This window comes from Heterodontus francisci, chromosome 34 (genome assembly GCF_036365525.1).
Source record: "Heterodontus francisci isolate sHetFra1 chromosome 34, sHetFra1.hap1, whole genome shotgun sequence".
Lineage (NCBI taxonomy): Eukaryota > Metazoa > Chordata > Chondrichthyes > Heterodontiformes > Heterodontidae > Heterodontus > Heterodontus francisci.
Window position 1 is genome coordinate 19,125,082 of NC_090404.1, and position 60,245 is coordinate 19,185,326.

Genomic DNA, 60,245 nt, shown 5'->3' on the forward strand with positions numbered 1-60,245 from the left:
CAATTTAAGGCCCTTAAGTGGAAAGGAATTGGCTGGTGGCCCCCATGTGGGCTGGGGGAGGGGCCTCCCCCATGGCACAAGCCGCCCACTGGAGCGTCTCCCCAGCAGTGGTGCTGCTGGGGCTGAAGAGCTGTTGGACCGCAGATTGGCCGGCAGCTATTGGAGATGGGATCTCCTGACTCAGAGGGGCAGAAGGTTCCCCCACCCCCGCCCCGGGGCCTGGCCCGCGGAAAATCACTGCGTGGCTTCTAGGCCTGGCGGAGCCAGGCTCACCCCCACCCCCGACATTGCGGCTGGTGGGTGGGCCCTCCGCCCTGACATGAAATTTCAGCCAACATCTCGAAAATGAAAACCTAGCTTCACATTTCGAATGAGGGCTCCGGGTCAGAACTGGACAGTTCTTGTGTTGCAAACTGCAATGTTTACTGTTTGATTAGAATAAGCTAGTTTCAGCAAGTGCAAATGGAACTACTTTCCATTTTACACCTTGACAGTAAATCATCCGTGATAAAAGCAAGCATGTATTATGTCATGAGTAACTCACCTCCTGACTCCCCAAAGCCTGTCCACCATCTACAAGGCACAAGTCAGGAGTGTGATGGAATACTCTCCACTTGCCTGGATGGGTGCAGCTCCAACAACACTCAAGAAGCTCGACACCATCCAGGACAAAGCAGCCCGCTTGATTGGCACACCATCTACAAACATTCACTCCCTCCACCACCGATGCACAGTGGCAGCAGTGTGTACCATCTACAAGATGCGCTGCAGCAATGCACCAAGGCTCCTTAGACAGCACCTTCCAAACCCGCGACCTCTACCACCTAGAAGGACAAAGGCAGCAAATGCATGGGAACACCACCACCTGCAAGTTCCCCTCCAAGTCACACACCATCCTGACTTGGAACTATATCGGCGTTCCTTCACTGTCACTGGGTCAAAATCCTGGAACTCCCTTCGTAACAGCACTGGGGGTGTACCTACCCCACATGGACTGCAGCGGTTCACGAAGGCAGCTCACCACCACCTTCTCAAGGGCAATTAGGGATGGGCAATAAATGCTGGCCTGGCCAGCGACGCCCACATCCCATGAATGAATGAAAAAAAAAGACAAATGGCGCTCCTCCTTTCCCGGATTAGAATGTCTCAATGTTACTAGACAAGAAATCAAACATTTAACAGATGGGTTGAGGACCGTTTCAAAACAGCTTGAATAAACTCCAACAGTTTTATATAGGAACAGGAGACCATTCAGCCCTTTGAGCCTGTTCTGCCATTCAATTAGACAGAGCTTGTCGCCATCTTTACTCCATCTACCCACCTTGGTACCCTCTCCTTTTAATACCCCTTCCTTACAAAGATCTGTCCCTCCCAGTTTTGAAATTTTCAATTTTATTACACATTCTTACTCTGGACTCTCCTACCAGAGAGAATAGTTTCGCTCTACCTACACCAACAAAATGCTTTAATTATTATCAATTTTAAATGAGATCACTCATTAATCTTCTATATTCAAGGGAATACAAAACTAGTCTATCCAACCTGTTCTCATATTTCAACCCTTTTAGCCTTAGTATAATTCTGATGAAACAGCTCATTCCCCAAAGCCAAGAAACCCATCCTGAGCTATAGAACCAGCACTGATAGGGGTCTACCTCTCACATTAATTCCTAATTGATGTTAGGCGTTACTGTCAATGAATGGGTAGCAAGTATCCCCCTTCTTCAAGGGGCACAACCAATCAACTTAAAATGTAACTTAAAAAGAATTTTAAAGGAAACTTAACTTCAAATTGAAATTCCGCGTGTTGATAAAACACTCCAGTCCCCACAGTGGGCACCAGTCATGGAAAGTTTTAAAAAGGTACCCGGGGACACCCACGTGCTCCCTCCCCGGGGACACCCCGCGGCGAAAGTATCCATTGAAGGGAGGCAGGCAGTCGGGGCCCACGACCTCCTTGACCACCCGCGGCCTGGGCCTGTTAATTACCACCTCGCCCAGGAGCAGCCCCACAAGAAGGTCTTCCAATTTGCCCACTCCTCCACCCCGCAGATTCGGAATGTGGGATGGGAGGGCAACCAGAATTTGAGGAACAGCCCGTTCAAATAGTGGAATAGGGCCTGCAGCCTCACACACTCCAAGGGCTGGATTCTGATCTCCCCCAGGCGTTGGATTCCGTGTCGGGGGGAGTTTGGGGGGGGGAGGGGGGGGAAAGAGGGCCTGACGATGACACCGGATGAGGCCCGCCACGGACCTCGACACCGGGGGGGGCCCAGCCTGATCCTCCCAGCAGTGGCAAGGCTCCATTGGGTGACGGGGCAATTTAAATATTCAAATTAATGAAATAAATTTACATATACCGACCTACAATCTTGAGGGCCTGCCGGGATCTTCGATGCGGTGCCCGGCACTCCCGTGCCTTCAGATCCCCGTCCGGGGAAATGAGGTGCCACGCCGGTAGGGAGGGGAGGGGAGCAAGTTTGTCAGTGCGGGAGAAGGGGGTGCTGACTGGGGCAAATACACGCAATGAGCGTAGGGGATGGCAGGAAGGGTTGAAGGTTAAACTTTGTGCAGTTTGGAGGTGGGAAGGTCAGATGTAAAAGGTAAATATTTTGGAAGGGGGAAAAGGGCAAATTGTTATTGTGATTGTTATTGGGGGTAGGGGTGGGAAAAGGGCATTAGAAATTTATTTAATTTTGTGGGGGTAGGACTTTAAACATTTAAATTGGGCCGCAGGGCAAGCTGCCCTTTAACAATGGCGCCCAACACCTGCGCACAGGCAGCTGACGCCATTGCCGGGGACGGACAATGAGATTGGGGGCAGCGTGCCACCCTGGATATTTAAATGAGACGCCGCGCTCAGGATGGCGGTGGCTCTTTGGCGTGCGGTCTGCCCGTGATCTCGCCAGCGAGATCGGCGGAGGGCTCTTAAAATCCAGCCCCAAGTGTACATGAAACACAGACTCCCTCAGGTCATGCAAATGGCGGGTAGTTCAGGAATCTGTGAATCTTTTTAGATATTTGTTGCAGGGTCTGCGCCCTGCGCAAGGGTCTCTGGGCAGCGCAGTAGTTAGCACCGCAGCCTCGCAGCTCCAGCGACCTGGGTTCGGTTCTGGGCACCGCCTGTGCGGAGTTTGCAAGTTCTCCCTGTGTCTGCGTGGGTTTTCTGCCGGGTGCTCCGGTTTCCTCCCACATGCCAAAGACTTGCAGGTTGATAGGTGAATTGGCCATTGTAAATTGCCCCTAGTGTAGGTAGGTGGTAGGAGAATGGTGGGGATGTGGTAGAGAATATGGGGTTAATGTAGGATTAGTATAAATGGGTGGTTGTTGGTCGGCACAGACTTGGTGGGCCGTAGGGCCTGTTTCAGTGCTGTATCTCTAAATAAAAAAAATAAATAAAAGAAAATCTCCAATGGAAAAGGGGAAGAGTCCACATACAGAGCTCCCAACTGGGGACACCCCCCACCTCCTCTGGATGCCAAGGTGACACATTCAAGGCATGTTTGGATGGCAGACAATGATGAGGAAGTGAAGGGCATGGAGGAACAGCCTGTACAGGAAAACCCTCCACGCAGACTGCAGCAGGACATGGGGGATTTCTGAGAGGCGGCTCCTGAAGAAGGTTTCAGGGCAAGGTGCCAGTGAGAATTTCCATCCAAAGGAGATCGCTCCTTGACACTCCCAGTGGAGTCAGCACCGGGTGCCATTTTTAATGTTTCAACATCTTTGGCCGCCCGCCAAGCGTCACTCCAAGGACATGGCACCCTGCCAGCTCCTCCAGAGATATCCAACCAGCTCCCCCGCCATCCAGTATGTGCCGGAATCTGGCCACCTCACCCGCCAGGACCCTGCCCTCCACCAGCCACATGATTCTGCCCTTGTGGAGGTGCAGATTCCGGGCAACAGCTCCTGGAGGATAGCAGCCGCATCTGACGGGAGAGAACTCCGGCGGCCATGTCGCAGACCCCGATCAATTCCCCGTAGAAGACAGGGAGCTGCTGCAAGGAGAGGCTGTTTCACCCCAAGTTTACAAACAAGATATACGTTCTTAGGGCTAATGGGATCAAGGGATACGGGGGAGAAAACGGGAACAGGTTACTGAGTTTGGATGATCAGCTGTGATCATACTGAATGGCGGAGCATGCTCGAAGGGCCGAATGGCCTACTCCTGCTCCTATTTTTCCATGTTTCTGAGAGCCTGCGTGTCATAATTTAGTCTGTGCAGCCGGCAGAAGAGGTAGTACCTAGCCAACGCACACCATCGAAGAGGATGTTTGACGTACAGGTACCTCTGCAGGGTCTGAAGGTGGAAATGTTCAGCCTGGATACAAAGGCAAAGGCCTATTGCCCAAGTGGTAGTCTTAGAGCTACTTCTGTACCTTGACGACAGGGTCGTGGGAAGGATCAAAGTAAGTAACCGGTCCCAGAGCATATTGGCCACCATTTGGATTACGACCAGCACTCACCCCTATAGGACAGCACCCGACGCAGTCCAGTCCACTGCCCCAGGTGAGCTTTGACTTTGACCTCCAGGTCTTGCCAGTTCGCCAACCAGCCTTCCTTGGCAAAGCTCAGGTGGACTCCCAGGTAGAGGAGGTGGGTTGTGGTTCCAGGCAACAGGCCTAAGCTCCTCGGGTACGAATTCCACTGACACACCAGGAGTCCAGAACATTTCTCCCAGTTGATCCTCATGGAGGGGATGGCAGGGAACAGCAGATGGAATTCGCACATCCTCCACAAGTCAATGGGATCCTTGACCATGAGAAACACCCCATCCGGGTCAGCTGAGAAATCAGCCTCTATGCCAGGCCCTTGCAGAACCAGTCCTGTCAACCTCCTCGAGAGCCACAAGAAAAGCACCAGGCAGATGAAATATAATTGCCCAAACATGGGACATTCCTGACACAAACTTCTCCTGAAGCCAAGAAAAGGACCATTCCCCTTAATCGGGCATTAATGTCGCGGTGTAGAGAAGTCAGGTCCGGGCATCAATGTATCCTGCATTGAAATGGCCCACCGAGTCCCAACTAAATACCTTCTCCTGATTCAGGGAAAGGAAAATAAGTGACAGACCAGCCCTCTGGGAATAGTGGACTGGCTCCAGGACCAGATGGATGGTGGCCTGGATGGCCCAACCTCGGACCATTTAAGACTTCTCAGGGTGGATCATGTAGGTCAGCAAAGTGCTGAGGCAATCAGACATGTCCCGAGCAAAATCCTTGCAATTCGTGCTGAGGAGGGAGACCGCAAGCCGGGAGGTGGAGCTCGCCCCTCTTCGGCAGCAGAACAATGATGGCCCTGTGTCTAGACAGGAACATCGCCCCGGTCTACAGACGTACCCCCAGGGAGGGATGCCAGGATGTTCCAGCACGCCCTGTGCAACGCCACGGTCAGCCCGCCCAGCCCCGGGTACTTTCTACTCAAGAGCACTGGTCAGTTTGTCCAGGCCCCAGGGAGCTTGTCCCTGGAGAGCACTGGTCAGCTCTGCCAGGCCGAGCGAAGTATCGAACCACTTTGTGCTTTCCGAGCCGACTTTCGGCAGGTCCTCCTGTAAAACTCTGAAAGCATCCTTGCTGGATATATCTGGAGAGAACAGACTACCGTAATAGGCCTAGGCCTGAGCGCTGATGCCCTCTGGCTACAAGGCCAGGGCTCCATCACTGACCAGCAGCCCCGATAGCTGCCTATGGACCTCTGCCTTTTTCCGGCAATAGAAGGGGTCCTGCAGAAATTGGATTGGTCCCACGACTTGAGACCATATGAGTTTCAGCATGCCTTTGCTCTCTTTGTATACCTTCCACTAGACCGGGTCTTTGATGGTTTGACTGAGATGGGATTCCAGGTCAACCAATCGTCCGACGCTTGCCGTCTGCCTCCTGGTTGACTCCCTCACATACTCCTGACAGAGGATGTAGACGTGAGGCTTTCCCATGTCCCACTATACCTTTGAGAATGGGAAGCCACCAGTTTCCTTCTCCAGAATCGATGGAAGGAGTCCCGGAAACACTCGTCCGCCAGCAGCAGGCTGTCGAAGCGCAGGATGCGGTCTCCGCCGGCCAGTGGAGCAGAACCAGCACTACCCACACCAGGCGGTGGTCTGAGCATGGCTGCCAGCCACATGGAAGCCACCAGACTGCAGGAGATGTATGCTCAGCAAACGTAAAGGTGGTCGATTCAGGATCTTCCAGACTTCAAGCAAGCAAAAGCACTGGAGTCAGGCTGGAGATTTCATTGGATGTACATTAAGTCCAAGAAACCAAGCACATCCCTCACCTTCATCAGTGCTGCCAGGCTGTGCGAGGCACCAGAGCAGTTCCTCGCCTCAAGGGTGCACTGACCTGAAACGTTAACTCTGCTTCTCTTTCCACAGATGCTGCCAGAGCTGCTGAGTATTTCCAGCATTTCTTGTTTTTATTTCAGATTTCCAGCAGCCGCAGTATTTTGCTTTTTATTCATTCACATTGACTTCTTTTGTTGCAGCTGCAAAAATCTCCAATGTTATTCAAGATCCCTGCTGTACACGATGGGCCGAAGGGCACGACTCTATTCATCCACAGCCATTTGGAAAATAAATACTCGTGCAATCCAACTATATTTTGTTATAATGAACCAAAAAGGAAAATGCCGTTGCCCTATATTTATACAGATTATTGTCTTTCAAGCACTTGTATTCTGATATCATTAGTTTGATGTAATATTTTCAAAAGCAATATGGATTTTCAACCATGGGGGGGGGGGGGTAATGTGGTTCCCAGTGGGGGTCCTCCTTGGGCCACAAGTTGCCCACGAATGAGGGACCCCCACCCCCCACAAGCCAAGCGGTGGGGGCCCCTCCCGCCGCCGATAGGATCCCACCGGCAGTGGGAAGGGGCCCTTAATTGGTCGTGAATAGGTCGCTTAAGGGCCTCAATTGGCCTCTGGGCTGGAAGACCATCGCTCACCTATCCCGCCCCCGCGATGGGTCCTCCGCCACCTGTGACGATACTCGGTGCCCCCCACCCACCTGCCCCACCCCGCCGCAGGGGGGCCCACACAAAATCCCGGCTGTCAGTTTGACTCATTTGACCGCACACTCATCCAACTTAAAAGGTTATGAGTTTGTGACTAATACCAGGACTTGACTGCATATTTAAGTGGACATTTCAGATTAGTACCAAGGGATTGCTGGATCATCAGAGGCATCTTTCCAACCTTCAAAAGAGTATTTATTGATATGGCTGTAACAGAGTCATACAGCACAGACATAGGCCCTTCGGCCCATCATGCCTGTGCCGGCCATCAAGTACCTATCTATTCTAGTCCCATTTTCTAGCACTTGGTCCATAGCCTTGCATGCTATGGCGTTTCAAGTCCTCATCTAAATACTTCTTATATGTTGTGAGGGTTCCTGCCTCCACCATCTCTTCAGGCAGTGTGTTCCAGATTCCAACCACCCTCTGGGTGAAAAATGTTTTCCTCAAATCCCCTCTAAACCTCCTGCCCCTTACCTTAAATCTATGCCCCCTGGTTATTGATCCCTCTGCTAAGGAAAAAGGTTTCTTCCTATCTACCCTATCAATGTCCCTCATAATTTTGTATACCTCAATCATGTCTCTCCTCAGCCTTCTCTGCTCCAAGGAAAACAACCCTAGCCTTTTCCGTCTCTCTTCATAGCTGAAATGCTCCAGCCCAGGCAACATCCTGGTGAATCTCCTCTGCACCCTCTCCAGTGCAATCACATTCTTCCTATAGTGTGGCGCCCAGGACTGTACACAGTGTGGCCTAACTAGCATTTTATACAGCTCCATCATAACCTCCCTGCTCTTATATTCTATGCCTCAGCTAATAAAGGCAAGTATCCCATATGCCTTCCTAACCACCTTATCTACCTGTGCTGCTGCCTTCAGTGATCTTTGGACAAGTACACCAAGGTCCCTCTGACACTCTGTACTTCCTAGGGTCCTACCATCCATTGTATATTCCCTTGTCTTGTTAGTCCTCCCAAAATGCATCACCTCACACTTCTCAGGATTACACTACCCATGATTTCTTGATACCCGTCACCAGCTGCATGAACTCAGAAAATCAAAGGACAGGCAATAAATATCACCCACATCTTCTAGATTTTCACAAAAAATAGATGGATGATGCCTTTGGGTGCATTAAATTTCACAGGTAGGATTAATATGGGACACTTATGGAGTGCCATTGATGGTACAAGTGGCAAGTATGGGTCAGAAAGTCAAGGTTACAAAGCCTCATCCTCAGTTTATGACCATGTCTTGAGAAAGGCTTTAAAGCAGTAGTGAAGCCCTTGTGAAATTCCTCTAAATGGTACTTGTCAGCAGTTATTATTAAAGCACACTGCTGAGGTAGAATACAGGAAGCTTTACTCCAACATCTAGTTTATGCTATGCCAGAGAATGAAGTCACTGATGTAAATATGAATAAATTTGTCTTAACAGTTGATATTCCGGGGGTGTGAGCACTGAAGGTTGCAAGCTATTTCTAAGTGATCTTATGGGAACTTGGTAGGACAATTATTTAGGCGCCGTGTCATTTCACATCTGGCACCTGGTCTTGAGTCTATTCCAGACCACTGGGATAAACATCGCTTTCCGATGATCGTTAGGGGTCCCAAGAGAAATCAAATTGGACAGCCTCAATTTGTCCAGGATATAAAGAGAGTTATCCACACTGGCAGTTCCAATACTGTAACTGGTCTCAGTGTGCCCAATATAGGCTAGTGGGAGAACGAGTTCCTCCCATAACTGCTTTCGAATAACCTCCTGCTGGCAAGAGATCGTGGACGGTGACTTGGGGTTGGCTTTGATGCTCTCCATAAATAATTTCTAAGGATTTGGTAGCCCAGTGTTTATAGTGGTGGAGCAGCAACCCAGAGAGCCTGAGTTCAAATCGAATTTGGAAAATCTGGTAGTTTTGTGGGACACCTCCAGAAAAGTGACCGCAAAACCTAGCAGATTAGAGTAAGAACTCAACTGTTACATGCACATTCTTCCAGGAAGGGAACTTGCCATCCCTATATAGTCTGGCCGATGTGTAACTCCACTTCCAAACCCCATGGTTGACTCTTAGAATCCTCAGAGCATCAAGGAACAGGCAATAAATGTTACCCGCATCTAATGTGCAAATAAAAGAAAAAAAAGTCAAGCATTGTTTGGAATCTGAAATAAAGACTGGTTGCTTAGTTGAATTGTATGCAACACAGCTGATTACCCCATGACAGGGGTTAAAATGGAGACAAATAATAGTTGCTAACAATTTGACACGAATCCAACGGCATTCAGAAAGTACACCAATTCACCTACATTCTACAGTAATGAGAAGAGGCTTGCACAACAGAGAAACAACAGTCAGACTACCTCGCAAAGCAACCTGAAGATCACAACTTGAGCACTCAATATCCATGCTGCTTAGATATACCTCACAATGGCCTCAGTGAATATCACACCATCCTTGGCAATCAAGTTTCCAAGTTCCCAAAGAGCATTTTATGAATTTGATTATGAAGCTGCGTCTTTGCAGTAGTCTCTAATTCTCTTGTACTATGGTTTAGGTTTAAGTTACCTTTAAACCACTTGCCCTTTGCAGCCAGTTCATCAGCACAACATAACCATGTTAATCCTTCCTGCCCAATAACATTCATTCAGCAGCCTTAAGGATAGGGTCAAAGAGGTGCATGTCTCAGGTGAGGACTGTGTATAAATCTGTATCTCAGAAATACACGGGGCAGAATTTTAGCTCAAGCAAAATAGTCTAATTCTACATTCACGGAGTATTAACCAAACTATTTTCTGAACCGCCAAAGCTGAACATCTGGAGAAAAAAAAAAACATTTTAGAGAAATACTTGGCTCAGAAACCCATCGTGAGACTTGCTTTAAGCAGGGTGGGTTATCGTAGGTTTGGAAAACTTGGTGGAAATCAACTATATTCATCGGCAGGAACAGAAATAGTCTCAACTTTTGAAAATTCTACTCTAGAGCAGCCATTGGAAGCCATACTGTAAATCTAAACATGCATTGCACATGATTTTCCAATCATTACTTCCGGTAAATTTATATGCAACCTGTGCCCTAATTTTTTTTTTTACAAAAAATGCACTTCTCGTGAACAACGTTCCCCAATGAAGTCACGGTGGGAGAAATTCATGATTCCACTTTCATCCAATCTCTTCGACTCAAATAAGCAGGTCTAGCTAGAGCGAGAGACCAGAGACTGACAATCCTAAAAGCGTCTTAGCATTTTACGTGACAGTAAATTATTAAAGGCAACGTGAAAGCTCACTACCGACCTTGTTCAGGTCTCACCTGAACAGCTTCATACAGCAGACTCTGCCATGGAATGAGTTAGAAGCATGTCATGAAAAACAACCCTGAGGTAATCATACTGGAAAGGGAGGATGAAAGAAACTGGAGGCTACTTAGGATAGATTCCAAGAACAAACATTCACATTGTACAGATTTCCCAAACCCATAGGAAGCACATTTGGTCATTCGTAGGGATACAGAGATGTAGCTGCATAGCCAGTACTCCTTGAATATTTATATCCACATCACTAGAGAAATGGCAAGATCTCAAAGGGGGAGGCAATCTTGTGTGAAACATGTCCAAGTGTCTTGGCACAATATAATCACAATAGTGAAATTTGGATTTAGTTAATAAAAAAATCTGGAGCTAAAAGCTAGTCTAATGAAACCATTTCTGATTATTGTGAAAAACTCACCTGGTCTGGTCTGCATGTGACTTCAAACCCACAGCAATTTGGTTGACTCTGAAATGGCCGAGCAAACCAGTGTTATGACCGAGGTGGAAGGAGTGCACTGTTTATTCTAGTTCCACAGGTCACAACACATATTTAAATTTTTTCCCACTTACCGATAGGGTCAACAGACTCTATTTTTATCCCAGAATAAAACACACCAACCAGATTTCTTTAATAAATAATAAAATTATAAGTTTATTATAAAACAAGTCTTAACCAGTAATGAAGTAAAGTTTAAACACACAGATTGAAATATTAAAGTTTTTACCTTAGCCCCTTCACACTCACACACACACATACACCAGTTAAAAAGAAAATAAACAGATTTTTGTTTTTAGAGCTCTATTACAGACTTAATAAACACTTGGGCTGAATACTTGCTCTTTCTTGAAGAAACAGTGAATGAGATATGTTGTGTTCCAAAACTGATGTACAATCTGGCCTCTGAGTACACGTAGATGGGTCACTGGGATCTTTTAGAACAGTTCTTTACAGGCAGCATTGAGAATTAATTTTGCAGACTTTTCTTCAAAGACATGAGATGAGTTGACATCGTGGACTTCTCAGGGTCTTTTAGAAAGGTGCTGGAAAGCTCAGCTGGGTTGTGGCCTTCTCTTCTTCCTTGGGAATTCTCTTCTCTCCTTGGAAGTTCTTTTCCTTTTTATACAGTTCAACCCCAATTCAAAACAATTCAAAAGTGAAACCCACAACAGGAGGTCAACCTTTTGACCTCCAATAATCTTGACCTGTCACTTCTTTGTAAACAACTTCTGCAGGTGTCCAAAGTTCTCTGTTGTTTATTGAGCTGGAAATCAGGTGGTTTCCCGGAAAGTCTTGTTTGCCTCACAAGACCTCTCAGTGCTCTTTTTAAAAAAACATTTCCAGGGACTGTTTTTCAAAGTCAAGTGATCCCCCCTTTGAAAACCCCAAAGTTTAACATTTCTTTAATCCTTCAGAAATGAATGCTCAAAAAATATATTTAACAAAACACAGAGCCACTTTCGTAACAACATTCTGTTCAAGGACAGGTAGGGATGGGCAATAAATGCTGGCCTAGCCAGCAACGCCCACATCCCACAAACAAACAAACAAAAAAGGCATTTTTTAACCAGTGGGCAGAGTAACCACCACAGCATAAAATTCCAGCCATTAAGTGAAGTGTGGTGTGCTGATTGTAGCAGAGAGCGGAGTGGTGAGAGAGGGAAGCATTGTGAGTGTTGCAGTTAATGAGGCTATGAGTGGTGCAGTTGGGATGAGAAGGTACTTGAACAGTGTTCTTACCTTGACAACTCCAGTCAAATCGCTGAACTTCTTCCAGCATTGCATCCATGTCCTGGGTGGAATGCTCCTGGCATTGATCGTGTTGGCAGTCTCCTTCTGCTGCCTCCTCACTAGGTTCCTGGATGGCTTCCTGTCCTCTGGTGGGGGGGGGATAAAGGATGCCCCTCCTACTTTAAAGCCAGTACAGCATTAGAGAACCTTGGTGTCTGCGCTCTCCCTCCTTCAGCCATTTCAATCCTAGGCAGAACAGTTTTTCAAGCCAGAATTGACCTCTCCATTAAGAACAGCTAGTTGCCTGTCAGTAAAGTAATGCCCTCCCAATATCGCACCTCACCCTACCTCATCCCCTTCCCTTCATGCATGCAGCCAATGACCAGTGTGAGTAGCTTTAGTGATCATGAAAATGAGCAGGCAGCTCAGAGTTTGTTCTTAATTGGCACGGGTGACCGTCAGTGCTCTTCATTCGTTTGCCACACTATTCAATTTCTAGGCCTGTACGTCAGCGTTTCTTCAACAAACGATACTACACTGAAACTGGTGTCACGTGTTGAATTTGGTCAATAGAATCATGATTTTAGTACGGCCTTAAAACAAGAAAACGTTGGCACAGGTCAGCAGGTGACGACACCGTGCAAACATGAGCAGTGTGTCAAAACGTTAGCAAATAATCCGCCCCCTATCCCCGACGTACATAATCCATTGATTCTTCGGGATAGCTCATGAAAAACATTTTGTCAGGAAAACAAGCATTGACATTTATTAACACTGCGCGGGTGGAATACACGTAGCAAAAAAAAAAAATGTGGTCTGTCATGGCAGTCAGTCATTGACCCCTGTGTAAAATGATTCAATGAAAAGAAATTGGGCAATGTTTGTAATGTGCTGTGCCAAAGTTGAACTTTACACCCACACAGTGCATTTCTCCACCCCATTCACGTCCACAATATAAAGCAGGGTCTTGGTTGCTCTCAGGAATAGATCACTCAGAATAGAAAACTATCCTGTATAAACTGCACTCTAACTGAGTGGCAGAACAGGCTCGAGGGGCTGGGTGACCAACTCCTGTTCCTAGGTTCCGAACAGGAACAAAAGTTACTCACTACTTGGAAGGCAAGTTCTGCACGGTGGGGGTTGGAGGGGGGGGGGGGAGGGTGGCTGTAATGTTCTGGACACATTCTCGTCTTCGCATGTCCTTCCCAATTCAAAGAATAACTTCTTCATTCTGTTCTCACCCCTAGTTCACAATCACACTGTTCATTTCCCATCCCACGCAATTTAAACTGAACCTCTTTGCTGTGGTGCAGTTGATAGCACAAGCACTTCTGAGTCAGTGATTGTGGGTTCAAGTTCCACATCACAATTGAGCACAAATATCGAGGCCCACACTCCAGAACAGTACTGAGGGAGTGCCGCACTGTCAGAGCTGCCATCTTTCGGATGAGACATTAAACCGAAGCCCCATCTACACCCTCGGGTGCATGTAAAGGACTCCATGGCACTAACTTGAAGAGCAGCAGGGTAGTTATTCCCAGTGTCCTGGCCAATATTTATCCCTCTATCAACACTACAAAAATAGATTATCCGGCCATTATCACATTGCTGTGTATACGTGTTTGCTGCACACAAATTGGCGGCCAACTTTCCTACCACTACAACAGTGACTACACTTCAACAAAAAAAGTACTTCATCGGCTGTAAAGCACTTTGGGATGTCTGGTGGGTCATGAGCAGCACTATATAAATGTAAGACTTTCTTTTATCTCGCTTTCGTTTTCCCTTCCACCTCACTCTCCTCCCCATTCCTAATCATTTTAAAATTCTGCTTTTTTAAAATTTATTCGTTCATGGGAAGAGGGCATCACTGGCTGGGCCAGCATTTATTGCCCCTCCCGATTTCCCCTCGAGAAACTGAGTGGCTTGCTCGGCCATTTCGGAGGGCATTTAAGAGTCAACCACATTGCTGTGGGTCTGGAGACACACGTAGGCCAGACCAGGTAAGGACAGCAGATTTCCTTCCCTAAAAAAATTTAGTAGGCTTTTACACCCATCAACAATGGTTACATGGTCACCCTTTAGACTAGCTTTTATAAAAGAAAAATTCCAGGTTTGTTAACTGAATTCAAATTTCACCATCTGCCGTGGTGGGATTCGAACCCACGTCCCAGGGTTTGAGCCTGGGCCACCCTTCTTTCCCCCCCTGTCCAGTTTATGCTGAGATTGTCCTGTCCCCCTCCCCAATTTACAGCGATTCGCACCTCAGCGGCTCCACCACACCACTACAACCCACTTGATTCTACGGTCCTAGCCTGCTCCCGGGGGGGGCCGTAAATTCCCGGACAATGGCTCGTAATTTTTCAAGTTAAATTTTGTGCAAATGCAAGTACCATTCGGTGGCGCAGAGCATCTCTCAGGGAGCCTACATCCCTCCATATGTCTGAAAGCAGGGGCGGGCCTGTCTGATAGGGGGAATTCCCATAGGGAAGTCTATTGGCACTAGTCGTGGAGCTGGGGGAAGAGAAATAAATAATTCATATCCATTGGAAGAACCCAAGTACCAACTTGGAAAGAAAATTGAAACACAAAAAGGACAGCTCAGAAACATTTAAAACACCCTTTCTGCAGCTATTATTAAATTTACCTCCAGCTAAAAATCACGCCCATTTTGAAAATGTCACTCCTTATACCAGGCGTGCTATTGCTACAATATTGGGACAGGACGTCAGAAATGCTCCATCCATCAATATTGGCGACCACACTCTGGAAGTGGTTCAAGAGTTCACCTACCTAGGCTCAACTATCACCAGTAACCTGTCTCTAGATGCAGAAATCAACAAGCGCATGGGAAAGGCTTCCACTGCTATGTCCAGACTGGCCAAGAGATTGTGGGAAAATGGCGCACTGACACGGAACACAAAAGTCTGAGTGTATCAACCCTGTGTCCTCAGTACCTTGCTCTATGGCAGCGAGGCCTGGACAACGCATGTCAGCCAAGAGCGACGTCTCAATTCATTCCATCTTCGCTGCCTCCGGAGAATCCTTGGCATCAGGTGGCAGGACCGTATCTCCAACGCAGAAGTCCTCGAGGCGGCCAACACCCCCAGCTTATACACACTACTGAGTCAGCGGCGCTTGAGATGGCTTGGCCATGTGAGCCGCATGGAAGATGGAAGGATCCCCAAAGACACATTGTACAGCGAGCTCGCCACTGGTATCAGACCCACCGGCCGTCCATGTCTCCGCTTTAAAGACGTCTGCAAACGCGACATGAAGTCCTGCGACATTGATCACAAGTCGTGGGAGTCAGTTGCCAGCGTTCGCCAGAGCTGGCGGGCAGCCATAAAGGCGGGGCTAAAGTGTGGCGAGTCGAAGAGACTTAGCAGTTGGCAGGAAAAAAGACAGAGGCGCAAGGGGAGAGCCAACTGTGCAACAGCCCCGACAAACAAATTTCTCTGCAGCACCGGTGGAAGAGCCTGTCACTCTAGAATTGGCCTTTATAGCCACTCCAGGCGCTGCTCCACAAACCACTGACCACCTCCAGGCGCGTATCCATTGTCTCTCGAGACAAGGAGGCCAAAGAGATATTGCTGCAAGTGCAGAACATCACATTCAAGACCCAACAACCCCCATATAAATATTAACATGAGAAATCCCCCTGCCATCGCCACCAGTTTCAAGCAGGTGCTTGTACCAACATTATCCTGCCCACTTGGATACTTGGCTGGCACAATTCTGCCGTATTTCCAGTCGAGTGGGATTTCAAGCATCTGATTGCCCACTTGCTGCCTATTAATTGTGCTGTTAGCAGTCCTTTACAAGCCTTTCCTCAGCATAATATGACTGGGGGAGCAAAACTGAGATAGCAGTAAAGCATAAGATCAGGCAGCTGACATTTCAGCATTTTTGCTGCTGTTTAATGTTTGGTTGTTTGCACATTAAATAAAACTAGGCCTCGAGCACTTTTGTACTTCCAGTGATCTTTAAAGACAGCAGCAGCAGCAGTAGAGAGGCCACATTGGTGTGAAAGCAATTTAAACACACAAACAGGAACTTGTAAAGCTGCAGAGCGTCAGAAAGGGAGGCAGCTGTGTCCAGAGGTGGGATCTCCATTTGAAGAATGAGGAAGACCACAGCTAACAGGTTATCTCATCTTCTTCCTCATTCAACCTCCGCGCACATGTGCATCATGTCAAAGCAAAACAGAAGAACAAGGATGGGAAATCAACTGTATATTAAAGGATCACTGAAATGGATTTCAAGTTTTCCCATAATGAGAAACATTCCACAACCAAGTTAGCCAGTTGCAGTTTGGTTATGAGTCTAAGTGTTTCAAGAAAACAAGTGCCCAAGCTGCCTGATGTCCTTGAACGTAAAAGGAAAGAAAAAGGGATGGTAGGTAAAACTGTGACAACGCAACTGCCAACAGAGAGAAATTGAACTGGTACAATTGCTGGCCAGAATCGAAAAGCTGCAACAGAGTTATCCAGTCTGGACTGGATCAGATCTGTTCTGAAATCAGCTCATTTCAGTCGCATAAAAGGAGGCCCATTGTTAGATTGCTTTGAGGTGACATCTCGTATTTTCCCCCAGCTGAACATTGGTCGATCAAACTTACCATTTAGGACATATGAAACCGATAAACAAAACGCCACAATTCTGCAAACAATTCTCAGGGCTGCCTATGTGGGATTGTGAATCCCTGGCTAACACAGATGCACCTCGCAATGTTGGGACAAATAAAACGTAACCTGGCCGAGAAAAATAAAACTCAAGACCGTGGGCTGAATTTAGTGATCACGCTGGCGGGTGCACAGAATGGCAACACTCCAGCTTGTCCTGTGATTGGCCGTGTTGTCGCGATTACACGGCGGTGGGCCATTTTGTTGCATAATGGAGGCAGCTGTTCCCCATCACCACCCCTCCCCCCCCACCAATCACATGGCAGAGGTGGAAATGGCATTCACGGTGTCACCTAATGTAGGAACAGGTGCTGGCGCAATCTTTAAAAGCCTGCCAGCCTCGCATTCGCCATCTCCCTACGTTCTACTGAAGCAACACTTCTGCGCTCTTCCAAACCGCCCCACTGCGCATCCTTCTGGTCATGTCAGAGGTCCAAGGAAGGTTGGTCCATGTTTCAGTGATGCCTCAATGCTTTTTCTCCTTCAGGCTGCAAGGGAAAGGCGAGAGGTCCTTTTCCCCAGCGAAGGCGAGAAGAGATCCTCCTGCCTGACCAAGCAAGCCTGGACGAGGTCACAGAGGAGGTCAGCAGCTGTGGGTCACCCGACAAAACTGGGTCCAACAAAGTGTCATGAAAACCCTCCATGACAAATGGGAAATATTAATTTCATTGGTCGGAAACATAAATTAGACTTTTACTGGAAAATCTTACAAGTACCTTTGTTCAAAAGTGGCAGCCAAGATGGCCACTGCAATTTGCATTTGAAACACCAAAAGATCAAACCGGAGGTGACAAGCCCCATGCAACCTAACCAGAACAATGGGGGTGTTTTCTGATTAAATTACCTAGAATGGCCTTTTCAACACGATTGTCAGGGCCTTCTATATCATTGACTTTGAAAGTGCCAACCCCCTCCAAGTGTGACTAGACATCTTGAGGTGTAGCACCTTGAATCGCAGAGAAGATTACAGAAAAACCTCATTAGCAAAGGGGTTTGATAGTGTCATGTGACTGCCTGCGCAGCTCTGGAGAGACTGTAAACTTTGTCACACAGAAAGCAGAGAGGAGTAACTGAAAAAGCCATCAGTGAAGCAGGTCTCTCTCTCTCTTTCTCCCCAGTCAATATCGCGAGAAGACCCGGCTGCAACTGGAAATCCCTCAAGCTACAGACTGCCACAGCCAGCAACTGGGGTCAAAAATCAAACCCCTCTTCTGTCTTCAGGATCCCTGAGAAAAGCAAGCCCAACACCATGCACGTGGCCCAGTGAGGACTTCAGGAACACAACTTCAGCTCAGAACCTGAGCCTCAAAACTCTGTTTAAATTCAATTTTTCCCGGCCTTTACTCCAACACCAAATCTGTTTTCCCTCTGTAATCTATTTGTATTTGTGTTTGTGTGACTCTCGAGTGAATGTGTGTCGTATTTTAGCATTTTAACCAGGTTAGAGTGTTAAGGTTAATAAACTTACATCTTTCCTGTTTAAACTCAAGAAAACCTGTCCGATTGGTTCATTTGCAATTACATTAGAGGAACAGGAGCAAGCACTCACTGTGGTGGGAAGTTCAATCACTGTGTTTAAAAAAAAGGATAAACCCTGTTGCGGTCAAACCAGAGAAGGGACAAAAGGGGAGCCCAAGACCCCCTCCTCACCTGACCATAACAATAGGAAGAGGGTCAATGACCTCCTGTATTTAGCAAAGGTAACTGGCAGGTTCCAAAATTGCTTGGCGTGTTCCGGTTGTCACAACACGGTATCCCACATGGGTGCCACTCCCATTTTAAAGACAGGGAGGTCGTAGCGGAGTGATGGCAGACGACTGGCTGCACATGTGAATCAAGTCCCCCTTGTTGATGCCTCAGACTAAGTTAGACCCGTGACAGGTTGAGTCAGTATGCCAGGCAAAGCAACCCCCCAGGCATTGATGAAGTGCCCATGTAAGTAGAATCGTGATGTTGATGTTTGGAAATGTTCAATAGCTGCATCCTTGCTCTTTAAGGAGAAGGCAGCCCATAACATTTGCACAGTTGGGAGCCACCATGAGCAAACCAACATTTCAGTGCCCGGCACTGGCTTTCCAAGGGACAAGCACCTCTGCACTACCTGAGTTCTCCCAACTCCCCCCCCCACCGCCTCACAGACAATGCAGTTGCCGGGTTCTGCCAACCAACCACTTCCCCCAGATAACAACAGTGAAGTGAATTACCCTTTCGAGTCACCAAGGACTCTCAGCTCGGTGCCGCCAGCTTTTTTAAAGATGTGAAATTGAAGGCACACGAGCACCGCATGTCCAACACAAGATTGCGAACGCCTGCTGAGACGGCTATCAATTACATTCAGATGCACACTGAAGAGTGTCTCACACGTGTAAATGCCAATGCTGTCGCCGCGGTGCCACCATGGCACTTGGCCACCTCTGACAGAATCGGAACACAGCATTACGGTGTCAGGTTCCGTGACGGATGACTCCGCGCCGAAAATCTGCACCTACCACCAACCGAAAAACCTGCCTTCCAGACGAGTATAAAATTCAGTCCTTTGTGTGGATAGGGCAGAGGAATAGCAGAGGAATGGACTGGGAACTGGTAGAGCACAGACAGTAGGTATAATGTATTCGTTCACCTTCTTGAACTGTTTATGCAAAACTGGCCATTAAGCTCACCTCCAGTCGTTTCCATCTGCAATAGTGTTTCAGGAGAAATGTCTGAAGATTCAACCTTTGTTTTCTCCAAATGGCTCTGGATTGGTCGCTTCTTCCACTTGCTCTGTGGTAATGCCTCTGTCTACAGCAAAACTACGAACAACTACTTGCATTTGCGTAATACTTTTAACATAGGAAAGCACCCAAAGTGCAAAAATGCAACCAACTGATAAAGTCTATTATAGATGAGGGAGATAGAAAATGAGAAGGCTCATGTGACACATCAACGCGAGTACAGACTATTCAGGTCGAATGGCCTGTTTCTGTGTAGTAAGTCTTCAGGGCGTGGTCAAGCTGCATGGCAACAACCTTCAATCCATCCCTAGCATCAGCACATAAATGGTACATTTCGACCAGGATCCTGCTTGCCATGTGTCTCACTGCATCACTGTTCAGCTCTATTTGTAGCTTCTCAATGGACATAATACAGGGCTAAGGAGTATATGCTTGGCCCCCAAGAAACCATCCTGTAGATTATACACAATATAACCACAGAAAGTGGGTAGATAGGCAGGAGTGGGCATTGTTCCTCAGGTATAAAGATATCACCCTTTCATTGCCCCTTGAACTCCTTTTTTCTTTGCCAAAAGGAGCCAGAGAAACGGGCTACAAGTGTGATGTTAGGTATATAGGCCGTACGTCCCAAAGACTGGTGGATCACATCAAACTGTATGTCCCTTCCTCTGTTCGCAGCGGGCAAGGTACAGACCATACCCAACCAGCCCGTGCTTGCAAAACCCAAAACACAGTGTCCGACATTAGATGTGATTCCGCGATTGGACATTTGCTAAATCATCCTCAGTGTGTGAAGAATTACGCTGACAACCAAGCTAAGATTGTCAACCGGACTTGCTGTGTGGCGCATTTGTGTGTACTGGAAACGAGATACATTAATACATAAAGCCCTGTTATTTGCACAGAAAGAACATGTACACACATTGCACCTATTTCAGGTAAACAAAATAAGTGCTAGCCATTCGCTGGTTCATTCCTCAGAGCAATGCCTTGACCAATCAGAATCAAGCTGCCTGGTTGAAATTTCAAACAAAGCTTGGCTGTTAACTGTCAGTTAGCGTCAACTGGTGCATTCTCCATAGTAATGCCTCTACCAGAGTCCACTTGTCAACCAATCAGCCCTCTCTTCTCATACTGTATAAATCTATTGCTTTTCCTTACATTGATGTTCTTGTGGATTGCCCTGATGAGTGCAAGACGAAAAGCTTCGTCGAAATGTCTCTGTTTTGAGCAATACAGAAATTCTGTACTACCAAACAAACAAAAATAGTTATCCTTCTTTCCTTAAATCTACGAGACAACCTGTCATTGGTCTGTTTATTTGATCCTAAAAACACTCAGGGACTGAAACACTAATTCAACAAAAACACTATCTGTGATCAGTTGGGAGGTGAAAAGTGGAAGCCAGTCACCCCCATTTCCTACCTGTCTGTAACAGGGGACTGAGTGTAATGTATCCAGGTTTACTGATGATACAGAGTTAGGTGGGAAAGTAAGTAGTGAGGAGGACACAAACAGGCTGCAGAGAGATAGAGACAGGTTGGGTGAGTGGGCAAGAACATGACAGATGGAATACAATGTGGTGAAGTGTGAAGTCATCCACTTTGATAGGAAAAATAAAAAATCTATTTTTTTAATGAATGGTGAGAGACTGAGAAATGTTTGCATTCCGAGGGACCTGGTGTCCTTGTACATGCATCATAAAGTTAATATACAGGTACAGCAAGCAATTAGGAAGACAAATGTTTCAATCAAGTCACCTCTTACTCTTCTAAACTCCAGCAGATACAAGCCCAGCTTGTCCAATCTTTCCGAATAAGACAACCCGTCCATTCCAGGTATTAGTCCAGTAAACCTTCTCTGAACTGCTTCCAATGCATTTACATCCTTCCTTAATTAAGATCAATACCGTACCTAGTACTCCAGATGCCCAGGCCTCTAGATTAGTAGTTCAGTAACATAACCACTTTGTTACATCTCCTCCTCTGAGTAGAGATTGAATAGACTAAGCCTACATTCCCTAGTGTTTAGAAGAACGAGAGGTGATCTGACTGAAACATCATAAATTCTGAAGGGACTTGTCAGGGTAGATGCTGAGAAAATGTTTCCCCTGTCTGGGGAACCTAGAACACCGGGTCACAGTCTCAGGATAAGGGGTCGGTCATTTAGGACTGAAATGAGGAGAAATTTCTTCACTGAAAGGGTTGTGAATCTTTGGAATTGTCTACCCCAGGGAGCTGTGGAAGCTCAGTCATTGAGTATATTTAAGACAGAGATTGATAGATTTTTGAGTACTGAGGGAATTAAGGGATATGGGGATATTTATTTTTTTTTTATTTATTTTTTATTTAGAGATACAGCACTGAAACAGGCCCTTCGGCCCACCGAGTCTGTGCCGACCATCAACCACCTATTTATACTCATCCTACACTAATCCCATATTCCTACCACATCCCCACCTGTCCCTATATTTCCCTACCACCTACCTATACTAGGGGCAATTTATAATGGCCAATTTACCTATCAACCTGCAAGTCTTTGGTGGTGGGAGGAAACCGGAGCACCCGGCGAAAACCCACGCTGACACAGGGAGAACTTGCAAACTCCGCACAGGCAGTACCCAGAATTGAACCCGGGTCGCTGGAGCTGTGAGGCTGCGGTGCTAACCACTGCGCCACTGTGCCGCCCATGATAGTGCAGGAAGGTGGAGTTGAGGTAGAAGATCAGCCATGATCTTGGTGAATGGCAGAGCAGGCTCGAAGAGGGTTGTAGTGGTGGGTGATTTTAACTTCCCCTGTACTAACTGGGACTCATTTAGTGCTAGGGGCTTGGATGGTGCAGAATTTGTGAGGAGCATCCAGGAAGACTTCTTGAAACAGTATGTAGATAGTCCAACTAGGGATGGGGCCATTCTGGACCTGGTATTGGGGAATGAGCCCGGCCAGGTGGTCGAAGTTTCAGTGGGGGACCATTTCGGGAGCAGTGACCATAATTCCATAAGTTTTAAGGTACTTGTGGATCAGGATAAGAGTAGTCCTCGGGTGAAGGTGCTAAATTGGGGGAAGGCTAATTATAACAATATTAGGCAGGAACTGAAGAATTTAGATTGGGGGCGGCTGTTTGAGGGTAAATCAACATCTGACATGTGGGAGTCTTTCAAACGTCAGCTGATTAGAATACAGGACCAGCATGTTCCTGTGAGGAAGAAAGATAAGTTTGGCAAGTTTCGGGAAGCTTGGATAACACGGGATATTGTGAGCCTAGTTAAAAAGTAAAAGGAAGCATTTGTAAGGGTTGGAAGGCTAGGAACAGATGAAGCACTTGAGGAATATAAAGACAGTAGGAAGGAACTTAAGCAAGGAGTTAGGAGGGCTAAAAGGGGTCATGAAAAGTCATTGGTAAACAGGATTAAGGAAAATCCCAAGGCTTTTTATATATATATATAAAGAGCAAGAGGGTAACCAGGGAAAGGGTTGGCCCACTCAAGGACAGAGAAGGGAATCTAAGTGTGGAGCCAGAGGAAATGGGTGAGGTGCTAAATGAGTACTTTGCATCAGTATTCACCAAAGAGAAGGACTTGGTGGATGATGTGCCGAGGGAAGGGAGTGCAGATAGTCTCAGTCATCTCATTATCAAAAAGGAGGTGGTGTTGGGTGTCTTGCAAAGCATTAAGGTAGATAAGTCCCCAGGGCCTGATGGGATCTACCCCAGAATACTGAGGGAGGCAAGGGAAGAAATTGCTGGGGCCTTGACAGAAATCTTTGCATCCTCATTGGCTACAGGTGAGGTCCCAGAGGACTGGAGAATAGCCAATGTTGTTCCTTTAAGAAGGGTGGCAAGGATAATCCAGGAAATTATAGGCCGGTGAGCCTAACGTCAGTGGTAGGGAAACTATTAGAGAGGATTATTCGGGACAGGATTTACTCCCATTTGGAAACAAACGAACTTATTAGCGAGAGACAGCATAATTTTGTGAAGGGGAGGTCGTGTCTTACTAATTTGATTGAGTTTTTTGAGGAAGTGACAAAGATGATTGATGAAGGAAGGGCAGTGGATGTTATCTATATGGACTTTAGTAAAGCCTTTGACAAGGTCCCTCATGGCAGACTGATATAAAAGGTGAAGTCACATGGGATCAGAGGTGAGCTGGCAAGATGGATACAGAGCTGGCTCGGTCACAGAAGACAGAGGGTAACAGTGGATGGATGTTTTTCTGAATGGAGGGACGTGACTAGTGGTGTTCCGCAGGGATCAGTGCTGGGACCTTTGCTGTTTGTAGTATATATAAATGATTTGGAGGAAAATGTAGCTGGTCTGATTAGTAAGTTTGTGGACGACACAAAGATTGGTGGAGTTGCGGATAATGATGAGGATTGTCAGAGGATACAGCAGGATATAGATCGGTTGGAGACTTGGGCGAAGAAATGGCAGATGGAGTTTAATCCAGACAAATGTGAGGTAATGCATTTTGGAAGGTCTAAGGTGGGAGGTATACAGTAAATGGCAGAACCCTTAGAAGTATTGACAGGCAGAGAGATCTAGGCGTACAGGTCCACAGGTCACTGAAAGTGGCAACGCAGGTGGATAAGGTAGTCAAGAAGGCATACGGCATGCTTGCTTCATCGGTTGGGACATCGAGTATAAAAATTGGCAAGTCATGTTGCAGCTGTACAGAACTTTAGTTAGGCCACACTTTGAATATTGCGTGCAATTCTGGTCGCCACACTACCAGAAGGACGTGGAGGTTTTGGAGAGGGTACAGAGGAGGTTTACCAGGATGTTGCCTGGTCTGGAGGGCATTAGCTATGAGGAGAGGTTGGAAAAACTCGGATTGTTTTCACTGGAACGACGGAGGTGGAGGGGCGACATGATAGAGGTTTACAAAGTTATGAGCGGCATGGACAGAGTGGATAGTCAGAAGCTTTTTCCCAGGGTGGAAGAGTCAGTTACTAGGGGACATAGGTTTAAGGTGCGAGGGGCAAAGTTTAGAGGGGATGTGCGAGGCAAGTTTTTTTACAGAGGGTGGTGAGTGCCTGGAACTTGCTGCCAGGGGAGGTGGTGGAAGCAGATACAATAGCGACGTTTAAGAGACATCTTGACAAATACATGAATAGGAAGGGAATAGAGGGATATGGGCCTCGGAAGTGCAGAAGGTGTTAGTTTAGGCAGGCATCAAGATCGGCGCAGGCTTGGAGGGCCGAATGGCCTGTTCCTGTGCTGTACTGTTCCTTGAGCCAAATGGCCTCCTCCAGCTCCTATTTCTAACGTTCATTAAACCTCAGTCTGGTTCCTCTCAAGCTGCTGAGTAAGTGAATTAAATCTTTCTTGACAAATCACCAAGATACCAGACTACAAGTCATGCCCGAAACATCATTTATTGGTTATAAATCACAACTTAGTTAAATCTGGGCACACAGACACTTTATAGACATGTATAAACACAGAGAAATGTGATCAGAGTTATCCAGCAGTTGAGCACTAATAGGGAGAGTATTTCACAAAAACAAGTAACAAATACAGGGGTGAGAGTGGCCAAAGACCAAAAGGTCTGAAAATTAGTGGCCGAAGACGAAAAAAGTCTGATTATTTTTGCTTGACAAGAAAACATGTAATTATAGCACTCGTAATGAAGCAAAGTTATTGAGTGGCACAGTGGTTAACAATGCAGCCTCACAGCTCCAGCGACCTAGGTTCCGTTTTGGGTACTGCCTGTGCGGAGTTTGCAAGTTCTCCCTGTGATCGCGTGGGTTTCCTCCCACATGCCAAAGACTTGCAGGTTGATAAGTAAATTGGCCATTGTAAAAATTGTCCCTCGTGTCGGTAGGTGGTCGGAGAATTGAGGGAAGGTGGGGATGTGAGAGGGAAAAATGGGATTAATGTAGGATTAGTACAAATGGGTGGTTGATGGCGAGCATGGACTTGTTGGGCCAAAGGGCTTGTTTTGGTGCTGTATCTCTCTATGACAAACTGGTTGAGTAATGGTAATTTTGTACAATTTTACATATGTAATGAATAAAATTGCACTGTACTCAGAATACAATTTCATGAGACTTACCTGACAGCTGATAATTGGTTTTACAGAGCTTCATGTTCTCAATGTCCTGCTTCTGCCTATTTATAGCTTGTTCATGTAAAAGGTGTTCTGTGAAGATGTGTCAACTTTAATGGAAAGCAATATATATAAACATACCAGATGACACATTCTGGTACCTTGGTAAGTGATGTGCACAAATCAGTAGGTATATAAATTAATAAAAAGTAACCATTTCAGAGACATTGACAATCCAGAAACTTGAACACCTGAACGAAGCAGAAAGCAAATCCAGGTAGGGAGGATTGTATACCAGTTATACAGCCTGTCCAATTTGCTGTCCATTAACTTAAATGGACAGGAATATCAGATACATTCTGTTAGGAGCATGTGATACTCCCGATCCAATTTTCTTTTCGACAATTATTTACCTCCGAGTGGAAAATAACCTTATTAACTTTAGCAAATGTGGTGTCTGTGTGGATAGAATTGTTTGTTTATAAATATCATGACTCATGGCAGATTTTATAATTTAAAATACTCACATTATGAAAAATTCTAAACTAAAATAATGTTGTTTGCAGTGCAGATCTCATCATAATCTTAATGAAAACTAATTAAAAATGTTTTTCCTCACAAAGGGTCCAAATATTATGCAATGTAATAATTGTACCAGATCTTGCCAATGACAGTGCAAAAGTAATGAGACTAGTGTTGTACCTCTAGGAAGTACATCCTGCACTCTGGGTCCCACTACCTGGTGGGACATCCTGCCCCATGTGCCCAAAGATCTGCAGGTCGAGAATCAGCCTGTTCAGTGACCTGAAGACCCATGGCAGAAACTCGTGACCTTGAGTAGATGTCATCCTCGAATCGAGGGACAGCCGACGATGACGACCTCTACAGTAACAAGTTTGAGGTTCTGTTGCATCATCCCCAAATCAGGCTCAAAAGTCTGGTAATGGCCCTGTGACAATGCAGCAGGTCCAATGGACAGCTGTATATCCCAACAGTGATGAACACTTCTGGCTCCTGTTCTACTGCATCAATTGGTGCAGTGGCAGCTGCATTTAACAGCAAGGTGAGCTGAAAATCATAACTATTCTGTTGGCTTGGAGAAAGGCAGCACTCTGTATATACATATTCATACATGTACAGAGTATTGTGCATTCAGCCTCAGAAGCCCAGTGACCATTTATAGTGACTGCAGAGAGCTCAAAGGATAGTTGCACTGTAGCCAATGCACAGGAATTGTGGTGCAGGACAGCCTTTTCCAGATAATCTTCAGCAATACCAAACCACACAAGCAAGTTTCAAATTCCTATTGACAGACCAATGTTTTTGCTGCAGACCAGCCACTTGCCAGCTACTGATCCTGCACCATGAATTTTAAGCCATGTCAAATGAGCTGTGTCAGTTCTCAGGTGGTCTCTGCTAAGATATCCCATGAAGGCAAAAACAAACATTGGGAATTGGTCTGTGTTTACACACACCTCCTTTTTGGCCATTTGCAGAAGACTGACACACTGAAGTTGTGAAGGAGTATGCAGTTCCACCTACTTGCTTAAATAAAAGCAAAATACTACAGATGCTGGAAATCTGAAATAACACGAAGAAATGCTGGAAATACTCAGCAGGTCTGGCAGCATCTGTGGAGAGAGAAGCAGAGTTAACGTTTCAGGTCAGCGACCCTTCAACAGTTCTGATGAAAGGTCACTGACCTGAAACGTTAACTCTGCTTCTCCCTCCACAGATGCTGCCAGACCTGCTGAGTATTTCCAGCATTTCTTGTTTTTATTCCACCCACTTGCTTTCCTGGTTGTAGTTCATTTTCACCAAGGTGGAAGACTAAAATACATTAAGACAACTTAAAAACAAGTAAAAAAGATCTCTGGGCAGCTTTGTGGTTGGACGGCCTTTCTAATTTTTTTTTTTAAAGCTGGTCTTTTGGTCAAGGTCGGAATGGGAGAAGCCAGTGGTGGATTTCTGAAACTGCAACGTCGGACATCCGTTATGTGGTGGAAATTTCTCATCCCAGTTACTTGTGAACTCGCTGGTGTCTCAGCAGGTTGGATAACCGAGTGAATCTCTTCCCACACTCTGAGCAGGTGAACGGCCTCTCCCCAGTGTGAACTTGCTGGTGCATCAGCAGGTGGGATGACTGAGTGAATCTCTGCCCACACTCTGAGCAGGGGAATGGCCTCTCCCCAGTGTGAACTCGCTGGTGTTTCAGAAGGTCGGATGACTGAGTGAATCCCTTCCCACACTTAGAGCAGGTGAACGGCCTCTCCCCCGTGTGAACTCGCTGGTGTATCAGCAGTTCAGATGAAGTAGTGAATCCCTTCCCACACTCTGAGCAGGTGAACGGCCTCTCCCCAGTGTGAACTCGCTGGTGTTTCAGCAGGTTGGATGAAGTAGGGAATCCCTTCCCGCACTCTGAGCAGGTGAACGGCCTCTCCCCAGTGTGAACTCGCTGGTGTACAAGCAGGTCGGATGAAGTAGTGAATCCTTTCCCACACTCTGAGCAAGTGAATGGCCTCTCCCCAGTGTGAACTCGCTGGTGTTTCAACAGATTGAATGCCTGAGTGAATCCCTTCCCACACACGGAGCAGGTGAATGGCCTCTCCCCAGTGTGAACTCGCTGGTGTGTCAGCAGTTTGAATAACCGATTGAATCCCTTCCCACACTCTGAGCAGGTGAACGGCCTCTCCCTTGTATGAACTTGCTGGTGTTCCAGCAGGTTGGATGACTGAGTGAATCCCTTCCCACACTCGGAGCAGGTGAATGGTCTCTCCCCAGTGTGCACTCGCTGGTGTTTCAGCAGTTGGGATGAACTGGTGAATCCCTTCCCACACTCTGAACAGGTGAACAGCCTCTCCCCAGTGTGAAGTCGCTGGTGTTTCAGCAGTTGGGATGAACTAGTGTATCCCTTCCCACACTCGGAGCAGATGAACGGCCTCTCCCCAGTGTGAATGCGCTGGTGTACAGTGAGATCAGATGATCGTTTGAACCCAGTCCCGCAGTGAGAACACCTGAACGGTCTCTCATCAGTGTGAACACGTTGATGGGACATCAGTTCAGCAGAACATTTATAGCAATTCCCACAGAAAGGACATGTAAAAGGTCTCTTGTCAGTGTGAACTCGCTGGTGTTTCAGCAGGTCGGATGACCGAGTGAATCCCTTCCCACACTCGGAGCAGGTGAACGGCCTCTCCAAGGTGCGACTGCGTGGATCAGTTTCCAGCTCAACTGGATAATTCAATTCCTTTCCACAGTCCCCATATTTACATAGTTTCTTCCCAATGTGACTACACTTGTGTTTCGACAGGCCAGATGATCGGCTGAAACCTCGTCCACATACAGAACACATGAACGGTTTCTCCCCACTGTGATCGGTGCTTTTTCCTTCCATGTTCAAAATCCAGTGATATTTAGGTTGTGATAAATTGGGCGACTCCTTCAGATCCTGATCTGACGTTTGCTTTGCATCTCTCGGCTGCAATTCCTCCCCTTCTAAAACCCTGTGAAATTGATTTAAAACAGAAAAAGGAAAAGGTGACGATGAAAGGTGGATTGACGTACAACCCCAACTGGTTCACTAATATCCTTCAGGGAAGGGAACCTGACACCGTGTGAGCCTACACAAGACTCTGCTCTCTATGGGAGGAAAGACACAGAGGGAGACAGAGAGGGAGACAGAGAGGGAGACAGAGAGGGAGACAGAGAGAGAGAGACAGAGAGAGAGAATATTCACAGAATAATACAGTGCAGAAGAGGCCCTTCGGCCCATCGAGTCTGCACCGATGCATTAAAACACCTGACCTGTCTACCTAATCCCATTTGCCAGCACTTGGCCCATAGCCTTGAATGTTGTGACGTGCCAAGTGCTCATCCAGGTACTTTTCAAAGGATGTGAGGCAACCTGCATCTACCACCCTCCCAGGCAGGGCATTCCAGACCGTCACCACCCTCTGGGTAAAAAAAGTTCTCCCTCAAATCCCCCTTAAACCTCCCGCCCCTCACCTTAAACTTGTCACCCCTCGTAACTGACCCTTCAACAAAGGGGAACAGCTGCTCCCTATCCACCCTGTCCATGCCCCTCATAATCTTGTACACCTCGATCAGGTCACCCCTCAGTCTTCTCTGCTCCAGCGAAAACAACCCAAGCCTATCCAACCTCTCTTCATAGCTTAAATGTTCCATCCCAGGCAACATCCTGGTGAATCGCCTCTGCACCCCCTCCAATGCAATCACATCCTTCCTATAATGTGGCGACCAGAATTGCACACAGTACTCCAGCTGTGGCCTTGGGATGACCATTCCCCGAACTCCCAATCGAGCCTTCGGCCCCCACCCTGGTCTTATCTATGGCCCATTAATAAGTTGGGGGCCAGAGGGCTCCATGACTAAGTTTATGGCAGAGTGACATAAAAAGACTATGTTTTAGTGAAATTTCAAGTGAGTAAAAACAAGTTACTGTGTCTTTTGATTCGAATGGGTGAACGTTGGAAGCTTCCACGAATGAAATGAATGTCCTTGGAATGTGCAGCACGTGTTCTGTAGAACTGACAGTCGTTAACTCTTTGTTGTCTGGCCTTAATGATGAAAGCATGAGTCTGTTACTTGTTCTATTTGTTACCTGTGTATATTTTGTGGGAACCTCGAGTCATGTTTTGGTTATGAACTAGCTGAACCTGTGTGTGCTCATTTCAATCGGGACAGGGAATTTAACAGATTTTGGTCCTTTGAATTCATCATTACAGAAACAATTTTCTAAGTTGTTTGGAATTGAATGAGTGTGAAAAGTGATCATTGAGTGTGTCCATTTCGATTTAAGATTGTGCACCCAGGAGTGGGATATAAAATTGAATTATATTTTAAATTAAAGTTTTTATTTTTATTTTAAAAGTTGGTTTTGCAACTGTGAAAAGGCAGTGAACAATTTTGTAAGAGATAAGCTTCAGCCTTGAAGGTCTGAAGATGTCTGGCAAAAATCCAATTTGAAGTTTAAAACACTGCTTTAATTGGAGTTCCAGTTTAAAATCTGTTGTTCTTTTTGGAGTTTAAATTAAAGACACATTTTACTGACTGTTTTAAGTAGCAAATGTCAGGAATTGGATATTGGTTTAAGAGAGAGAAGGATAAACAAAGGAGACATGGGAAAGACTTGGTCTGTTTAAAATTTGTTTGAAAAGCTGGTGTTAAATCTTTTGTTTTAAGAATGTTAAATAACTTTTTTAGTTTTGGTTTTATTACAGTCATTTGAAAAGGCGCCTGAAGAAAGAACAAGAAAAATGACGTAATTTACCTATCTCTTAAAAAAAAAAAGCACGTGCTATTCTGTTCTGTGTGTTTGTTCATAAGTATTACAAGTTAATAAATCTGAATTAAGTTTACACTATTAAGGCTAACTGACCTGTTAAAAGAAATTTCCAGTTTTCTCAACTTGTGGCCACAATGAACTTTCAAGTTTATTATGTCAAATTTTGAGGGAGTCTTGAATTCTGGACATATGATTCGCTCATATAACATTGACAGTTTTGATTTTTAAAAGTTTATTGCCGTGAATAGGAATTTGGAATTATCTTTATTGTATAAAAATCTTTGGATTAGAAAACCCTTGCAAAAGATGCTAAAAATTTGGAAACAGTTGGGAGTTCAATCTAAAATGCTGTCTTTCCTGATGGAGATGCTTTCCTTTGAAGTTGATAACGTTACTGACGGTTTTGTTGTTTTCAAACCTTAAGGAAACCAAAAGAATTGAAAAAAAAATACAGATTAAAATGGAGTGTAGTTCTTCTCGATCAAAAAAAAAAGTTTACGTAAAATGACGCAGCTGAGAATGTTTTGCTCCACCCTCTTGGAGACAAAAAAAAAATTAACCCTGCTGCAGCTATTGTTTTTCCATTTAATCCACCACACAATTTTTTGCATTGCTGAGAGTAAAATTAACCCATTGGGGCAGAGTCACAATGGATTCTGATGTCACAGCATCCGTTATCTATGAGACAAAGTGCTTGAGGCGGAGAGACAGTTGCAAGCACTTTTGTGTTTAATGTAAAAAAAAATGCAGTATCGCCAAGTCTGGGCACAAGAAATTGGAATCGATATACAAAATGTAATTGATATGAGTGGTTATTTAAAGCACTCAAATGGAAATTTATCTGACATTTAGGAGGACAATCAAAGTTTTAGAAAACACAAAAAAAATACCAGTCTAAGTGGTTTACTGTGTTGGACATTAGCAACGGGTTCTGGTCCATACCGCTGGCACAAGGGTGCCAATGTAAATTGGCGTTTACAGTCCAGGGACAACAATACACCTGGACGTGTCTCCCCCAGGGATTTCATAACAGTCCGTCAATATTTCACCAGCGGTTGGCACAGGGGTTAAGTCCTTTCTCCCGATCAGAATGTCTGATCCAATTTGTGGATGACCTACTACTCCAAACGGAGAGTAAGGAGGAGCATCGAGAGCTACTGGAGAAACCTCTGGAAGGTCGGAATGAAAGTTAACCCTAAAAAGGCACAGGTACTGAAAGACAAGGTTTCCTGTTTGGGAATAGCAATAACACAGGGAAAACATGAGATAGAGCAAATGCGAGCGCAGACAATCCTTGAACTCCCCCATCGCAAGATGTTAAGGCTCGGAGATCATTTTTGGGCCTCGTTGGGTATTGCAGGAACAATATGGATGGATTTGCCTTAAAGGCAGCCCCTTTATATGATCTCCTGAAAAAGAACTGCTACAGGCTTGGCAGACAATTTAATCTATCAGGGTGAACCCCATGAGTGTCAGGTTTTGACAGCAAAGGGACCTCTTGTGTCAAAATCATTGTGGGGGGTGGACAAGGGATGAAGCCAGCAATTAAACCAGCACTCAAAATTTTTGTTGACGGGCAGTGGGTCTTTCTTGTAAATGTTACTATTGAACAGTGGGTATGTGTCGAACGCCCAAAAGGGACCCACCAGGGGGCCCTGAGTTCCCCATATTGCAGTACGATGATAAAGATTGTAGAAACCGATCAATACGTGTGAAACCACACAACAATAGTGGATATTGGCTCTACTATGTTGGGGATGTGAGATTAGATTAGATGCGAGGGGATGTGAGATAAGACGGGCGAGAAGCATCAACCACCAGGGTTACCCCCTCATCCGAATTACCAACCCAGCAGCTACGAGCGACTAATCTCCTTTAACTTACCTTACCAGCAGGACCAGAAAATGGACTTGCAATCATAAAAACTAATAAAATTGTATATGATAACATACAGCATGAGTTGGTACCGGTAATATTGAATATCTCAGATATCCAGCTACCTGACTGGTGCCCTGAGAAGACTGGAGAGTTGTACAAGGTATTACTGCAACAAGTGTTGGGACGAGAATTCGGGGATGAGGGAGTAATACAGGGAAAGAGATGTATGATGCAGCTACGATCTTTAATACAGGAACTTCAATTGTCAATACTATAGATTTGGAAAGTGTGGACCAGAAGGTTAGGACTCTCAGCCAGCTAGTAAAGGATATTTTGAACAAGGAACAAAAAGGGACAGAGTGGTGGAGTTAAAGTAGGACAGGATTTGACAAACGCAGTGACAGGACTGGTGAGAGTACTGGAAGGTCATGTTCATACTATTAATGATATCATAGAAAAGATAAAGGAGGTCCACGATATTTCAAATAATGAAAGTGTTTGTAGTTCATACGGTCCATGGATGTTAGAACAAACTCGGGAAAATTTGAGGCAAAGTGGTGCGGGACAGGTGCCAGTTTGGATAAATAACACCCCGTTGGAGGACTTAACTAGTCAGACAAATGATAAAATTACCAGGTGCCAACTCAGAAAACTGGTTAAGGTATGGAAAGGTCAGGAGTGTGTAAATACAGGATCTGTGACTATTGGAGTAGTGTTGGGAATACCTGTAATTCCAAGAGATAAGTTAGGGATGCAATTATATGAAGCAGAAAATATAGGGGTGATAAGGGGAAGAAATTACATAAAATACTATGACATATTGCCCTATGTTTTGGAAATTGGAAAGGAGATAATTGGGACAACCTTGTCTAAGTATAGTCTGGAAAACCAGGTGGTCATATGTCCTCATCCTATATATAAAACAGCAGAGTCAAAATGTGGATTTAATGCCACTGTAAATTGCACCATGGAGACTCGGAAAGCATTGTCAGGGCTAACCCATGTGGCCTATATGGGAAAGGGGAGATATTGCTTAACCACCACAGCGAAGGAGTACCAGTATGGACATAAACGGACTTGTCCAGTGAGCAATAGTACATTCTGTTTCAACCCACAGATATCAACTAGAGTAGGGAGTTGGTAGACATACAGTTATCATTTCAGTCTTTCGTTTATGTATCAGAACGTATTAAGGAAGACTTGATACATTACCTCTAGGAATACAAATATACTATTCAGCCATTGCCCACACGCTTGGGTAAAGAGAGGCAGCAGCCAATAGCCATTGGTGGTGTACTACAATCTGGAACAATAGTCGAAGAAGCTACAAGATGAGATTAACGAGATAGACGATTCTACCTGGTGGGAGGACTTATGGAACTGGGGGTCAAATGTGCAGATACACCCCTGGTTTAGAATTATCTCCCATGTCCTGATAGTGGTTTTGGGTATCATGGTGATAGATGTGACATACTTAATTTGGCAATTTAAGAAATTGATTAAGGAATGTGAGAGGATGTATGAAGGCAGGTTGGACAGTTACCTGAAGGGCAATCAGTGTTCGAACTTGCTCTATAAAAAGATAAATGATTAATTACGTAACACAAGCGTAAGTGACTCACCTATGAGTGGATATTTAAAATGAATTAATGATCAATGTACTCTAAAACAAAATCGCAACTGTATTATGTTGGCACGAGTGATTGACTATGCAATAGAGATGCTTATGTTGTGCTTTCTTTAACATTACCCTGCTTATAAAACTGTAATTGCACAAGTGTACTACCTAAGAGACATGAGAGTGTGATTCCTTGGGCATAGCCCTGCAGGATCAAAGGGGAGACTGTAGGCCTTGAAAAAATGGTCAAGTATTGTTCTATACCCAGCATGCTCCAAAGCAGCTAAGATAGGCGCAGAACTTGAAGTAAGCTAACAGACATGTCGAAGCTTTTGGTTAGGGATATGCGACCATTAGACAGGAATGTTGGATAAAATAGATAAAAGAGGAACAGATACAGCGAACGAACGGTGGTTATCATAAACAAGTCTGCACTTCAGTCCAGGTAGCTAAACGGCTAATGCTTTCCAAAGATGAGATAATGCTTGAAGATTTGAGCAAAACAAGATCATGTGAGTCATGGAGTCTTCAAAGAATATATAAGGGTTAACACTGGAGGGTATTCTTAACGAGAACCCTGGAACAACTCTCGAAGGCAGGACCCTGGGTCTGGAAGCTCAGTGATCAACCGTGACAAGAGACTGATCACCTCTGTGTTGACGGGTAGTATTCTGTACAAGGAGTGAGACTTGTACTTTTTGGTGTCTGAATAAAACTGTTGTATGAAACTTCTTTTTGTTATGTGCTTCTATCTTGAGGTTGGGTGCCTGGGAGTTTGACATAATTGGATAAAGGGTCAATCTTCCCAACTGAGTTGAATTAGGCACAATAATTGTTCTACAGAGAGTTGGCCTGGAATCAAATCCTTCTGTGCTGCATAACTCTATGATTCATTTGTATTATCTCTACTTATAATTTAACCCATAGAGTCCAGGTATTATTCAGGTAAATCAACACTGCACTCCTTCCAAGGCCAATATATCCTTCCTAAGGTGTGGTGCCCAGAACAGAACACAGTGCTCCAGATGTGGTCTAACCCGGACTTTGTGTATCTCAGTGCTTTTCCAGTCACATTGATACCTGAAATCCTTTTCTCACAGACAGAACAGACAAACCTTTTTCCTTCCACATTCAAAGCCAATGATATTCAGGGCCTGATGAGTCGAGTAACTCTGTCAGATCTTGATGTGATGTTTGGTTTGAGATTCCCCATCTGCAAATCCTCCGCTTCTGAGCCCCTGTAAAAGGAGTTTACAAAAGCCATCACTGTCAGTCCAGGATAGAAATTCACAACATTCCCTCCTCCTGCCTCCTGGCCCAGAATGGTTGTGCATGTGCCCTGCTACACATTGTCCCGAGGGAGCCAACACACCATCCTGGATTCAGGTTTGCAGCTGCAAAAACACCTCTTTATAGCCCTAAGTATCGAATCTCCTATCACCATTGCTCTTCTGGTCTTCTTTGTGCCCCACTATGCAGCTGAGTCAACCGTGGTGCCATGGATTTAGCTCTGGCTGCAATCCCCAGCTGAACCATCACTTTCCTCAGTATTCAGAACTGAACACTGGTTGCAGAGTGAGATGCACTCAGGAGGTCTCCTGCATCACCTGCCTGTTTTTTCTTGACTGTCTGTTGGCCACCCATTCCCTCTCTCCTTGCATACTCTTAAAGCTGTGGGCTGACCACATCTATAAACATGCTAACATCGCCTCATGCATGCGCCGCAGTGACACCAGCTGCTGTTCATGCTCCGAAATCCGGAGGTCGAGCTGCTGCGTCTTTTTTTTTTTATTCGTAGTACAGGACGTGCAATCCAGAGGTCGGAGCAGCCCCACCATTGACAGGAATTTGGGACTTTTAACCGCAAAAGCTTTTGTTATTAGAAAGGATTGTGTAACATACGAACTGGGAGCAGGAGTAGGCCACTCGACCCCTCGACGCCATTCAATAAGTTCATGGTTGAACTGATTACTCCACATTTCCACCTACCTCCGATAACTTTTCACGTCCTTGCTGATCAAGAATCTATCCATCTCTGCCTTAAAAATATTCAAAGACTCTGCTTCCACCGCCTTTTGAGGAAGAGAATTCCAAAGACTCACGACCCTCTGAGAAACAATTTCTCCTCATCTCTGTCTTAAATGGACGACCCCTTATATTTAAACAGTGACCCCTAGTTCTAGATTCTCCCACAAGGGGAAACATCCTTTCCACATCCACCCTGTCAAGACCCCTCAAGATCTTATATGTTTCAATCAAGTCGTTTCTTACTCTTCTAAATTCCAGCGGATACAAGCCTAGCCTGTCCAACCTTTCCTCATAAAACAGCCCACCAGGTATTAGTCTAGTAAACCTTCTCTGTACTGCCTCAAACACATTTACATCTTTCCTTAAAAAAGACCAGTACTGTACACAGTACTCCAGATGTGGTCTCACCAATGCCCTGTATAGCAGAAGCATAACCTCCCTACTTTTGTATTCAATTCCCCTTGCGATAAACCATAACATTCTATTAGCTTTCCTAATTACATGCTGTATCCGCATACTAACCTTTTGCGATTCATGCACTAGGACTCCCAGATCACTCTGCATCTCAGAGCTCTGCAATCTCTCACCATTTAGATAATATGTTTCTTTTTTAATCTTCCTGCCAAAGTGGACAATTTCCCACTTTCCCACATTATACTCCATTTGCCACGTCTTTGCCCACTCACGTAACCTATCTATATCCCTTTGGAGCCTTCTTATGTCCTCTTCACAAGTTACTTTCCTACCTATCTTTGTGTCATTAGCAAATTTACCAACCATACCTTCGGTCCCTTCATCTAAGTCATTTATATCAATTGTAAAAAGTTGAGGCCCCAGCACAGATCCCTGTGGCACATCACTCGTTACATCTTACCAACCCAAAAATGGCCCATTTATGCCTACTCTCTGTTTCCTGTTACCTAGCCAATCTTCTATCCATGCTAATATGTTACCCCTTACACCATGAGCTTTTATTTTCTGAAATAACCTTTGATGTGGCACCTTATCAAATGCCTTCTGGAAATCTAAGTACAATACATACACTAGTTCCCCTTTATCCACAGCACATGTAACTCCCTCAAAGAACTCCAATAAATTGGTTAAACATGATTTCCCCTTCACAAAACCATGTTGACTTTGCCTGATTACCTTGAATTTTTCTAAATGCCCTCTTATAACATCTTCAATAATAGCTTCTTACATTTTCCCTCAGACAGATGTTAAGCTAACTGGCCCGTAGTTTCCTGTTTTCTGTCTCCCTCCCTTTTTGAGTATTTATTTTTATTTTATTTATAGATACAGCACTGAAACAGGCCCTTCAGCCCACCGAGCCTGTGCCGACCAACAACCATCCATTTATACTAATCCTACATTAATCTCATGTTCCTGACTACATTCCCACCATTCGCCTACCACCTACCTGCACTAGGGGCAATTTACAATGGCCAATTGACCTATCAACCTGCAAGTCTTTGGCTGTGGGAGGAAACCGGAGCACCCGGCGGAAACCCACGCGGTCACAGGGAGAACTTGCAAACTCCGCACAGGCGGTACCCAGAACTGAACCTGGGTCGCTGGAGCTGTGAGGCTGCAGTGCTAAAAACTGCGCCACTGTAAAGGAGTTACATTTGCTATTTCCCAATCTAAAGGAACCTTCTCCGAATCTAATGGTGGTGTGAGATATTCAAGTGTTGAATAAGCAAAGATAATACCTTGGATTACAACTTGGGTGTCAACTATTGACAGAGTGCTATTTAGTTAATTGGGCATTTCTTTTAGTTTAGTTGTTATAATCAAAGACTTAAAACATGAAATCTTGTGTAATTTGTGAAATTGGTCTCGGGGGTTCATATCTCGTACATTTCACGTTAACGACCTCTCTGTGGTCATAATCAGAAAGTGGGATTAAGCTGGATACCTCTTTTTAGCTGTCACAAACACACTGGGCTAAATGGTCTCTGTGTCATAAATGTTCTACGCTTCCTATTTTCTATGGCACAGGATGTGCACTCCAGAGGTTGCAGCGGCCTCGCCAATCCTCTATCTATTAGATAATACACCTTGCTAATACAGAAAAACCTTGCTTAATACTAATAAAACTTTACTACTTAAAAATAAAAGAGAAGACTCGCCAGCTATTCACCTCCCTTCTCTGGTGTCACTTAAATCTCGGGAAGCTCCCCCTAATTCTGAAGAAAACGGGAATGTTTAATTTCCAGCTCCTTGGACTAACTTCCTAACTTTGGAGAAAGGGACACAAAGCTGCAATACTTACCAGCCAATCAACTCACAGGCTTCCTGACCTGGTGCAAACGGGAGAAGAAACCGGGAAGTGGCTGCCAGAATGGGAAAGACGCTGCACCATCGCTTTAATGGTGCCCTCGCCGCACGTCCGCCGGGTCCGGTGGCCCTGATTCGGGGCGTGAGAGTCACTAACACTCGGTAGCATTCACCCCCGCACAGCTTCCTGGAGCCGCACCGCGTATGCTCCGCGCAGACGGGCAGGTTCCGGGGGCCGGGCCTTTCTGCGTCTGCGCGTTGCGACCCTTCTGATGGAGATAGGCTGTATTCACCCGCGCCCGACATTCTGGGTAGCATTGCCAGCCATTACTGTGTGTTAGAACGGAGGGCAAGTTCATATTTACTATTCATTGGACAATACAATGGTGCAAAGAGGTGCTCATTATCCGCTCATACTCCCCACTAGGTTCGCGCAAAATTAATGTACAATGGAAGGATTCACAGGCTGTTTAACGCTCCTTCCATGGCTGGAACCATTTGATTCCAGCTGATCTGTTGGTCAGTCTTTAACTGGGAGAGTTTGATGAGCTCCCACAGCTCACGCAATGGGGTTGGACAGCCACCCTCACCAGACACGGCGATGAACTCACCAGACACGGCTATGAACTCCCCGCAAATCCAACCCTCTGATTTATGTTTTGTAATCATCGTTCTGCTGCCTGATCCTTCAGTCCACGCAGTCTTATCTTGTACACCTTGCAGATTGTACACACTGCCATGGATAACAAGCTGTTTACAAAACACAAAAGAGAGGATAGGGGTTAAGAGTAGCTACTCACACTGGCGGAAGATGGGAAGTGGTGCTCCACAGGGATCGGTGCTGGGTCTGCTGTTACTCACCACTTACATCAACGATTTAGATTCGGGAGTTGGAAGTACAATTTCAAAATTTGTGCATGCCACCCAATTGAGAAATAGAGTTACTTTTGAGGAAAACTGTGACAAAATGCACTAAGACATTAATAACCTTGCAAGATGCGAATGTAATTGGAAAATGAATTTCAAAATAGATTAATGTATTTTGGTAGGAAGAATAAAGAGGCCACATACTACTTGGAAAATAAGAGTCTAAATGGGGAAGAGGAACAAAGGGATTGAGGGTACAGATACACAGACCAATAAAAGTAGCAACACAGGTTAATAAGGCAATAAAAGAAGCAAATTAAGCACTGAGATTCATTGCTAGAGGGGTAGAATTGAAAAGAAGTGATGTTGTGTTAAACTTGTTTTGAACACTTTGAGAACTGTGAACAGTTCAGGTCTCCATATTATAAAAAAGATATGGAGGCACCCAGATACGATGCAAAAAGATTTGAAAGCTTGGAGCTCTTTTCTCCAGGTAAAGGAGATGGTCGATGGGCGATCCCATGGAGATCTTTAAGGTTATTAAAGAGTTATACAGTGTGGACATGGAGGAAATGTTTCCACTTGAGGGCGATTCCAAAACTAGTGGTGACAAATATCAGATCGTCACTAATAAATCCAATAGGGAATTCAGGAGAAACATCCTTACCCAAAGAGGGGGATGAATGTGGAACACACTACCATAGGGTGTAGTTGAGGTGAACAGCTGAGATACATTTAAGGGGAAGCTGGGTAAGTACATGAAGGAGAAAGGAATGGAAGGATATGCTGGTTGCATTGGATGAATTGTGCACCGTCTTCTTTTCCAAAGATCTCTCAGCCCCTCTAATGGCAGCTTTTCTCTCCTCAGTTGTCAGTGATATTTGTCCTTATTCTCCTGGAAACAGTATCCATCCTGTTCCAAACTGGGTTCAATATGTAGCAATTCGGGGAGTCAGGCATCATTCACCCCAAGACATACACTGGCAGGTAAAACACCAGACAGTTCCTTAGTAAGGATTCCTCTGGTTCCTTGCCATGCATTTGTCAGAATACTGAAACACAGATTTCTGAAAGTCCACTCCAGGAACCCCACTCCCAAGTAACTTTCGTGCCACACAAGTTTTTCCCCCCAATAATATACTTTATTCATAAAAATATGTAAAAAAATACATTACAAAACAATTCAAATTTGATATTTCAGAAAGTGCAATAGAGATCAGACTCCTTCCATACAGAACATGAGTTGCCTCACAACTCTTACCATTCCATTTTATATGCAATGTTCATTTGCATTACACAGCAAAAACATTTTTGGTGCACACAGCCCGAGGGGTTTTACACGGGTTCCAGCCTCTCAGTTCACTATGGCGGGAGGACTCTACATAGTGGCCTTTCCCCATTGAGCCTCTGTGGCAGCTGTCCCAAGCTTTAGTGCATCCGTCAGCACGTAGTCCTGGACCTTGGAATGTGCCAGTCTGCAACACTCGGTCGTGGACAGCTCTTTGCACTGGAAGACTAGCAGGTTTTGGGCAGACCAAAGGGCATCTTTCACCGAGTTGATGATCCTCCAGCAGCAGCTGATGTTTATCTCGGTGTGCGTCCCGGGGAACAGCCCATAGAGCACAGAGTCCTGTGTTACAGAGCTGCTCGGGATAAACCTCGACAAAAAACACGGCATCTCTTTCCAGACCTGATTTGCAAAGGCGCATTCCAGAAGGAGGTGGATAATGGTCTCTTCCTCACCCACAATTGCCTCGAGGACAGCGTGCGGAAGCGGTGAGTCTCTGGGTGTGCAGGAAGGATCTGACGGGGAGGACCCTTCTCACTACCAGCCAAGCTACATCTGAGTGCTTGCTTTAAAGTTCTGGCAATGAGGCATTCTGCCAAATAACTTTCTCAGTCTGCTTGGGGGAACCGTCTGACAAGGTCCGCCATCTCCTTTTCCCGCAGGGCCTTGAGGACATTACGTGCAGACCACTGTCTGATGGACTTGTGGTTAAGGGTGTCTTTTTGCACAAATTTTTCCATGAAGGATAGGCGATAAGGCACAGTCCAACTGAATGGAGTGTTCCGCGGCAATGTGTTGAGACCCATCCTTCGCTACATTGGGGACACATAGAACCTTAACATGCAGTGACACTTGGTTTACAAACTGGGGTTCTACGCACAGCTTGATGCAACTGCAGACAAAGGTTGCCATCAAGATGAGGGTGATGTTGGGTACATTTCCACCCCCTCCCCCCCACCACGCACTCCTTTACCCAGAGGTTTGAACATCATGTCCCTGTGAACATGGTCCATTTTAGATCTCCAGATAAAGTGGAAGATGGCTTGGGTGACCATCACGGCACAGGAGTCGGGTATGGGCCAGATCTCCACCACTGTAAGATTTAGAACCTTACTTAGAATTTGTTCTTGGAACCAGACAATAAGAATTCAGACAAGGAGATACCTGATGTAGTGGCATCAGGATGATTTATTAAGGCTCAAAGCAATACTTAACAAATCCAAGGCAGTCGATATCCTAGTCCAGATGGCCTTTACTCTCCACCGGCTCTCGTGGCACAGACGGCTCCTGACTCCTCTTCTCTTGTCTCTCCCTTTGTCTTCTTCAGATCTGTGCACCGAACCTCTCCTGGTCTGTCCTTTTATTCTTTGTAGCTGGTGGCTCCTCCTGTGCACTGATTGGTTGGTCCATTAGATCACACATTATTTACAGAGAGACCTTTTGTGACATTTTGATCATAACTTGTTACATAGTTTTAAATATCTTGTTCTTTTCCTTGTGATTACCCGATTGACTAAAACGGTTTAGGCAGCATTTTTTCTCCCTGTAGGACACGCAGCTAAAGTTAACTCTTCATTTACCAAAGATTATATATATATATATATTACATAAAATTCAGTATACAAAAAAAGAACAAAAAGGCCAATAAAAATGACAGAATCCACATTTCCTACAATCCCCACCTTGAGGGTGAAATGCAGCATTGCATCGATTCCTCATCATTAATCATCTTTTTCCTAATAAGGTAATGATGTTTTGGATCTCCGTCTAAAATTATGCAAGTGCAGGATTTGCTTTTTTCACAGTTTTTAACTGATTGATATGATGCCATTTCCTTTCTTTATCATCATCTTTCCCTTTTTTCCAAGGGAACTGAATCAAATATACAGCTGGATTGAGTTTAGCAATGATGGGAAATGGCCTATTTCACTTGGGTTCAAATGCACATTCCCTCCTCCCATAATTTAAAACCAAGACAGTATCACCTACTTGGTACTCAAATGGCCGTATCTACTTGTCAAAGTACGTTTTTGTTTTATTTTTTTTAGATTTTCCCGGCTTTCCAGCAACACATCGGATAACTTTCCCCATGGGTTCTATCATCTGTTCTAACCATTTGGAACTGCGGGGTTCTGTGGTTATTGGGACCATACCAGTGAGGGTGAGATGTCCTGGAATTCTCATTAACCTTCCAGTCATTGCCTGATAGGGTGAGATTCCTGTTGTCTTGTGAGGGGCGGACCGTATGGCCATGAGACACATAGGCAGCATGTTAGCCCATTGAGCGGGCTGGTCTGTACTTTGCTTTCTAAGCATGGTTTTCAGCGTCCTATTTCCCTTTTCCACTCTCCCTGAGGGTTGTGGATGGTGTGAGATGTGTAATTTATGGCGGATGCCCAACAATTCTTGTAATTGGGGAAAAACATTCCTGTAAAATGGGACCCCCTGGTCACTATCCACCTGTCGTGGTAGTCCCCACCTACAGATGACCTCACTCTATACAATTCTGGCAGCAGTGAGTGCAGTGTTTGATCTACAGGGGAAGGCCTCAATCCACTTGGTAAAGTGATCGAAGACAACCAAAGCAGTTGCTCTGGATCGGGGGCAAGGGGCCAATGAAGTCAATTTGAAGGTGCATCCAAGGGCCTTCTGGGGGTGGAGAACTGCGCAAGAGGGCACGTTTAGTATTGGGCAGGCGGGCTTTGCTGTAGACATGGCAAACAACAGGACACATAGAGATTGACATCATTCTCTATTGTGGGCCACCAAGCCATGGCCAAGATCTTGTCTCGAGTGGACTCTGCTGAGTAGCGACCCCCTGTCATGTGGGAACGGAAGTGGAAAAGCAGCTCCTCTCCAACTACCGGTGGAACACACACCATGGGAAGCTTATCTGGGCTGGGCTAATATATGAGCAATGGGACTGTGTAAGCTGACTTGTAAGACACGACTGTATGGATTGCCCAGGCCAAGGGGGCGGGAGTGGTCTGACTTGTTGGTGCCGGACAATGACTGCGGTGTAGGGGGTCATACTGTTGCCGGAGTGAACCAAGATCCATAGGGTCAAAGGGTTTTGTAGCGGCAATGGGACAACATTGGTCAGTGTCATCGGGTTCCCATTCACCAAAGCTGCCTCGTCAGCTTCCGCATTACCTTCACTGTGAGCTTGTCTTTTTTTGTGAGCTGCACAATTTGGCAAGGCTGGGATTGGTTTTTGTAAGGCCTGCCCATAACTTCTGGAACCGGATGTCATGAGCCAGATGTTTACAATCCGAGATTCAGTCGGAATTCTTTGTGATACAGGGGATGGGCTAGTACAGCATAGATGGCATAGGCACAGTCAGGCCAAATATTCACGGGCCTATTGGATGCTTCCCGAACAGCCGTTAATAAAGCAGGAATTTCAGTGATATAAAAGCAAAATACTGCGGATGCTGGAAATCTGAAACAAAAACAAGAAATGCTGGATTCACTCAGCAGGTCTGGCAGCATCTGTGGAAAGAGAAGCAGAGTTAACGTTTCGGATCAGTGACCCTTCTTCGGAACTGACAAATATTAGAAAAGTCACAGATTATAAACAAGTGAGGTGGGGGTTGGGCAAGAGATAACAGAGGAGAAGGTGCAGATTGGACCAGGCCACATAGCTGACCAAAAGGTCACGGAGCAAAGGCAAACAATATGTTAATGGTGTGTTGAAAGACAAAGCATTAGTACAGATTAGGTGTGAATATACTGAATATTGAACATCAGCAAGTGCAAACCTGAAGAAAAACAACCTGAAAAAAACAGTGGGTGAGCAAACTGAACAAACTAAGATGAACTGAAATAAATACAAAAAAAGATTGTAAAAAATGTAAAAAGGAATGCCCAAAAAAAAAAAAAAAAAAAGGAAGAAAAAATAACTAAAAATGACTAAAAATGAAAGTAAAGTGGGGGGCTGTCATGCTCTGAAATTATTGAACTCAATGTTCAGACCGGCAGGCTGTAGTGTGCCTAATCGGTAGATGAGATGCTGTTCCTCGAGCTTGCGTTGATGTTCACTGGAACACTGCAGCAATCCCAGGACAGAGATGTGAGCATGAGAGCAGGGGGGAGTGTTGAAATGGCAAGCAACCGGAAGCTCAGGGTCCTGCTTGCGGACTGAGCGGAGATGTTCCGCAAAGCGGTCACCCAGTCTGCGCTTGGTCTCCCCAATGTAGAGGAGACCACACTGTGAGCAGCGAATACAGTATACTACATTGAAAGAAGTACAAGTAAATCGCTGCTTCACCTGAAAGGAGTGTTTGGGGCCTGGGATAGTGAGGAGAGAGGAGGTAAAGGGACAGGTATTACACCTCCTGCGATTGCAAGGGAAGGTGCCCTGGGATGGGGACGAGGTGGTGGGGGTAATGGAGGAGTGGACCAGGGTGTCGCGGAGGGAACGATCCCTTCGGAATGCTGACAGGGGAAGGGAGGGGAAGATGCGACTGGTAGTGGCATCACGCTGGAGGTGGCGAAAATGGCGGAGGATGATCCTTTGTATATGGAGGCTGGTGGGATGAAAAGTGAGGACAAGGGGAACCCTGTCACGGTTCTGGGAGGGAGGGGAAGGGGTGAGGGTAGAGGTGCGGGGAATGGGTCGGACACGGTTGAGGGCCCTGTCAACCACAGTGGGGGGAAATCCTCGGTTGAGGAAAAAGGAGGTCATATCAGAAGCACCGTCATGGAAGGTAGCATCATCAGAGCAGATGCGTCGGAGACGGAGAAACTGGGAGAATGGAATGGAGTCCTTACAGGAGGTAGGGTGTGAAGAAGTGTAGTCGAGGTAGCTGTGGGAGTCAGTGGGCTTATAATGGATATTGGTAGACAACCTATCCCCAGAGATGGAGACAGAGAAGTCGAGGAAGGGAAGGGAAGTGTCAGAGATGGACCATGTAAAGGTGAGAGAAGGGTGGAAATTGGAAGCAAAGTTGATAAAGTTTTCTAGTTCGGGGCGGGAGCAGGAAACGGCACCGATACAGTCATCAATGTACCGGAAAAAGAGTTGGGGGAGGGGGCCTGAGTAGGACTGGAACAAAGAATGCTCGACATATCCCACAAAAAGACAGGCATAACTAGGACCCATGCGGGTACCCATAGCGACACCTTTTACTTGAAGGAAATGCATGGAGTTGAAGGAGAAGTTGTTCAATGTGAGAACAAGTTCAGTCAGGCGGAGGAGGGTGTTGGTGGATGGGGACTGGTTGGGCCTCTGTTCCAGGAAGAAGCGGAGAGCCCTCAAACCATCCTGGTGGGGGATGGAGGTGTAGAGCGATTGGACGTCCATAGTGAAGAGGAGGCGGTTGGGACCAGGAAACTGGAAATTGTCAAAATGACGTAGGGCGTCAGAAGAGTCACGGATGTAGGTGGGAAGAGACTGGACCAGCGGAGAAAAGATAGAGTCTAGATAGGAAGAAATAAGTTCAGTTGGGCAGGAGCAGGCTGACACAATGGGTCTGCCAGGACAGTCCCGTTTGTGGATTTTGGGAAGGAGGTAGAAGCGGGCTGTCCGGGGTTGCGGGACTATGAGGTTGGAAGCTGTAGAGGGAAGATCTCCAGAGGAGATGAGGTCAGTGACAGTCCTTTGGACGGTGGCTTGATGTTCGGTGGTGGGGTCATGGTCCAGAGGGAGGTAGGAAGAGGTGTCTGTGAGTTGGCGTTGAGCTTCTGCAAGGTAGAGGTCAGTACGCCATACAACAACAGCACCACCCTTGTCTGCAGGTTTGATGACCATGTCGGGGTTAGACCTGAGAGAACGGAGTGCCTCAAGTTCAGAGGGGGACAGGTTAGAGTGAGTGAGGGGGGCAGAGAAATTGAGACGACCAATGTCTCGCCGACAGTTTTCAATGAAGAGATCAAGAGCGGGTAAGAGGCCAGGGTGAGGGGTCCAGGTAGAGGGAGAATGCTGGAGGCGGGTGAATGGGTCTGCTGGTCGGGGGGAGGACTCCTGGTCGAAGAAGTGAGCCCGGAGGCGGAGGCGACGGAAGAAGAGCTCAACGTCATGCCGAGCGCGAAATTCATTGAGGTGGGGGCGTAAGGGGATAAAACTGAGACCTTTGCTGAGTACAGAACGCTCAGCATCAGAGAGGGGGAGGTCAGAGGGTATAGTGAATACACGGCAAGGGGTCAGATCAGAAGGGGTGGGGTCAGAGGGAAGTGAAGCGGAAGGAGGATCTGGAGGGGCATTAGTCCCCATCAGCTGCTGGAGCTTGCGTTCCTTAACACCTGAAAGGAAGAAAAAAAGTTTTTTGTTAATGCGTCGGATGAGACGTAAGATGAGATGAAACTGCGGAGTGGAACAAATTTGAGATAAGGTGAGACGGTGCTGCTGGAGAGAGAGGTCCAGTGTGTGCATATGGCGGCGCATAGCACTGAGTGTGGATCTCAGGATGCGGCGAGAGTAGCAGTCCGAGGAACGTTGTATTTCTCGGAGATACCTGTGATCCTGGGTGGTTTCAAAGCATGATGGGTGAAACTGCAGTTGGAATCCACGTGGAATCAGTCGGAGCCGGAGACAGTCACTGAGGAAGGAGATGTGGCTGTGAAAACGGGTTTTGGTAGATACCTTATCAAACACCAGGAGGGAAATAGAAAGCAATGAAGGTGAACAAGGTAAAAGAGACAAACGAAAATCCCGTCGGAGAGAAGAGCAGAACTTCTTCAAGGTAGGCATTCCTGGAAGAGAAGTGGCAGTGAATTAAACACTAAAATAAAAGCAAAATACTGCGGATGCTGGAAATCTGAATTTCAGTGAGCTGGGAGGAGTGTCGGGAACAGCATCGTTTGATCACTTTGTCTGGTAGGATCACTGCATAGCCCGTGTGCGGTGTTCTTTGCATGTGATACCAAGGACCATCAACATAGACATCCAGGGCCTCCTTCAGGCGTTCCTTCACAACGGGAAGTGAATCAAAATCAATAAGGGGCAGCGGACATTTGTGGGGGTCGGCCTCATATGTCAGGAGCTGTGGGAGCAATGTCATCGACTTAGGGGGTGATGTCAATGTCCCACTGCAGAAATGGTAGATTCCATTTACTCAGTCTCTGTGAGGAGACCAGCAAGTCTCCAGGCTTCATTAACAAGTTCCGTGGCGTGTGCGGTGAATGTAAGATTATTTGTTGAAGGCCTGGAATACACATGAAGTGTTGAACAGCCCAGAATGTAGCTAGAAAGTGGCACTTACATACCGAGAACATAGTTTACACTCCTTGCAGAATCCTCGAGGTGTAAGCTATCGGTTGTACTCTCCCATTGTGCTCTTGACACAGTGCAGATGGCTGTAAAGTGCCTCAAGCAAAGGGAATCTTCCAACTAAAGCAGAATGTTGTTACCAGGTCGTGGAAGGTATCAAGTGTGCTCCCTCTCCCACCTGGGCACAGACAGGACCACGGAAGAGAGGCTGGCAGCCAGAGTGACACCCCCCACCCCCAACATGGTTCCCGCACATCCTGGACCTACACATCGCTGTGATAACCAGGCTCAAGAGCAGGTCCAGGAGAAGATCCTCCGACTTACCCACCCCAGCTCCACACCGAGCAGCCAAAGAATAGGAGAATGAGACTACAGTGTAACTAAAAGTTGAGGATCAGCCCCTTCAGTTAACTACACAGGGATTGTAACCTCTCAGACTGAATATATACATGGCCCTTGGACTCCTCTAAGCTGAAAACATCACATACAGCCTGGGAGTGGGTGAAGCAGCTTAAAACCCTATTGTTCAGGATGCTCCATCTCTCCGGCACTAGGAGGCCGCTTGGAAGAGAGACCCTGAAGCCCCGCCCACCCTCTGTGTCCTCACCAAGATGGCCGTGCATGTGCCCTGACCCCACCCTGGCCAAGATGGCAGCCAGTGCCCGCATTCCCCCAGGCCTGTTACTGTGTCGTAAACATGAGGCCTGTGGGCTCTTATTCTGGGCCTCAGGCTGATCCCAGAAGATTCCCAGCCCATCCACACCCTGCGCCCACAATCTCCTCCCACCTCCTGAGCCGCCTCAGTCGATCAGTGTTTCTGGTTTTTTGTTCCTGGATATTCCTGGTCTCCCTTCAATCGGGGCACTTAGTCCCTGCTTTTAACTTATTATTAGTTTCAGAGAGAAACTATTACAACCAGAGGTGGTGGCCTAGTGGTAAAGTCACTGGATTAATAATTCAGAGACCTAGCTTAATGCTCTGGAGACATGGGTTTTAGTCCCACCAGAGCAGATGGTGAAATTTGAAGTCAATTAATAAATCTAGAATTAAAAGCTAGTCTAATGGCGAGCATGAAACCATTGTTTTCAAACCCATCCAGCTCACTAGTGCCCTTCAGGGATGGAAACCTGCCGTCCTTACTTGGTCTGGCCTACATATGACTCCAGACCCACAGAAATGTGGTTGACTCTTAACTGCCCTCTGAAATGACCGCAAGCCACTCAGTTGTATCAAACCACTACAAAGCCTAAGAAAGCGGACGGACCACCCAGCACCAACCTTTGCATTGGAAGTGACACTGGCAAACTCAGCCCTGTCAACCCTGCAAAGTCCTCCTTACTAACATCTGGGGGCTTCTGCAAAAATTGGGAGAGCTGCCCCACAGACTAGTCAAGAGACAGCCTGATGTAGTCATAATCATGGAATTATATCTGACAGACAATGTCCCCGACACCACCACCACCATCCCTGGCTCTGTCCTGCTGCCTACCAGAGGTGGCAACACAGTCTGAATGGAGTTGCCCTGGGAGTCCTCACTATTGACTCCAGACCCCATTGAAGTCTCATGGCATCAGGTCAAACACGGAGAAGGAAACCTCCTCATGATGACCACCTACCGTTCCCAAGTCGGCTGATGAATCAGTGCTTCTTGGCTGGCGCTGGCATAGAAAAAGAAAGCTTATGACAGTCACAAAAAACTGAATACTTTAGAAATCCTTGAGGAATATAGAAAGGGGTGAAGTTTAAAAGGGAATTAGGAAAGCAAAGAGAGGGCATGAAAAAATATTGGCAGATAAAATCAAGGAAAATCCAAAGATTGTACATTAAGAGCAAATTCGCGTGTTGTACTCATTTTAACCTTTGCTTCTTCTGCTTTCAGAATCACTCGCTGATTTTCTGCCTCCCATTCCCTGCTCTGAATTTGTCCTAGCTGAAACTGCCCTCAGGTCTTACTGCTGCAGTTAAAGCCATAGCCTGTTCTGCTGTGCCTGCCATCAGGGCCCCTACTCCTGCACTGGGCTGGTGTGCCCTGATTAATCCTACAGGTTTACCCCATAATTTTCAGCAGTCAGCTCGAAGGTGACCTGCCTTGTTACAGTGGAAACACACGGGTCTTTGGGTCTCACTCCTACTCTCTGTACTGTCTTTTTTGGCTTGGAGGGCCCCTTGTGTTTCCAGCTTTCCGTTCTCGCCCAGGGCTCTCACCTTTTGTCATGTTTGGGTTTGTGGGCGTGACGAAGGAAGGGTTTCCCCTGCAGTAAGGACTTGTGTACAAGGGTAAATTCATCAGCCAGGATTGTGGTTTGCCTGGCTCTTTGAACCTTTTGTTCCTCTACGTGGCTCATAGCTTTTAATAGAGAGGGGAAGTGAGTTTTTAAATTCCTCAAGAAGGATCACCTCTCTGAGGTTTTCATATGTGGGCTGTACTTTAAGTGCGCCTTACCCACTGGTCAAAAGCAAGCTGCTTCACCCCTTCAAACTCGAGGGTACGTTTGGTCAGGCTTCTTCCAGAGAATTTAGAATTTTTGGTGGTATGCTTCTGGTACTAGCTCAAACGCCCCCAGGATAGCATTTTTAGTCATCTCATAATCTGATGAATTTTCATCTGACAACAGTGAATAAACCTCGTGGGCTTTGCCTGTTAGCTTGCTTTGTAACAACAGGGTCCTGCTCTCAGCCGGCCATTTCCGTTGTCTTGCAAGACTTTCAAGAGTGATGAAAAATGCTTCCACAGTCCCATCGTTGAACTTTGGGATCAACCGAGTGAACTTTAAGTGCTCAGCACACGGCCCTGAGCTAGAGGTAGCTTCCTCGCCAGCCATGCTTTCACTGGGTGTACTGGGTTGCCTCCTATTTAATTCAAGCTCCCTTAGCTGTCTTTCCTCCTTCTCCTTCTGGAAAGCTCTCCCTTTTTCCCCTTCTTGACACTTTCTCTAATCTTCTTCTGTCTGGAATTCTAATTTGAATCTCCTCCGTTCTCATTGTATTTTTTGCTAACATTACCTTGTCTGTTTCTGACTCTAACCCTGTTTCTGAAACTTCAGGTTCAAGTGAAAAATGGTTGGCCACAAGTCTTAGGATTTTGGATTTCTTAGATTTTGCATGGAAAGTAACCCCTAACTGCCCAGTTATATTCCTCAACTCTTCAATAGATAGGGTTTTAAAGCTATCCCAAGTTATTTCACCTTGGCTTAGGAAGGTAATGGCCATGAGTATGGGCATGTTAGTATTCTAGCAGTGAAACACAAGAAAACCTGTATTGAAATTTTTTTTTATCGGGATCAATTCAGATTCCCACTTCCAATTTCCATTTGGTTACGACTTCGGACTCTAGAATTCTGAAGACTAAATTTCTGTTCCAGCTGGGGTGGGGTGGGATGGGGGGTGGGGGGGGGGCGCGTTCATCACAGTCTCCCCTCTTGCCCTTCCTCTTATTTGATGGCAACAGGGTTGATTCCTTTAACAGCAGTTGTGCTTACCACCTCCATGAGTGTTTTACCTTTTACCTTTACTGTGATCACGAAAGACCCAATCGGACAGGTTTTCTTCAGTTTAAATTAAAAGGTAGGTTTACTATACTTAACACTCAAACCCCGATTTAAAAATACTTTAAAAATACACTACACATTCATCCATGCGGGAATCACGCACACTGTTACAAAGGATTTATTTTTGTACTAAAAACTTAGAATTCTATGTGTTTTTAAAAAAAATGGAAATGGATTTTTCAGTGAACATTGACACCTGTAAGTAGCTGAAATTTTATCATGTTTACTTTGTATCCAAGAACAGGAAAACAGGCAGTTTCAAAGAAACCAGCAAGGGGTTTTGACCTCCACAGAGCAGCACTTTGAATGACAGGGTAGACTCCATGTCTGGTCATGTGATCGGCGCAGGAAGGTTTTGCTTTCACTTTGGACCCTTTAAAAAAACTGTGAGTTGGACAAAGATCAGGCATTTCAAATTCGGACTTTAATCTGCCTGGAGATCAGAGAGAAAGACCCAGGAAAATGTGTTATCTCTCTCTGTGAAGAAAGCCTACATCTCTTGAGTCAGAGGTAGCAGATTCCTATTGCTTCCTGTCTCTGAAGAATCCCTGCAACGTGTGGTTCCTGTTAACTCCTGTGTTTTAAGAAATCCTGAAATCTGAAGAAGACTTCTACTGCTAGGCTGCTGCTTTAAGACCCAGGCAGACCTATTGCTACACCCCTGATGAAAGACCTATGTGAAGCCTCCTGCAGTTGAATATATATTTACTATATATAGAGATTATATATATATATAATACATAAAGAGAGAGAGAGAAGCACGCAGCCTCCTCTGCTGCTGCACACTCAGTTATTCCTTACCACTTTGTCCAACAGAAGCAAAACTAACTTCCCCCGAAATGAGAGACAGTCACATGGCTGCTTCAGGTCTTCCAGAACCTTCGAATGAAACTCAAGGTTAGGACTTGGCTTCAAGTGCCCCAGGATGCTAATTTACACTTGTAAGGGGTTTGCTCTTTTAAAGTCAATATGTTAAGACTGCCTTGACTGCCATGCTAATGAAGCCATTTTAGGTAATTCAATCACTTAGAACAAGCCGATATTACGCACGGGGGCTCATTAGCATCACTGCGACGCATTGCCCCCGCCCCATATTACCTGGGGAGAGGCAGGACATCCGGCGCAGTGAGGAACCTTTTGACAGTTGTGCATCAGGTGCTGGGGCCCTATTTAAAGCGCCCCAGCACCTGCTTCCAGACAGCTGTCAAAGAAATGCTTACCTCACTGTTGAAGAGTGGGGCTTATGTCAGTCTGGCAGAAAAGCATAAAGTGCTGGAGAAACTCAAGAGGTCAGGCAACATCTGTGGAGCGAGAAGGAGAGTTAACTTTCAGGACTGTGAGCAAGTTCACAGACCTTAAAGTTAACTCTGCTTCTCTCTCCACAGATGCTGCCTCACTTGCTGAGTTTTCCCAGCACTTTCTGCTTTGCTGCCATATACTTACTCTGCTGTGTCCCAGTGTCCTGTGAAGTTGTGATCCCCTTCTTCCATTCACGTGCAACATGCCTTCTTATAGCTGTACCACACAGCCACTCCAGGCGCTGCTTCACAAACCACTGACCACCTCCAGGCGCGTATCCATTGTCTCTCGAGATAAGGAGGCCCAAAAGAAAAAAAGAAAAGAAAACACCTGGATGAATAATCTTCATTTTGCACATTCCAGGACGTGAGACTTAAATGTACCATAACAGGCAAATACACAACAGAAATAAAACCATAATTGAAGAATATTTGCATACTATGGGTTTCTAATCATCTGACTGTGAAAAGCTGCAGACTAATATGCATATAGAATCTGTATTAATTTCTCAGCTACCTGTTATGTGAAAATACATGTAACAGCAAATAAACGATCTTTGTAAGAATACAGTAAAATATGTTCATATTCTAGCTGCTTTGCCAACTAGAAATATTGCACCAACAACTATGATCAGCTGCTGCAGAAGCAAAGTGTTCATGAACATCTGTCGATGTGTAATCGTTGAAAAACTATGACAACAGCATAGATTTCCTCATGAGCTCGACATTGGTTTTCAAACATGCGCAGAAAAAACCTCGCAGCCAGAAGTTAGAGCAGTTACACGGTGCAGTCACCTTTGCATTTAAAGGGCCACCAAAAGTCCAGGATGGCAGAGGAGTACGCTAGGGTGGCCCCACAGTTTAGCAAAGCCTCCCTGCTCACTCTTCTCCAGGCTGTGCGGGCAAGGCACCAGCGATGTAAGAAGAGGCTCTCCTGCCTGAACAAGGCAGCTTGTTTGGAGCTGGCAGAGGAGGTGACTAGCCATAGGGCCATCCGGCATCAAAGGGTCCAATGCCGGAAGGGGATGAATGACCACTCCTCCAGCTAGCGCCCTCTAGGCCTCATGTGTACAAGGTACAACCCCCAAAGTCATCCACAACCAAAGGTCAGGCAGAAATGGCACCATGTAGAAGAATCCACAAGCATTTCTAAAAAGCATTGTGACACAAATGGTCTGCATGGGTGACAAAGCAATGTAGAAAGGCCGAAAACAAAATTGTCTTCACTAACATGTGCATTGCTTTCACTGTGTGAATGAAGTGTGTCAGCATGTACCAATCATGGCTCTTGCCAATACATCATTGGCCTTTCAGAACTGCCAATGTATGGAATAATATCATTGCCATGCAAGTGTCGAGTGTCATTCATGTGTATCTCCATGGATGCAGTAATATGGACAATGGATCAGAATCCTGCAGCCAGAAATGGTGGACGCAACAATGTTGCGGATGCGGCCTCCTCCACAGCAGGTGAACGAGAGGGTCACTGACCCTGAAACGTTAACTCTGCTTCTCTCTCCACAGATGCTGCCGGGCCTGCTGAGTATTTCCAGCATTTCTCGTTTTTATTTCAGATTTCCAGCATCTGCAGTATTTTGCTTTTATTTTAGGTGAATGAGGGTGCTGTGTGGCGTGCTGAGCCTATGGTGGTTCCTTGTGGCTTGGAGAACCTTTGATCAACGAGGCACTGCCGTGCATCCCTAGCTCGCTGATCTCCCTGCACGCGGTGCCTGGATGCTCTCTGCCCTCCCATGTGCCTTTCCTGCTGTAAGTCCTCAGCGTCATCATCATCCGATGATGAGTCCTGGTCATGTCTCTCCTCATCCTGCAAGGCCTCCCCCTGTTGAGTGTGTAGTTGTGCCGAGCACATGAGACAGTAACAATGTGAGCTACCCTTTCCTGCTTGTACTGCAGGGCACCATCCAATCTATCCAGGCGGTGGAATTGCTTTTTCAGCATGCCAATCGCCTGCTCAATGGTGGCTCTGTGGCCGGCGTTGTAACACTCTTCTGCAGCAATGCTGGGGTGTCTCACTGGTGTCAGGAGCCATGTATTCAAGGGGTAGCCGTTGTCTCCAAGAAGCCATCCCTCCATCTGAGCCATTTCAGTGAACAGCAACAGCAACTGTGATTGGTGCAGGATGAAGGCATCATGGCAGCTGTCTGGAAAGTGGGCACAGATTTGCATGACTCATTTTCGGTGATCACATAGGAACAGGAGTAGGCCATTCAGCCCCTCGAGTCTGTCCCGCCATTCAATGAGATTATGGCTGATCCGTGGCCTAACTCCATATACAAGCTTTTGACCCATATCCCTTAATATCTTTGCTTAACAAAAATCTATCTATCTCAGATTTAAAATTAACAGCTATTCTAGCTTCAACTGCTGTTTGTGGGAGAGAGTTCCAAACCTCTACCACCATTCGCATAAAGAAGTGCTTCCTAACATCTCTCCTGAACGGTCTGGTCCTAATGTTTAGACTATGCCCCCTAGTTTTAGAATCTCCAAACAGTGGAAATAGTTTATCTTTACCGAGCCTGTCTTTTCCTGTTAATATCTTGAAGACTTCGATCAGATCACCCCTTAACCTTCTAAATTCTAGCAAAAACTGGCCTAATTTGTGTAATCTCTCCTCGTAACTTAACCCCTGTAGTCCAGGTATCATTCTTGTAAACCTACTTTGCACTCCCTCCAAGGCCGATATATCCTTCCTAAGGTGTGATACCCAGAACTGCTCACAGTACTCCAAGTGGGGTCTAACCAGGGTTTTGTGCAGCTGCAGCATAATCTCTGTGTCTTTATACTCCAATCCTCTAGATATAAAGGCGAGCATTCCATTAGCCTTTTTGATTATTTTCTGCACTTGCTCGTGGCATTTTAAAGATCTATGCACCTGAACCCCCAAGTCTCTTTGGACATCCACCGTACTTCACCCCTTCCCATTTAGAAAGTACCCTGCTCTATCCTTTTTTGGTCCATTTTGGATAACCTCACACTTGCCCACATTGAAATCCATCTGCCACAGTTTTGCCCATTCACCAAGTCTGTCAATATCTTCTTGCAATTTTATGCTATCATCGAGACTGTCTACAATGTCGCCTAACTTTGTATCATCAGCAAATTTGGATAAATGACTTACTATGCCGTCATCCAAGTCGTTAATGAATAATGTGAATAATTGAGGCCCCAACACAGATCCCTGTGGGACACCACTAGTCACATCCTGCCAGTCAGAGTACTTACCCATTATCCCCACTCTCTGTCGCCTACCACTCAACCAACTTCCTAACCATGTCAATAATTTGCCCTCAACTCCATGGGCTTCTCCCTTAGTTAACAGTCTCTTATGTGGGACTTCATCAAATGCCTTTTGGAAGACCATATAAATAACATCCATAGACATTCCCCTGTCCGCTACCTTAGTCACCCTTCACAAATTCAATGAGATTTGTCAGGCATGACCTTTCCGTCATGAATCCATGCTGGCTGTCCCTGATTAACTGAAATTTTTCTAGGTGAGCTGCACATTGATTGAGTGGAAGCCCTTACAGTTTACATATTCAGCTGGTTGCCCGGCGGGAGCGTTGATGGCCACGTGGGTGGATTCTACGACCCCTTGTATCTGTGGGAATCCTGTGATAGAGCCAAAGCCGGTGCCCCTCTGAGCTTGGCTTTCACAGTCCATTGTGAAGCAGATATAGTCATCAGCCTCCGGAATAGGGCATCGGTGACCTCCGTGATGCAACGATGCACTGCTGACTGTGTGACCCCACAAAGATCTCTGGTGAACCCCTAAAATGATGCAGAGGCATAAAAATTGAGAGCCACTGTCAGTTTGACGGCCACAGGCATAGGATGTCCCCTGAAGCCCCTGGGCTGCAGGTCATTATTCAGCAGCGCACGGAGATGTGTCACTGCCTCTCTCAACATCCGCAGTCGCCTCTGACACTGGCGCTCTGGCATCCGCAGGAATTTCATGCGGGACCTGTAGATGCGCGGCGATCTGTAGTGGTGAGCTGTCCTTGGGTGCTACTGCTCATGACTGGGAGCCTCTATGTGTGCTGCAATTGTCTGTTGGTGTGGCCTGCGGTGCATATGGATCCTCTCAAGGAGCGCATCAATTAATATAGCATGAATAATCCCCATCTTCAAGTTGCAATTCAACTCGGTTCCTTCAATTCTTCAAAGGTTCCTGACAGGGCAGAGATTGATGTTCAGTGGTATATCAGGTGCTTTCATGCGGCTGCTATGTGGCATAGCATGACATTGTTTATCTTAGCTCCCACTAAAAGTGCATTGTCTGACCAAATAAAGATCGTTCTAGCTGCATCGATTGGTCCACAAGACACATAAGCTTCACACACCTACCATCTCTGGCACTCTCCCCACATACAGGGTGACTCGAGTGCCATTGCTCCTTCAGTGACAGAGGCAGTCAACGGCACAGAGCTGCCAACCATTACGGAGGGCAGAATCACAGTCGCTCCCTTCCAGTATGCAGAGCCAGACCCCAGAATTTCCCTCCTCCCTCCTCCCTTCCAGTATGCAGAATGAGACCCCTGTAATCACTCCCTCCCTCCTCCCTTCCAGTATGCAGATTGAGACCCCTGTAATCACTCCCTCCCTCCTCCCTTCCAGTATGCAGATTGAGACCCCTGTAATCACTCCCTCCCTCCTCCCTTCCAGTATGCAGAATGAGACCCCTGAAAATGGAACTTACCTTTGTTAGGGAAAACTTCTGCCTCTGATGACCACCGGCCTTTTTGTTCGGCAACAGGACAGGACGTGACGGCCGCCCATTCAACCTAAAATCCGGAAGTGTGCAGAGAGAGGCAGCGGGGGCTGCATAATCATCAGAGGTAAGTACCGTTTTGAATCTGATAATTGGGGTGCCACAGCCGAGCAGCGGGAGTGTAGGGGGGTGGTGGGGGGGGGGGGGGGGGTGCGCACCGAGGTCCTCCCACCGAGTCATGGCGTGGTGGCTGGTAGAACACTACCAGTAGAGGCTCACCCCGACCCCAAACGTCAGGAACAAAATACAGTACTGAACTGTATGTGTGTAGATTAGAGTCCTGACAGTGATCATTTTATATTTTTATATAAATACTGTATATTTTACAACAATTAATCACTCAGGACCTTCCTGGTCTCTGCATCTCAGCTGCTCATTGGATAAACTTGCAGCAAGTATTTCAACCTGTAAAGCAGGAGTCTAGGTAATGCATATATTTTCTGAGCCTTCGGGCAATTACTGTGTTTATTTAAGCAATACATATACTGGTACAGTGTGGCACAACCTGTCTGGGTACCTCTGCATGGGTTTCTGTTTAACTCGTGACCAAACAATCACTGACTTCGTGGCGACAATCTTCATCTTTTGAAACAACCTTTCAAGTCCAATTACTGTTTTTGTCGCTTATCTGCACAAACTGAAAAAGTGAAAAACGGATTCGGAATCGGAAGGTCGGTAAAGTGAACGTTCCGGTGGTCGGGTCGGACCCAGGTCGGGTCGGGTCAGGCATGGAAAAAATGGAAGGATTCTGGCCGTGTCAGGCTCCGGTCCAATGTGCTTCTGTCGAGTTCGGGTCAGGTGTTTTTCCCCTCACCTGAGTATGCCTTTACTGTACACGTAGAATGTAACCAGGAAGAAACCACTCACACTGTAGGAAACTGTGCAAAACTAAACCTGTACACACAGATTGTGACTGTGCTGAACTTGGCCTCTCCGCACTGCATATGACCGAGCTGTCCACACTGAATGTACTCAACTGGACCTGTCTCCACTGAATATAACAGTACTGAACTTGGCAGTCAATACTGAAGGCAACGGCGCTGAACTGGACGTTTCCACACAAAACAAAAACGTGAGCAACTTCACCTATGCACCGGACCCGCACATGCTGGCGGTAACCATGTTCAATGAGCCATCTGCACACTAGATAGAAGCACGCTGATCTGGCCAAGATCATATTGGCAATAACCGTGCTGAGTTAAGTCTGTGCACATTCAATGGAACTGAAGCTGCCCTCACTTGAAAGTAACAATACAGAACTGGATCTGTCCACTCTGAATGTGAGTGCACTGAACTGGAACTTTCGATACTGGATATTACCCTGCTGACTTAGACCAGTCCACACTGAATACAGTCAGCTGTGTTGATGTGGATGCACCGTCTGGAGGGATTTGAAGTCAGGTGCATATGACCCGGCTAATATGCCCAGGAGCTGAATAGTGATCAGGAGAGTGGACTTGGCTGCATTTTCATTCAGGACCAGAATACCTCTGGTCAGTTATTCCTTGTGTTGAGGGCACTCTCTTTCAGCATTAAAAGGTTTAAATACGAGGATTCCTCATATACAAGGTTCACATTCACCATTTCAAATGCCTTTTAACTTTGCATTATCTTAGCCATAATTATGATCTTACTGTAGCCTCTGCCTATTTCACTTTAGAGACGGGTCAGATCCCACGAAAAACATTTCATTCCATCAAAGCAAAAACATGAGTCCGACAGCAGCTGCACGAATCTGTCTGTTTCAATTAGTGTAATTAATGTAAAACATCAAAACCATCTAATTATCTCTCTGGAGACTGACGCCAGATATAAATGTGCGAAGCTTTGAGCATAGTTTAGAGCGTGCTCAGTGCTTCTGATAGAAATGCACGGGTCAGCAAAAGGTCTGCTGTTTGCCATTTACTATCCCATTCTTGCAGCTGTTGGGGTTCCAGGTGAAGTATTGTACTTAGATATTGGTTACGGAAATCATTGATTAGCTGTGTCACTGCTCTTATTTACTATGAGTGCTTCTCCACGTTTGGATTTCCTTTCTCCCCTTTAATGGGATAATTTCTCCACTTCAATAGGAAACTTTCTTCCCTCCACTTGATATAATTTCTCCTATTTTACAGTAACATGTTTACATTTTATTGGTATTATTCCTCCATTTTAATGATATAATATTTTTCCATTTAATGATAAAAATTTTCATCATTAAGGTTATAATTTCTCCCTTTTAGAAGTGTTATTTCTCTCCGTTATTGGTATAATTTCTTTACATTACCAGCACAGTTTCTTCCGCTTTCCAGTATCACTTTTCACTTTGATGCACAATTTCTCCTCTTCAGCGGTATCATATTCCCATTAACCAGTGTAATTTCTCATGTTTAAAAGTACAGCTTAGTGCTTCTAACTGTATACTGTCACCCCTTGTGCCATTTCACGGTGTAAGTCAAGTTACATTGTATTATTGACGCCATTACTGTGGGTAAATTATCACAGAATAAATGCACTTCTGTTGTATTGCTCACACTGATAATGTGGGTAAATAATCACGCTGTCACGACAGTGTACATTTTATTTATTTTATTTAGAAATACAGCACTGAAGCAGGCCCTTCGGCCCACCGAGTCTGTGCCGACCAACAACCACCCATTTATACTA

General features: G+C 45.9%; 1 protein-coding gene across 2 annotated transcripts; it reads right to left on the bottom strand.

The window, feature by feature from the left end:
- Positions 1-27,212: 27,212 nt before the first annotated feature.
- Positions 27,213-38,811, bottom strand: LOC137349135 (zinc finger protein 271-like). Of its 2 annotated transcripts, none has more exons than XM_068014514.1 (3): positions 38,589-38,811; positions 35,401-35,523; positions 27,213-28,987 (listed from the first exon to the last, which is right to left on the bottom strand). In XM_068014514.1, the coding sequence occupies exon 3, from the start codon at positions 28,876-28,878 to the stop codon at positions 27,505-27,507; it is 1,374 nt and encodes a 457-aa protein (XP_067870615.1). In that variant the 5' UTR covers positions 28,879-28,987; positions 35,401-35,523; positions 38,589-38,811; the 3' UTR covers positions 27,213-27,504. The 2 variants fall into 2 exon arrangements, 1 of the variants encoding a protein (XP_067870615.1); XR_010969253.1 differs by lacking the exon at positions 27,213-28,987 and adding an exon at positions 31,005-31,207.
- Between the last annotated feature and the right edge of the window lie 21,434 nt (positions 38,812-60,245).

Coding starts and splice junctions, on each gene's coding strand:
- LOC137349135 (XM_068014514.1), bottom strand. CDS start 28,878: ATGGAAGGAAAAAGCACCGATCACAGTGGGGAGAAACCGTTCATGTGT.